Genomic DNA, 72,089 nt, shown 5'->3' with positions numbered 1-72,089 from the left:
ATGCTCTTTTAAAACTTTTTTAAATATTTAGGCTCAAAAGAGAGAGAGAATATAGTTTAGGCTATGTATATATGTACATATATATATATTGATGTATATATATATATATTTTAGTCTAGGTATTTATTAGGTTACACACACACACACACACACACACACACAGACACACACACACACACACAAAGCTATATGTATTTTAATAAATGTGTGGTGTGTGTGTGTGTAGCCTAATAGATATATAGTCTAATATATCTATAGATCCTAAAATAGATAAAAGGCTAGTCTCTTTGTAAATACACACACACACACTAAAATACATATATCCTAAAGATTCTTAGCCTAAAATATATACAATATAATATATAAATATAGACATGTGTGTGTGTGTATTTACAAACAGACTAGCCTTTTATAAAAATAATACTTAGAATCAATAAATATTTGTATATTTTTTTATATATTTGTAGATACATATATATTTGTATATTTTTTAGGAAAACAATTTATCGTGACCATTCTCAATCGTGATTGCTCCACCTTGTTTTACCATTTCAACCGCCTACATTCTCAATCGTGATTGCTCCACCTTGTTTTATCATTTCAACCGCCTACATTCTCAATCGTGATTGCTCCACCTGTTCTTTCGTTTTTATATTTTCATTTCACATTTTCGCCTCTCTTGTCCTTTCTGCATCTTCGTATTGCCTTTCCTATGGAGCACACCGTCACCTTTGAGTGGGAGCTTGATGGCTGCTGCAGCAAAAAATCTCAAACTTTAATACTTCTCCACCAGACCACGCTTGTCAATCATGGATATCTACAAGGGTTTCTGCCTTCATCACACGCCCTTTCTGGAGTGAAAGCTACTAGGACCGATGGAAGCCTAGAGGAAATCATCGCTCATTATGATATGGAGGGCAATAAAAACTACCTCGTAGATATTACTTGAAGTAAAACATATATGCTACAATGTAGTCCTCTCTGTGCTGTTGATAGTCTTGATTCTAGTGCTAATGACATTGCCCAAGATGTCCGACATTTGGAGACTTCAATGGATAAAGAATTATTGACACAAAACACCCATGTTCATATCTCGAGCTCCTCCTCTGAGAGTGACTTGAATGGCTCAGCACCAACTGTTTTGCAACCAGGTGAAGGCACAAGCAATCCAAAAGGTTCAAAGCACAAGATCTCTGAAGATGAATGTATTGCTTCCGGAGAGTATACTTTCAGTTCTTCGTAAGAAGGAGCAACCTTCTCTTCTACGTTCTCATTGTTGAAAAAAGTTACTCGAGTCATCCAAGTCCAGGAGGTGCCAAGACATTATGATGGTGATTCCATCCTAGAGTTTCCACCAACATATGGCAAAATAGAAAATATGGATGGAATGGAGCAAAAATATGATGGTCACCTATGGACACGTCCAGTAACATCAAACATGTCTGTAAGTTGTACCGTGCATATTAGCTATTGTGTTGGTACTTTGGAGTGCCATAGGCTTAGCTGTCCTTTTTACTTGAACAATAAAAGGTATAACAACACCTTCTTTCATGGACATCTGACAAAAAAGATTGCAATTGGACTTCTGACAGAGGATGAGAAAACTAAAATAGTTTGTCACTTTTGTTGCAAAACTGCACACTGTGTGTGTGCAAGTGTGTAGATGTATTGTGTATTACGTAATGCCTCGTGACATAACTATTACAAGAATGATGCTCCACACTGGGCTGCATGAACATCCAGTTCAGCCAGGAACTTCAAGGTCAATGTTGGAGCACGTGAAAATGTTTGTTTCTCAAGTGTTGAAAGCCCAGAGTTACATTCATGGACATGCATATGTGTTGCGACCTCTTTTAATTTGTTCAATTAAGGTATTGCTCATATATAATATTCTTTCGCACATGTTTTCTAGATCAATTGGCTAAAATAGTGTGTGGTCCAGAATGGGATTATGTTGATGAGGTAAGACAAGGAAAAACAGCATTCCATATACGGTGTAAAAGTTGTGGTCATGCATTCGATTTCATTCACAACAAACGACCAAATCGATTGAAGGCATCGCATGCAGCCAACTTGGTATACGTATTTTGAAATACAAGAATGTTACATATACCTCAAAATATAGCTACTCATGCTGCACAATCTTGTATGCCATTATCTTTGACTATTGATGCAGTTGCAGAAGAGAGATGTAGTGAAGATGAGGATGAATGGGAAGTAAAATCAGATGCTTGAGATATGGATGAAGTTGATGATATAGTGCTAGTGCTAGTAGAAGAATAATGTAATTGTACTCATCAACTTGAAATAGTCAATCACTAACATGTAATGCAACTTAAAACACAACATCAAATTTTTGTGAGTATATATTTTCAAAAACAGAGGTTGCCATTATAACTTTAAATCATCTTTTACAACTAAATGTTTTTTAGTCTACAAAAAATATCTAAAAAAAGGTTTGTGTCACTAAGATAGGTCTTCTATATCCTCCTGGGGGTGATGCCTCCACTAGCATCTTCTTGTAAGTGGCCACCACTAGCACCAACACCAACACTTGATGGGCTTCCACGTAGATCATCACAATGTTGAATAGCTCAGCTGACACATTGCTTAGATTTTGATAACGTACAATCACTGCATGGAGAATCTGGTTCTCTGCATGCAGTGATGCAACCTCTGCTTTAAGTCGAGCAATCCTCTCAATCACACTTTCTGTAGTTTGTCCTTGGATTGGAAGGGCAATTCCTTGGCTGGCCATCTTGATGATCTTCTCATGCTCGTTGTGTAACAAGATGACAGGACGCTTTTGTGCTGGCAAGGGAATATTTTCTCTTCTTGCAGCAGAGCTGCTCATTCCTTAGGTCTACCTAGACCAATTCCTACATTCTTTGGACAAGAGGTCCAATCTACTCGTCTCTTTAGGATATCTTGGATGGCAACCTATTGAATAAAATATAATTTCATTTGATTGTTATTTGGCATTTCTCTCTCTTTCTGTATAGAACTTAGAAGAAAGACCTTGGCCAATCCCACATGTTGAATATCACAGAGTTTCAGCGGGGGACCCCTCCTTTGCTCGACCACTTATCCAAAACAAAGTGTCACGTACAAAGTGGAAAGGACATAGCTTCTTCACATCCTTAAGTGCTAAGGGATATCCCTTGAAACCTTCTTCATTTGGGATGTCCTCAAAGAATTGTGACAGATCTTGCTCACCAAATCGACGAATCTCCTCTTGTAGTATGCAATGGGACTCTTCATGATCTATTCTCTCAACCTACGGAGGTCAATATCCTTCACCAGTTGCTTCAACCACCATTTGATTTTTCTGGATTCATAAAAAAATATACTTGATTTTGAAAAAAATCATATACAAATAAGCAATTAATATGCAAAAAATTTAGAGACAATCATATGCAGACAATTTAGTATAGTCACACTAGTCACACTTGAATATTCGAGACAATTTAAAGATGCATAGTCACAGTAGTCACACTTAAATTTAGAGACAATCATATGCAGACAATTTAGTATAGTCACACTAGTCACACTTACATTGCCATTAATATTCGAGACAATTTATATACTCTTTGCGATACAAGTCCGAGATGTACAATAAATCCATGTTACTTGTAAATACAAGGCAACTAGCCATCATATGGATGCAAGCCTAAGAACCTATAAATGTCTAGCCTAGTTTTTTGGGCTCCATGCATACACAAAGATAAATTTGTTGGCTGATGGCCTTTATAGGGGATATATTGACATCCCTAATCGCATGGTCCGAGCAATTAATACAGCAACTTCATCATTTGGAAATGGCTTTAGAATATAATCAAGTAAGAGCTTGATTTGGAAACTCATGGAATATACATCTTTGGCCTATTGCAAGGGGGAGGACTTGTAGAAAAGCATTCAGGCGTAACATATTTTTATTTTGGTTTTTCCACTCTGTCTTTGTCTCTAGTCTTTCATCTTGAAGCTTCAGAGAATGAGATGTGCTTCATGTGCGTGCTATCTAACCTCAATTTGCCAACCCCACATAAACAATACTTGTGCTCTCATCAAAATGAAAAAAAATATGACTGCCATATAGATCATTGTGCAAGAGATCCTTATTATGCATGTACTCAAGGGTTTCCAAGAGGCCATAAATGATTAGTAGGATGTGACCTCTAAATGTCCGTGCTGTGCCTACATTCTTTGGCACGTCCTAGAAATCCCTTGGCATATGTCTTGATCCATCAATTTCGAAGTTGGCTCATCCATCTTTCTAGATGTTCAGCATCCCAAAACTGATAGGTGATTATTGGTCTATCGTCTAAATGCACTAATCCCTTTGCAAAAATGATACTACGATGAGTGATATGCACTCGAGTGTCCTCAGGCATCGCCATCATATTTGGTGACAAGAATGATGCCCCACGAGTGATGCACTTCATAGCATAGCAATTATGTGGGAAGGCCAGGTCATGCACTTTGACCTTGCATACAAAGCCGAATGCACCTTCATCCAATCTAGCAGCTTACAAGAACTCTAGGCACGAACTATCCAATAACTGTAGAGCTGGTGCATTGGCTATGGCAATGACCTCTGTTTTGGCAATTTTTCCAGGATGACTAACCTCTTGCTCTTCTTCAACTATGGCTTTATCTTTTCCTTTGCCTTTGTAGGTATTGTATAAATTTGTGTGATTAATGTTAACCGAGTAGTAAAACCCTCATCACTTCTCTTCTCCACGGGCATATTCTTTGTGACCACCTGAAACTGGCCCAAACCACAAATCTTACATGATGTTAGCAAGTTAACTTGGTTGTCAAAAATTGCCCAGGCCTCTCAAAGAGCTCTAAACTCCCTCCTATTAATCTCACCTACCATGATCTCAAAAAGCTCCTTCCTCTTTGGATCAAAACATAATATGAGCTCATCTTCAGGCATGTTTATTAAATACATGCAAATAGTCTCTAAAATGAGTTTTTGTGAAGGCTTGTTAATTGACTTGGCCTTGATCTACAAAATGTAAGATTTAAATTAATCACATGATAAATTTCAAACATTAATTTCATCACAACCAAGCAACATTGTATGTAATTTTATTGCTCAACTTAAAAAATTTAGATGACATACAATTGATCACATAACACACCGTATGACCCATGAACCTAAACTATAGGTCAACACACCTAATCTTAAAGTGGGCATACCTAACCTTACAGTGGGCACGATAAGGGATCCTTTACAGTGAACTTAGAGTGGACACAACTTGTCTGGTAAAGAGCGAGTGGACACAATAAATCGCTTCATGTGAGGAAAAATTCAAGTGGACACAACTGGTCAGTAAAGACCAGAGTGGACACAGTAATTAGCTTTGTGTGAAGATAACTTAAAGTGGACATAACTGGTCGGTAGACCAAAGCAAACATAGTAACATGAGTAATAGGATGTTGTGTATTATCCCCTCCTATAGCAACATAACCTTGTGACTATGTAGGTGACATTCTGTCAAAAGACTCTCTAGCAAGTCATGTGGTTTGATGCTCCCAAATCCATGTACCATGTCTCGTCACCTTCACCATGCGAAGTCATGCTATCTATAAAATGTTTCATAGCAAACAAATGATTTGCACTCCCATCATTGCTACTAGATGATGATAATTCCCATGTTGGACTCTTCCACCACACATGTCATTTTACTTCTTATAGAAATCTCTTGCCATATGACCAATCTTACCAAAATAGTTACAATCAATCCCATTGCTTTATTGTTAAGATTGCCAATGAACTCTTCCTCTAGAGCTAGATCTCCCCATGCCTTGGGAATAGGATCCTATATATATATTTATAAATATTATAGTATTATATATTACATTATATTATTTATATAGATTTATGCTAAATTATCATATTTGTAATACACACATATATATATAACATTACAGTATAATATATTAGTATAGATTATATATATATGTGTTTACATATTACTATTATATATATATAATAGTAATATGTAAACATATAGAATACATATATATATATATGTATTCTATATCTATTTTTTAACTTATTTATTTTACATCTTTATATTTTTGTAGTATATTATTTATTTTATTTTATTTCTCTCAACCATTAGCGTCAAAAACGTTTTTAAAAAGGGCCAAATTTTAATCACTTGTATTAGATTTGGATTAAGCTTTGGACCAATAGAAACATAACATTCAACTAATTATATGATATTGGGTGTCATATCTACTTTTTCCTAACTTCACTAGTTTTGGCTATTCTAGGGGATTATCACTACTTAATGTAATCTGGCACAATTATTTGTGTGGGTTTCAACTCCAAACCTTCCTCACACGTACCAAATGTCGGTACTTAAGAAAAAAATATCTAAGTCGTACATTTGAGTCAATACAATTTTAAATCCCTAGTCTACCCTGGTTGCACCTCTTTCTCATCATTTTTCTACATCATCCTCTCCTCTAGTCATCATCAAAAAATGTCGAGACAACAATCTAACCCGAGGTGCACTCCTAATGCATTTCATCATGCATCCTTCACAATGTTAACTATGCATCCTTCACAATGTTAACTATGATCAGGGTGTGTGAAAATGTATAAAGTTCAAGTTAAATGATTGGGTGATTATGCAACCATCATACAAAGGTACAATACCATTATAGAAGTGATGTATCTTGGAATTCAAGATAGCAAAAGATGGGTGGAAGGCAAAGGCACAACATGTGTACACGACAAGAAACATGCACATGCATCGTTCTACTCCAGCATCTGTATTGCAAGCTCATTGTAAGATATGTTTGTAATTTAATTTATGTTCTTTATGATTTTATGGTTTATTTGCATGTGTTGTATATGTGATAGATGTTTACCCATTAACAAGCATTGAGTGGCAACCTGTGGAGTCATTCTCACTAGGACTTTCGAAGTTATGCATGCTAATCTTGGGAAAGTATTATTTTTTGATCAACCATCTGCTTTTTTCATTAACAACAAGATATTTTTATACAACGCTAAGTATATTGTCCCTACAAGACCAGAAGCTTATGGAAGAGTGTTAACCCTTGTCAGAGACCTTTATGGCATCGACGCCGGCCATCGTATTATTTTCACTTCTTTTGGGCCACAAGCGTCGGAATGGCCAGAATTCATAGGAAAACCATGTATTGTACATTTTATGTGTGTGCTCGTAGCTTGTCTATTAAAGGCATGCCACGGGATCCTAGGTTGAGAGTGCTAGCTTTAGAATAGGTGTTTACACTAGCTAGAGTGGCCAAATGAGCTCGAGCACCAAACTTTTAACTTTGGCCACCCAAGAGTGTAAACCCTAGAGGTCACCTACAAAACCTAAAATGTAACTTTCACGAATCATTCTCGTATGCGACTAATAGAGTGCTCTTCTTCTCTACTCTCTTGCTCTCTTGTGTCTTGCTTGCCTAATTCAATTAGAGTTGTTTTATGCTCATTGTGTATGTGTGAGTGTATGTGAGAGAGAGAGATTGAGTGAGAGGAGAGTCGAGCTGAGTGAGAGGAGAGTCGAACTTTCTTTGGAGTGCGCGACGGCGGAGTGGAGCTTTCGAGTGTGGCTGTCTAGTAACACCATCTCCTACGAGAATCCAAGCACAAGTATTCACAAGTATGGTTGTGCGATAACACCATGTTCGTACGAGAATCCAAGTACAAGTATTCACAAGGGAAGTGACACACCTTGTCCATGAAATTGTGAGCTAGGTCATGGCATTTTGGCTTCTTGGTTGAGTTGTTTTATGTTCCCAAGTATGGTTGGGGTAAGCCCCACAACATTGGTTTGTTCCTGCACTCTTTCTACGGTGCAAGGGCTTCCCATAAGTGGCACCATTGCCAGGGAATAGCCCCCCCGCATAGTCACAATGCATTTTGAATGCGTGTGTGTGTATGATTGATTTCTTTTATATTTCTATTTTCTGTGTCTTTTCAAGAATGGTAGAAACAAAATTCTTAAAATCTGTCCATTTTGTTGCATTATTGTTGAAATTCTATGAAATTTGTATTCAATTTCTACATGTTTTTCAATTTGTGCATGTTTTTTTAATTTCTATAAGTTATGCAATTTGTGCATTTAGGTTAACTCTACTCCCACTTATCATTTACAAGTTCAATTTGTGATTTTTTGTATTTCCTATTTTTTTGGGGATTTTTCACTTTTGAAAAGAAAAAAATGATCACTTGAACATGAAATTGAAAGAACTGGGTTAAACAGACCATAAAATCGATTTTCCAGTATAGTATTTATCCCAATTTTGACTCCGTATGTGGAGAAACCAGGATAAAAACATAAATTAGGGGAGAATTTGCAACACAAAGATTTCTATGTTTTTTGCACATTTTGTGTTTTTGCATTAGTGTAATTAACACGAGTTAAATAGGTCTAATCGTCTCTCTAATATGGGACATCTTGACTAGTTATCCGCATTTAATGCATGTAGGCTTTTAGACCACAACCAAAAAGTCCAAAAGCCTATCAATACCCATTTTTGGGTAAGTTTAGAATGGCTAGACACATTTAATGCATACAGACCCAAGTCTCGTAAATGGTAAAACGATAACGTAAAAAGTAAAAAAAGGTAAAAGTAAAAAAATATAAATGGAAAAAGAGAATTTTTTTTTTCAAAAAGTACATGCACAAACTTGCCTAATATATGTTTTAGGCTGTTGCGGTCGTGTTGTCGTAACTTGTATGACACGCAAAGAATTTACATTTTTACATAGTTAAGGAGCTTAACTATGGAGCTAGTGCTTGACTGATCCAAAAAAGTACACATTTTTTAGGTCGGACGGGTTAAGAAACACCAAAAACGTTTTGAAAAAACTTAGTATAATCCAAAATTCTTTAGAAAAAATAAAAATAAAAATTAAAAATTTTAAAATTTTAAAAATTCCCAAACTTGTCCAGTACATATGTAGGACCTTTCAACACTCCATATTCACATGCACCTACGATCGAAGAATGTATTAGAGGCCTATCTAGACCATAGAGCATCTATCGAGCTAAGTGTGTACCAACTTACACTAGGCTCACGGCCTCCGAGATCCAAACCCAGTTTAACATTGTACAAGGACCTGTAATAGGATCTAGTGATACATAGTTAAATTTCGATTCAATGGAAGGATCTCTAGTCCCAAGAAGCGAGAACCCTAACCAGGCCTCACTAATTAAGCCAGCTACCAGTCTTTTTGACTGGGTAGCTAGCTACCTCAAAGATTCGGCGTCAACTACTACTTCTGAACCAAATCTTACTACATACAGACCACATGATGAAGGAGTTGAGGTAAACTCCAGAGAGACACCTGTTATACTCTCATCGTTACAAGCAGAGAGTATTCACATTGATATTCATGTCCATACATCTCTTGTTTGCAAAATTGACCATCAAACCACCCCCTGCATAAGAACTTCTGCTTGATGGTAAAGCATTAAAAGAAGTACATGCGGTAGAGGCACTAATCCAAGTTGCTATACCAAAGGAAGATGAGACTTTGTAGTTAGCACACTAATTATTGGTAGCCCAAACAGTTCAGTATAACCAAAACGAGTCCCAAGCTAGGACTACGCAAGTACTGCCCAACAGTCTTGATCTAGATAATAACATTGCATCTACCTTAGGAAAAGTGCTAGGCTTGAATATCATGGATCAACGTCTTCTCACAAATGATTGGTAGTGCGACACATCGACAGAGAATCTTGTGGATTTTGCCATAGGCCAAGCTTATGGTGTTAGTTGGGAAGGGGGATTGTCCAATCAATATCTGGGGCCACAATAGAGGAGGAATGATTAAAAAAAATCTACGATTATATACATAGGATCATTGAACATGAAAGGATCCAAAGACCTATGTCACAAATTCGAGACATCCAAATCAGTAATGCCCATGATGAGCGAAAATGATAACACCTCCTATGAGCCAAGTAGATCCTATCTTTGTAGTATCACCTGGCTGCACAATGGACCAAGCCCCGACTGTTGCTATTGTTCCTCTAGGTTACACAGGATTCCAAGAATCTATAAACATAGACTTCACAATCCGAGACCGTAGTATAGAGGTGCTAACCGAAGATGTTGTTAGCACAATTCCAGATTTTGTGGTGATGGGTTCTACACCACTCATAATGACATCACCTGTGACCAACCATGCAAGATTGTCCATTAGTTTCATGCCCTCGGCTACAACTATGGCAACCAGGTCTTTGATCATGTTGGCGAGGCCTTAGGTGAGAGGAATGAGCTTGTAGGACCAATGCATTTAGCCTTACACTAGATGGCAAGGCTAGTGATTAGTATCGAACTCTCAGAGTTGAAGAACATCTAAACTTCACTAGGCTTCAAAAGTTATTCCTAAAGCAGTTTGTGCATGAGGGAGCTTTGTGGAGTGTGGCTTCACAATTGCACAAAGCTGAGAGAGAAGAAGATAATTTAGTGAGAGATTTTATTAATCGTCTTAAACATTTGAACTCTTGATGTGCTTCACATGATGAAGCCCACTAGGGTGCTAGTAAAGAAATGGCATGGGTCCTAACCCCTAGTTGTAACCCCACTCTCCCTATGTGTAAAGTGTCAAGACAAAGTCAACATTGTACCTCATAGAGAAACCTAGATGGACCGCTCAAAGCATATAAGTATGGAGTCTAGGCCAGGTCAATACATGTTAGGTGTTAAACCCTCTCATCACATTGAGGGGAGGTGTTGAGAAATGCATTGTGTGAGGGTGAAACATGTGTAGAGCAAGGGGAGGAGCATGCTCATTATAAAAGGAATAGACTAAGGGTACATTGGTAAAGGCCAATTTCTATGATCATTTGTAAAAGGTGAATTCAAAGGTAAAAAAGGTAGCACATGGAAAGTACAAGGAGGCACATGTAGTGTGAGAATTTATGGACACATGGTTGGCACTAGGGTGCACACATCTTGTGAGTTGGGAGCTCCATGTGACAACTATAAAAGTATGTACTTAGATCAACTCTAATGTGAGAGATTATGTGACATTTTGTGAGCATACCATTTTGTTGTTAACATCTTGTTTACTTTCTTAATCACCTCATTAGTCTTCTTAATCATGCCTAAAATTACTTGCTATGACTCTCCCTAGATCCATGCTTTTTAACAACTACTGTCAATGGTGGTGAGGTTTTTTGTCTTCAAAAAATGTACTTTTTGTCCCCACTCTAGCAACAAGGAGGGGTCTTAATGTTGAATTCGCAGATGATGCATTCTTATCATAACAGAGAACATGAGAAATAGATTGTATTTTTACTATATCTTTAACCACTGGTGGTCTTTATAAATTGGACATGTATAATAAGTGTGATGTTTCTTATCCAATAATGCAATGAAAGATGCCAATTTGTGGCATGCTAGGTTTAGCCACTCTCCTATTTGTGTTTTGATACTTTTGCAAAAACACGTGATGTTAGAAGATCTTCTTTAACTTGATCCACCACAAAGATATATTTGTGAAGGATGCATCCTTGGTAAATTTTCTCACCAACCTTTCTCAAACAATGTAGTAGATAGAGCTAATCACAAATTGCAGCTCATATAGAGTGGTGTGTGTGGTCCACATTAGTCGAGCAGCTTGATATCTCAACATCAAACCCAAACTTTGATCCCTTCTCATTTAGGAGATGAATGTCGAGAGTAAATTCTAGAAATGTGCAATAGCATGTTTTCCACATGGACACAGCTAGAGATAGAAGTAGATTATCATCTAGACGTTGAGGTGTAGGATACTTTAGAAATACAAATCATGGGAAGGAACAACTGGAATCTCTAATGTACAAACAGGTAGAAGATGTCACTCTAGAGGCAAGGAGGACCAAAGAGGCCGAGGTGTGGATGGCAAAGAAATCATATTGGAAATAGCATGAAGTGCTATTATTATGGCAAACTAGGTCATATAGTAAAGGAGTGCTAAAAAGAAAAGTGTTATTAAAAGTGGGAAGCTCCAACTCAAGGGAACTATGAATCTTCAAGCAATCAAGTTGAGGATAGACGTGAGTAGCATTTTGTGATGCAGCATATGCTTAGTTCCATGACTGCAAATGCAAGGAACCTTTGTAGATGTATGGTATGCTGATTCGCGTACTTTTAATTCCTAGTAACAAGAGAGTGATTTAAAGATATATAAAAAAACCAAGATATGTAAAAACATTAGGTGATGATATTATGTATCCTATTATGTACATTGATATAGTGCTATTATCTATGAAAGATGGCAACATAAAGTACTTGGTTGATGTACTTCATGTTTCAAAACATTATAAAGAATATGGTTTCAGTTGGATGAATGGTTGAACAAGGTCTACAAGTGAGATTTAATCATCATGGATGTTATGCAGAAGATTTCAATAACTAGTACCATGTGGTTATACAAAGGACAACATCATTGGAAGAATGTTCACATCGGTGGATGTAAACATGCTTGAAGTGAAGGCTCTAATGTTTGCACATAACTTGGTACAAGTGTGATTACAAATATTGACATTTGACATTTAACAGAAGCATATTGGTCATGTCAATATTCAGCGGTGACAAATATGTAGTTCCAAAGCATTGTTTTACAAGTTTGCTGAAGTTCAAAGTGGAGTCTGGAATGCATAAACTATATGAAGCATGCTACTTGGGAAAACAATCTAAGCATGGATTTCCACATGATAGAAATGTGAGTCAAAGTCCATTATATGTGGTTCATTCTAATGTTTGGGGAGTAATAAAAATTTCATCAATTAATTAATGACACTATAATATATCTTTCATTGATGGACCGCACTAGGAAGGTGTGGTGTTATTGCCCACTTTTGGCCTCTTCTAGAAAGACAATTACACGATTTTAACTTAGCAGGCTATAACTATCATGGGGATTATTCAAAAATATCTTGATCCTAAGCTATGGAGACAAACCCAAGACCAAGAACACATAGCAAAGAAAGATGTTCAAAACTGATAACTCTCCTCAACTCCCAAAGCAAAGCCCAACAAGAAAAGGACCTATGGCTGGAGTGTGCATCTATGTTCATTATCTACTAAGAGTATGCAATGCAATCTCAATGACACAAACTAGCTAAGACAGAAACATGTTATTTTGATGTATCATCAATAAACCAAGAGAAACAAAGGACTGTAACATCAACATCATGAGACATAAACGAAGAACAAATGAATATATTTATAATTGAAAGTGTTTACACAACAAAACTAGAGTGTTGTTATACATCACAAGAGCATGAATTTGTTATCACAAAAAGGTAAATAAAAATATCTTATATTGTTGTTTGTTCCTTGATGTCCATCTCCTTTCACTGAGTGGTGTTGAATTTATCTAAGTTGTTCTCGAGGTTGTTGAGTATGTGAGAATCCTCTCAGTGCTCAAGATACAAATGAATGAAATTATACACTTCTTATTAGGGCTTTTGTGTGTGTATATTACCATGTGAATGTGTGTTTTTTTTTTCTAGGGGGAGGTTCTTACAAACTGCCACATTTATAGAGATTAATCCCACATAGTGTTGGAAATGTGTGTTGTTTTTTTTCTAGGGGGAGGTTCTCACTTATTATTAGGGCTTTTGTGTCTGTATATTACCATGTGGATATGCGTTGTGTTTTTCCTAGGGGGAGCTTCTCACAAATTTCCACATTTGCAGAGATTAATCCCACATAGTGTTGGGAAGCTTTGCATACTAGGGTATATATACAACTTTGAACACATGATATTTTTAACAAGCGAACGAGAGAGAGAGAGAGAGAGAGAGAGAGAGAGAGAGAGAGAGAGAGCTTAGTTTTTCTCTCTTCACGGTTGTGCACTCTACTCCCGGTTTTTGTGTTGTGTGGCTCTGTTGGTTCCCTTGCGCTTGATGGCGCTACTATGGCTGGGCTATCCCCTATATGCATTGTGTTGATCATGCACTCCTGGTGCTATTATATGTACCCTTGTGCCCCTTCTCATTTTTGGTTATTTCCCCCCTTTGTCTTGTACACGGCCTTGTACTACACGACCGTTTCCTAAAAGGGGGTGCCCAAAAGGAATTGTTTCATGCTGTTAAGCTAAACATACAACCTTTCACACAAGAGAGGAAAAGAAGAAGAGAAACAACCATACAAGGGTTGAGTGGGATATGTACACTTAACCAACCCTGATGAGGGTTAACTCCTCTTTGTGAGACCGCTAGGGGCTAACTCCACCACCACTTGTGTCACCCAAGTGGAGATTCAAGAGCTAGGTGAAGAGCAAAGAAGGAGGGAGCTATGGAAATCTCAACCTTCACTCCATGCTGTTAAGAAAACGTGGTGCTCATGTTAGATCAAGTGTATGGAGGAGAGGGACTCACAAAATACAAGAAAGATATCTTGTTTATTTAGTTGTTTATGAATACAACTAGGCCTTACTTAATACAAATTGCCTTCTAGCTCCACCTTTAAATAGGTGAGCTAGTGGACCTTAAGTCCCTTCACACACACACCCTTCTCCTCCCCTTCTACATAACCTTAGTCTTTTAATACCCTCCCTCAATACCAACTATGAAAGAATTGGAATAGGTGGTATTGGACATAGGTTGCCTTTATAACATTAGGCATACAAGGATGTCATGGTGGTGTGGTTATCTAGGATTTACAACTATGTTCCTAGAGCCTTAGTGGCTAATACAATGATGCCATCTAAGTCTTTATTTGATGTCGATGAAGATTTACACCTTAATGATGGTGCACCCCACTCTTTGTGCTTGCTTGAACTCTTGTAGTTGACATGCTTTAGACATACATGCCATTGCTTCGACATGCTTTCCACCTTGACCATTCTCACACAATGATCAGAAAAAGGCTGCCACCCTTGCTTAAGTGGTTTGCACATAAATGTTCCTTCAACATGGTTGATGCTTCCTTGAATACCATACCTCCTCCATGGGCAATGAGGGCCTTCCTTCTTAGAGTAATGGTTATGAGGTAGATTTATATGGGAAAGGGAAAGGGAGGGTCTTACCACTTGCCTTATGGATTGGTCAAGGGCAGTGTCTACTCCACAATTACAACAAAAGCTTTTGTGCATTGGTTACATGATACCCATTAGGGTTTGAAGATACAAGCTTAATGAGAGTGAGTAAGTGGTTGAGGTAAATGCTCAAACCAATAAGGTACATCATCCTTGGCTCAAGAAGGAGAGGGCATGGCTCATAATGTTGCCAATGCCTCTTACAAAGACAATGCCAAGAGATGTTTAAAATCATGACAAACAACAAGGTAGAGCACTTAGTGATGCTATGCTCAACCTTACAACTCATCTTAGGAGATGAAAATGTTGAATATGCAACGGAATAACATGACTTGGGCTTGGGAAATGAGAGCATATGGCTTATGACATGCCTTTGCCTCTTACAAACAAGAGCCTCAAGGGTGATACACAACAACATTAAAGATGAACACTTAGTGTACATGTGCCCAACTTTAAACCACTCAAAAACTAAGTTTGTTGATGAAAAAACCAGAAATATTTAACCTCTTTTGCTTATGGGATGAAGACAATGGCTTATGGTTGCACCATTTCTCCTTGGAAGCTTGCGAAGGTAAGCATAGAAGCGGGTCGATGAAGAATTGTAATGTGGCACTTATGGTGTGTGCCCGACCTCCAATGTTGATAAAGAAGAGCCTCCTTAGTGTTAAAGACCTCCTCCTTTGATGGTTAAGACCACATTAGTGTTAAGCAACACTTTGTTTGATGATTAAGATCACCATTAGTGTTTAAAAAACATGATTAGTGCTAAAGAGCACATTTTTAACGTCTAATGACACTTGTAGTGGTGATTACACCATTAGTGTTTAATAACACTCTTAGTGTTTAAAAACACTTTGGAATAACTCCCCTTTGCTAGATTAGAAGCTTCATTAGTGTTAATCAACACTATTAGTGCTCATAAGCACACTTTGAAAAGCTTTGAGAACTTGAAGATGATGTGGAAGCTTGATGACTTGATGAATGAGACTCTGAATGCCTCATGTGGTTGGCCACCACTTCAAAATCAAGAGTAAGATCAGCAACAAGCCCTCACAAGATCACTTAAGTGATTAGGGCAAAGAGGGAAGGATTAGAGCAAGAAGAAAAGAAATTTTGAAGCTTTAATGGAGAGCTTCAATGGAGTTGAGGAAGTCAGCCCTGGTTTTTCTGTTGTAGCAGACAAATGGAGCAGCCATTGGGGCTGAAATTAGGGCTGTAGCTCCTTCACACATTGGGCTTCAAAAGCCCTAAAGCTATGCAGCCTATAATCAGCTGTAGGTGGTGAATTCTTGTACAACCACTGCTGCGCAACTATGCCGGGCTGAACCAGTAAGAATGCTGCGGCGGCAGAGAGGAGATGAATCCACTGATTGGTTGTACGAATATGTGCGCCTACGCCTCCTCTTCACTTCTCTTGATGAAAGATCGCCAAGATATTGCCTCCATGAGTAGCTAGAGGTCCTCCACCAGCAGGGGGTTCAGCTCCACAAAGAAGAAGATAAGAAAAAATGAGGATTTTGACCTATTCTACACCACAAATGTGACCTACTCAACCAAAGCTCGAGATAGCATGTTAAGAAAACGTGGTGCTCATGCTAGATCAAGTTTGTGGAGGAGAGGGACTCACAAAATACAAGAAAGATATCTTGTTTATTTAGTTGTTTATGAATACAACTAGGCCTTGCTCAATACAAATTGCCTTCTAGCTCCACCTTTAAATAGGTGAGCTAGTGGACCTTAAGTCCCTTCACACAAACACCCTTCTCCTCCCCTTCTACATAACCTTAGTCTTTTAATACATGCCACATGTATGCAAGAGGGACCTTGGTAGAGAGACAAGAGAGGGGAGAGGAGAGAAGAAGCATACCCCCTCCCTAATTCAGGTTTGTCCTCGGGCTGACATGGATGTAGCGGTAGTAGATCAAATAGGTGTAGAAAAAATTATGGTGCAAGGTTGGGGGGGGGTGATGGAAGACATGGTAGCTTGTCCATAAAGTTTTCTCCATCATGTCTTCAAAGGTTTGGAGGCGCCAAGCTAGCATCCACATGACGTGCTCATAGTAGCCAAAGATCTGCTTCAGTGTTAACCCTTTGTTGGTGTTGAAGGCGAAGCCTCGAGTGTCTTCATGACAGTGGTTCTAGTTGGGGAACGTCTCTAGCAACGTGATGATCAGATTGAAAAATCCGATAGTGGCGATCACCACAGGATCGGGCGTCTGATCATATCTTCTGATGATGGAAGAGTTTCTAGGCCCATCTTCATCGAATTGGCATGTACTCAGGGTTTATCTGGAGTGGGCACAGCACCTTGTAGTAATTCTCCCTGATGTATTATGGCATCAATAAGAAGGGTCGCCTCCAGGCTGGCGGTTGCTGGCCCATGAGATTGAACATTATGGGACAAGCAGTGGTGGGTGGCCGATGATAGCCGCCTCTTTATCGGGGGGGGGGGACGCTCACACCTCTAGTCGATGCTTCATGTCAATGTATGGACGCAGGACATGGATGTCCATGCGATCCATGACCCTTCCTCTCTTGGAGTTGTTGACCGATCAAGATCCGTATTTCCTGATTGAACTTCAATCTATCAAGTGGGTCACACCAGTTCAGTGGGTTGAGCGGAGGGTTGACTTCCTCATGCTCAAGTGGTGGCGGCAGTGGGATCTCATTGTCTTGCAAGTGTAGGGGGAGGGGTTGCTTGGGGGCGGTGGTGACTAGGTTGGAGGGGTGGGTGATGATGAGGGTGTGAGGTTGGCATGAAAGACTGGGAGAGGCCTAGCCGATGTTGAAGGTATATCGGTAAGGGTGGTGGGTAGGCGTAAGTTCAGTTGTCAATGTGTGGGGAGGGAGGTGGAGGAGGAAAAGGGATAGGTGTAGATGATTGTGAGGGGAAGAGGGGGAGTGTTGTAATTGCAAGAGGGGGTGAGGGTGGAAGTGTTGTAATTGCAAGAGGGGGTGGGGGTGGGAGTGGTTATGTGTTGGTGCTTGGGTGAGAGGGGATGGGGGGTGGTGGTTGATGGTTAATGGTTGACGGTTGATGGGGGAGAGATGAGGGTGGTGGTGGTTGAGGGGGTTGGGCTCCATCACCTCCATTGTGATCATCATGGTTGTTGTGGTTGTCTTCCTCATTGGAGTATTCTTGGCCGTGTGATCTGAAGAAGGCTTTGGCCTCCACAGCTTCCTTAGGGGTAAACTCCATTGGGAATGCCACATGCGAGTCATCAAACCACATGATGCCTATGGCTTGCATGACTTCCATGTGGATATGACATCTTTGTTTTAGGAGGCCATCTGCGGAGTATGGTGGGAGCTCCTCGTTGATGAAGGGAGCAGTAAGCTATGGGAAAGAAAGTTGGATTGGTCATGGATCGAACAATGTCTATTCATATGGAATCAAGTTATTTGTATGACAATGGAGAATGGGTAAGTCATAATCTCTCAAATATTTCCCTTTATGTATACATGTTATGTGGTATGGATATCTAAACATAATGTTTTCTTGTTATGGTAGGTGGATACATTGGCGCTTAGTATGTTCTATCGAGTAAATTGCCATGTCCCTATTATTGATCGTGAGGCTGGGCAAAATGTTTCAAAGAAGTTATTCAACGCTCAACGAAATTTCATTTTTGAGAAGAATAAGAAGCATCCATTCCAACGCACGATGGTCTTGGAGCGCTACATTCGAGGTGGTGCAGAAAGATCTCCTGTGTTCTTTAGGTGAGACAATTTTCATTCTGTTCATTTTCATGGCTACTTTTTCAAAATACTTAGATGCACGTTTATGATTGTATTTCATTGTAGGTGGCTAGTGGAGACCTTCTCAAGTGAAGGAGATGGTGTCTTGGACGTTTTTGCGGGATGTGGAGGCTTGGGATGTGCATGCCAAGGGTTAAAAAGGCACTATATGGGGATAGAGAATGACATGGAGGTAGCCAAAGCATGTTTGGGAGATTTCTCATTAGGTCGGGATGACACGTAGAAGAATGCTATAATTTGTGGATCAAAAGACTTTGTAATTGAGATTGTCATGGCTTGGAAGTTTAAAGATCGATATATACATTTTTGATCTTTAAAAGATTGTGTTATATATTTAAGTAAGTAAGAAAGTATGTATGTAATGTATGTATATATGTTAGTGCTGCGTAGGTAGCTCTTGTATGTATGTATGTATATGTATATGTATGAGGTGTATGAATTTAGGTAGATATATGTATATATATAATTATATCAATAAGTATGATGTGGATCAAAAGACTTTGTAATCGAGATTTTCATGGTTTGGAACTTTAAAGATCGATATATACATTTTTTTATCTTTAAAGGATTGTTTTTTATATTTAAGTAAGTAAGAAAGTATGTATGTATGTATGTATGTATATATGTTAGTATGTAGCTAGCTCTTGCATGTATGTATGTATATGTATATTTTGTATGTGTATATGTATGAGGTGCATGAATTTAGATAGGTATATGAATATATGTAATTATATCAATAAGTATGATGTGGATCAAAAGACTGAAATTTATATTGTTGATCTTTCAAAGCTTGTTATTTATATGTAAGTAAGTTCTTGGTCCTTTACAAAGCTCATAGTAAGTTCATGGTCCTTTGCAAAGCTCGGACTCCTTGTTCATTGCTCCAAAAAGCTCGGCAAAAAAAGCTCGCAAAAAAAAATCCCCGCTACCTATGCATGCCGCTAGCAACCTAGGCATGCCAACGTATGCCAGTAGCAACCTAGGTATGCCGATAGTAATGTACATGCCAATGTATGCCGGTAGCACCCTAGGAATGCCGGTAGCAAGAAACCTAGGTATGATGGTAGCTTTCAATGTATGCCGATAGCTACCTATGCATGCCAGTAGCAACCTAGGCACACTGGTAGCTGCCTAGGCATGCCGGTAGCTTCCAACGCATGCCAATAGCTTCCTAGGCATGTTTGTAGCTACCTAGCCATGCTGGTAGCTTCCAATGCATGGGGGTAGCTACCTAGGCATGCTGATATAGCAACCTAGGCATGCCAGAAGCTTCCAATGTATGTCGGTAGCTACCGATGGATGCCAATAGTTTCTTAGGCATGTTGGTAGTTACCTATGCATGCAAGTAGCTTCCAATGCATGCCGATGGCTACCTAGGCATGCCTTTAGCTATCTATCCATGTTGGTAGCTTCTAATGCATGCTGGTAGCTACCTAGGCATGCCGTTAGCTACCTATGCATGTCAGTAACTTCCAATACATGCTAATAGCTACCTAGGCATGTATTTAGCTACCTATGCATATGCCGGTAGCTACCTAGGCATGCATTTAGCTACCAATGCATGCCGGTAGCAACTTAAGCTACCTGTGCATGCGGGTAGCAACCTAGGCATGCCGGTAGCTACCTATGCATGCCAGTAGCTTTCAATGCATGCCGGTAGCTTTCTATGCATGCTGGTGGCTACCTAGCATAAGGTTATATGCATAAGGATTTTAAGTATTTATGTTTTTTCTTGGATAGATGCCAAATAACGTGAGGTGCGATATTACACGTAAAGAAGGAGTCAATTTTCTAAAAATATTTGTAAGTATATATTAGCCTCAAATTGTATCTTATATTTTAATTAAAGAAGATTATCTTAAATAACAACTTTCTAAAATGTTCATTTGTTTGTATGTCTATAGCTTGAAGTAGTGGCCCGTCCCCCTATGCAAGATGAATATGATTTTGCATTACAATGGGGTTTGGAACCTCTATTTGAAAGGGTCCAAGACAAAGGATATATTGTTATTACTAGAGGACGTGCTTGGTAAGCATGGCACGTAAGTACATTCCTAAACCTCTTTGTTTTTGCAAAATTGACTTTCACTTGTGTTAGTTTTATTGTGTTTTAGGATCATGTAACTAGAAATGGTGGTGAAAATGTCCAAGCAACAAGCAATGGCAATGTGAGAAGTGAAGGGGGTGGAGTTGCAAGGAACAACAATAATCGCATTAATGCATGAGATGTAGACCCCCTCAATGTAGCCCCTAGCTCCATAGATTTTCATTACACTTTATCTTGTATATGAGTTTTTTGAAATCATACACTTATGTAATCCCGCCAAGTATTGTAATTGAATTTTAACATTCCTAAAATCATAAATTTCAATTGTCCTTTTTTTGTATTTGTCAAGTTTTATATTACACTTTTCCATGATGATGTGAAGTTGTGTTAGTTTTACTGTGTCTACATTAGAAAAGAAAGAGCTGGGGTAGACTGGGGAGTCCTGTGCACACTCCCTAGTTTTTCCCATATTTTTATTATTATGCAACACATTCACTACTGACAAGCACAAATAGCAACAATATATTACTGCCCAGCAGAATTATAACATTGCCTAACGCTGCTATTTTTGCTATTGAGCAGCGAACCCGATGCAATGAAAATAGCAACGTGTTTAGCAGCGAAATGGGTCTGACATCTTCGTACCCTTCTAGTTATAAAAGCACTGCTATTTTAACTACTAAACCCTCATTCTGTTGTAGTGTCCAATGGTGCTTCATAGCTTTAATGGTGACCTTCATAACTTTAATGGTGACCTTCATAGATTTAATAGTGACCTTCATAGATTTAATCTCCAACCACTTGAAGCTTAGGGTTTCCACTCATTGTGAGAGTAACCTATGCTGTGATAGCATATAAATAGAATAGGGATGTACAAATAACACTTGCATAAACCCTAATTAGCTCTTACATGACCATAAATAAGAATAGAAGAAGCCATTGGTTTATTCGACTCTCCTTCGCACACTCTCCATCTTCAAAATCCACACACACATACGATAAGTTCACACCACACTAATGTAACACCAAATGTCCACACACTTGGCCATTATTGGGCATGGGTAATTATTATCCACACACTCCTATGACTAATGCACACATGCCATACTGACACTATTTAGATGAACTTTCTATCTCAATAGTTATGCATGCAAGTAATCTGGTGTGCGAGAATATACACATTGTGGCTACTACACAACAAAGCTTCTGTATGCAACATTGGTAACAGAGCATTCAGGATCAACCATCTAAGCACTCGGTTCTCCCAAGATAGGTGCACAATTCCATGGAATATTGTAGCCAAGGTAGCATTTATGAGGTGGTCGACAGAGGCAAAGCCAAAGGGAAGCATTCCATGGGAGTGTGGTGCTCAAATGAGCATACCGCTCTGGCTTTCCCAAGTAAATGGGCATATAGCCACATGTGTAGCTGCATGTATAACTACATGTATAGCGGTTCCATGAGATTTTTCACCTCCAAATTTCCTTTATTTTACAAAAACCTAGGCACAGCTACACTTTCTGTCTCTTATAGTGGATTAAATACATGAGAAATACAAAAAGTTAACAACTTAACAACTAACAAACAAACATGGATTCCATCAAAATAATCACGAAAACCATGAACACATACGTGTCAAACCACTAAATATACCATAATGCAAAACATTTTCTTGTACTATGGAGGTTAAAACATCTAGTGGCTTTTAGGGAAAATACTTGAAGTGTCCAAGAAACACATTTAAATAGTAAATGTTTAATATAAAAAGGCGAGAGGGTATAAAACAACCCTGGCTAACCACACCAATATCAAATCATATCATATCTATATGTATGCTTTTAAAGCTGGCAAGTAGGATAATCGACTGGTGGTGGTGGCAACATCTGATTTTATCCTACCCCATTGAGGGTGATGAATGGCATGTCCATCCCCCATGATGTATGGATGTCCAAGTGGTAATGCACAAACCAAACCCCTCCACATTGCATCATTCATCATAATAATAAATGTTTTTTATAATGAGAAATTTCTCTTGAGAAAATAACTTCCTTTAAGAAGATATAAATGGAAGGACAATTCATGTTAGTTCTCAAGCTCTAACAAAAAACAAAGTGACATCTTAAATCTATAACATTTTTACTCACAAAGCTTTAAATAATCAATCAACAACTTCATGCATAGCATACACTATGAGCTACGACATGCCGTAGTATTAATGCACGGAGGTAAGTATAAGCTCATGAAGAAAGATATGCCACCATAGTAGACAAATCTTCATAGATAAACCATCAAACCATAAAGATATCTGAGTAGCGACAGAAAGAGTACTTGGAACATGTACAAGTGATGGAGTTAGTTCACGAACATAAATGTCTTTAATGAGCCATTTAGAGCAATGACACATAAAAATTTATTATAAAGAATTTTAAATGCTACCTTGGTACATGAGGTTCTCTATTATTTTTAGAAAAGAAAAACGTTGAAGTGAAAACATTTAGATGACAATTGGAAGAAGCTATGCAAAATACTTCAACTAGTCAAAATTAGAGTTGAATCTTAACTACCACTTAAGCCTTGTTATAGCACATTAAAGATGAAATTGAACAATCACTAGAAACCACATGGCATTTACAAACATTGTAGTTCTTTAAAACCTCACACTAGTCTCGGTTCATATTTTAGTGGACCTAGTCAATCCTCGATTCTAACTATACAACAATGGAAAAAAGAATTAAGAACTTACTCAAAATATTTTAAAGCAAATTAAGAGAGTAGCAATGAAGTTTTCTACATATTACGAGAGGAATAAAGATGGAAAATCATATTATGCAATGAGGTAGAGAACATTTTGTGGAAAAAAAGGAACCATAATGTGTGTGTGTGTGTGTGTGTGTGTGTGTGTGTGTGTGTGTGTGAGAGAGAGAGAGAGAGAGAGAGAGAGAGAGAGAGAGAGAGAGAGAGAAATGTTAAGGTAATCACGATTGATAATAAAACTACGAGGTGTTGCATAATATTATGATTACCTGGCACTACAACACGTCGGGGGCATAGCAGCATTTTCTAGTAGCTTTTCAACATTGTTTTTTTTGGATGTCGGGTATTCCATTTGTTGCTCTCTGCAACATAATTTTTGCTACCCAACAGTACTTATATTAGCAAAATTTTACTCCTATACTGTGATTTTGCTGCTTTACGATGAAAATAGGAGAAAATTACGCTGCATGAAGTTCCAGAGAGTTGTTGGATGCTGAATTTTAAAAATACATGTCACATACACACAGAAAATGATGTATATTTTCTAAAAAACATCCATTAGAACCCTTGGAGCCATGTTTTGAGTAAAAAAAAGATAGTTGAATTTTTTTGAGAAGCGAAACAATGTCAAGATCATGAATATATCCAATCTTGGAATAAATCCATATGTGTTGCTTCATCAATGTCTATATCTAATGGAAGCTCAATGAAAAGTTGGGATTCCATATCAATATCAATATCACTATCACGATCCAATGAAGCATTGTCATTATTGATAGGTGACTCATCATCTTCTTCAGATTGATGTTACTCACGGTCTTGATCGACCCCCTCCAAAAGGTTTTCTTTAACATCTTCTTCCAATGAGCCAATTTGAGGTAGTACTTGCACCTCATCGAGAGATTTGGCCTCCACATCTTGATCTTGAAAGATATGTTTTGAACGAGGAAAAACTTGTATAACATACCACCACTTTGGATCAATTCGTTCGGCGCATGAAACACAACTTAATATCATAAAGAAAGGGGTTACACTTTTATTATACTACATCAAGATTTAATTTGGGATTGGCTGGGTTACTAACCTGTTGACAATGTTGAGGTAGTATGAAGGTATCTTTCTCATCATTCCAAAACTTGGTGGAATCAATTTGAAAGAACCCATTTGGATGTTTCTTCAAGGTTTATTGATCACCTCTATATATCACCTCGAACCATTTGACATCAAAGATGAAAAGACTAAATTCTCTAAATTCTCTAAATCCAACCTCAAGAATATCCTGAATGGTTCCACAATACTCAAGATTGTCCTCTATGACATTGGTATCATGTCTACTAGCTCGACTTTCTTGCTCAAAAGTTACTGTCACACCACAATCAAATGTGTTTCTTTTAGAATATCCACATGCTCCATGTGAAAGTGCCTTCCCTCTTACCATATTACATTATATAGTTTGTACTAACATTACACAAAAGAATGACATTTAGTATAGTGCATTAAACAAGGTATATACGTGAGATAGAGATGAAGAATGTAATTGCTTAAGGGTCACATCCTCTTGCATATTCATGATCTTCTCTTGTGATCATGTCTCCATTTTGCGATGCCATTGATATTGTCATACGAAGCCATTCTATATGGATCACATTTGATAGAGGTTCCAAGCTAGGCGAGAATGGCAAACGTCTGTTTGCTCTTCTGAAATCTTTTCTCTCATCCTTGCGTCTATTGATTGCATCCTTGTATCTCCCAATCCACTTCTCCACCATGATGGAACTATTTAGGATGCAGAATGTATTCACCTTGTGGCGTAATGCTTCATCCAGTCTTCATTGCCTTCCTTTTCCCTGAGGCACATTAGTGATTAGTCGGTCATCCTCCTCATTACTCTACAATTGTGGCATGGAAGGATCTATGTGAGATAGATGTTTTGACATATACACAAGAGACTCTTGCATCAACCATCCCTCTGCCATGTTACTTCTAGCCTTGCTCTTTGTCTCACAAATTCCTTTAATGGTTTCATGAATCTTTGAGGGAAAAACATCCATTGAACATGTACAACACCATACAATGCCACTTCATCAACCAAATGCACCACAAGATGCAATTGGCTAGTGAGAATTGTTCTAGGAAAGTTGTCCTTGATCATACACACTGCCTTAATAGCATTGAGACGAGAGATCTCAATGGATGTAGGATCTATCTCCTTTACGACAAATATGTACCTACATAAATAGCAATCATGTGTGCTATTTACCAATACATAACTTGTGAGCACATGAGAATGCCAAATAAGCAATATAACTTAGTGAATTGAAGAGAAGATTCATACCTCACCAAGATTCCCATTTTGTAAATAACTCTCACCTTCTTGTCTCCGCGCAACCAACTATAGCAATTGGAAGAATAAACTATGCATAGAAAAAAATGAAAGTTAGTATATGAGCTTACAAATTATGTACCACAAAGAGAAAATGAATAAGCGAATTGCATAAGGCCTATTGCATAGCCTATGCATAAGGCTTCTGCATTATTGCATAAGGCCTATGCATAGCCTTTGCATAAGGCTTCTGCCAATAGGCCCTATTGCATAGGCTATGCATAGGGCTTATGCATAAGCTATGCATAGGCTATGCTTAGGGTATTTATAGGCTATGCATAGGGCTTATGCATAAGCTATGCATAGGCTATGCTTAGGGTATTCATAGGCTATGCATAGGGTATGGGGCATTGTTATATGCCATCTAAAATTCTGCTTATTTCAAGTTAGGAGTGGTTATCCACCATGAGTAGGTGGTTATAGTGGAGGGGGGAGCCCTTGATCTTCTCACTATCCTTCTCTTGTAAAAGAGGAGTTGCCTTTGGCTTTAATAGTGGGGAGCATGTGGAAAGTCCTCAGAAGATATCATCTGAAGGGGGCATTGTCCACCCTGCTTGTCTAAGCAGTATTGTATGAGGTCTTAACAATGTTCTAATATCACATGTTGCCTTTATTGTCTAAGATTGTGTTGTTGTTTTCTCTTGGTTGGATTGACATTATTGAGAAAAGCTCTCTTATTCATTCACCCGAATGTTTATTGTACCCTTGGGTACTGGGTTTAGGATTTAGACTTATGCATAGAGATATGGGACATTGTTATATGCCATCTAGAATGTTGTTTATGTCATGTTAGGAGTGGTTATCCGCGAGTAGGTGGTTATAATGGATGGGGAGCCCTCAATATTCTTACTATCCTTCTCTTGTAAAAGAGGAGTTTCCTTTGGCTTTAATCGTGGAAGAGTGTGGAAAGTCCTTAGAAACTATCATCCGAAAGGGGCACTGTCCACCATGCTTGTCTAAGCAATATTGTAGGAGGTCTTAACAATGATCTAATATCACATGTTGTATTTTTTGTCTAAGATTTTAAGCATGGATTTTGTTAGAGCAATTGTGTTTTGTTGCTGCATGCATATAGGTATAGGCAATGTCAATCGACCCCTCACAAGACCTTGATGTGGAAAATCTGCTATCTATTATAAATGAACGATATGGGCAGCAAGCTTGGTCTTAGTTTACTTAGACACAGGTATGGTTCCATCAAACCTTTTCACATACACAAAGTTAATCTTGTATGTATTCTATAAGTCTTATATTTTAATCTTATTTGCAGGCGGGCTTACAATCGGGCCAGTCGACGCCATGGGGGCAATTGACCCCACTTCGCTAGTCGGGATAGACCATGCCGTTGATAGGCGTGGGGCCGAGTGGCGCAATCCCATAACGATATGCTTGTAATGAGCGTACACCACCTTCCTCGCCTAGACCGACCCCCACTCCCTTACGTCCGTCTTCACCACAACAACGACATAGTAGTGAGTCTGGGATGACAAAAGCGTTTCTCTACTCGAGTAGTCTATGACAAAATCGTTTCTCTGCTCAAGTCTCAGAGAAGAGCGTGCTCGTCTCTGACCCCAGCTCGAAAAATAAAAAACAAAAATAGGGAGTCTGGGGTGGTAGTAGATGTGCTAGCGGAGGGGGAGCGGGCTACTTCTGCTTTGGCAAAAGCGGCACTAGGTCTCCCAATGTATCTCCCCAAGAGGGGGGTCTTCATCTACACATTATGAGCCAGCCCTGAGGAGGCCCATCCCACCATTCGATCTGCACACCCTACCATACAACGTGGATGTGGATGGGGCCCTCTTGATGGATGCACGAGGAAAGCAAGTCATGAACCGCATGCATGTACTTGCAAACCTAGAGTTCATGAACTCCTTCAAAAAGTGGAAAGCACAAGATGAACTTTCAAAGCAATATGTCATTGATGTGCTTAAGTCAGAGCTCCCTATTCCACATGTGGGTCTTTGCTTCTCCAAGGAGTGGATGAAGAGGCGAATCAAGATTTTTCTATCTAATAGGAGAGCAAATATCAAGAGAGTAGCAAAGAATAACTCGGAGAAGCCCATCGTTTGCACGGCTGAGGAGTGGAGGCATGCACGCAACTTTGTGAGAAAGAACCCAGGTGCTTTTCAACAACAAGCCCCACGATGAGTGCTTCCCGACTACGAAAAAGAGGGGCTTCAAACTTTGGTGCGGGCAAAAAATCCTCCTATATTGCTCATTTCGTAAGTAATCATTTCTTCTCCTCTTTCATTTTGTTTTGTACTATATTGTTTTCTTTAACTAATTATATAATTTCTTAATTGTTTTTTGTAGGGAGAGGTTGTTGGGTGTGACCCAACAAAGGAGGAGTACGACTATAGGTACAAAGCTCCCCATCCGCAATTGTGGGCACGGATGCGTACACGAGGCATACACTTGGATGATTCCATTTTGGGGACTCAAGAAGATGAGGTAAGTGAGCCTAAACCATTATCGTTTCTACGTCTCATTGTATTTTAATGCCCTTGCTTACCTTGTGCTTGATAGCATGTATGTAAGATGAAGAGGAGGATCCTGATCATGAGCATGAAGCGATAGAAGCAAGTGAATAGGACAAGGAAGACGATGATGATGATCACTCAAAATTTGATAAAGATTCCAGTTGCCTAAACCATTATCGTTTCTACATCTCATTGTATTTGCCCTTGCTTACCTTGCGCTTGATAGCATGTATGTAAGATGAAGAGGAGGATCCTGATTATGAGCATGAAGTGATAGAAGCAAGTGAATAGGACGACGAGGAAGACGATGATGATGATCACTCAAAATTTGATAAAGATTCCAGTTAGATACGTATTCATTGTAAACATTTTATGCATATATGGCCAAAGGCCCAACACTTTGTGAAATATAATAAAATTTGGGCTCAATTTCATTCTCCACAATCTATCTGTTTCTTATGTTTGTGTTTGTGTCATAAAACTGAAACTATGTCTCTCTTTTAATTTAAAAAAAGAGCTCGGGAAGACTAGGGAGTCCTGTGTAGACTCCCCAGTCTGTCCTGGCTCTTTTTTTGTTGTGCAGAGCTTTCAATTAAGCAACGAACCCGTTGCAACGAAAATAGTAGTGTTTCTAGCAGCAAAAATAGCCTGACATCTACCTACACTTCTAGTTATAAAAACATTGCTATTTTCGCTGCTACATCCTCATTCTGTTGTAGTGTGGGTTGAGGGCCTTGAAGCGGACGGCAGCCCAACCTCCACCGGGCACATAAACGGTGTTGCAGGAGATAGGCTTGACAAGGTTGAAGGAGGCAGGGTCACTGGAAGCATTGAAAGTGTCGTTGCCCATGCCCACCATGTAGAAGTTCTCGTCGTGGAGATGGATGGGATGTTGTTCGAAGAAGAGTGTGGCCGTGTCTTGGTATACCACCTACACAGTGTTGTTGAAAGGGATCACCCATACCCGCATCCTTGGTAATGCTACCTTTATGTCCAGGTTCACCGTCGTGTAATCATATTGGAACAATTGTATGTCCGAGAAGTCTGTCGTGTGTAATAGTAGGCCTAGGACAATGGATTTCACACTTATCTCATTTGTATATTTTCCATTGATTGTCTATTATAAAGCCTCATACAAGACATACCAAAAGCCTCATATAAGACATACCAGATGTATCCGAAATTTACTCTCAGACCTCTCAAAAAGACACTCCTATATGTGTGGGTCCTAAGATCATACACATAAAATAAAATATTTTATGATTTGAAAATCTCTTTCTAAAAAAGAAGAAGCTCTATTTATTAGCTTTGAATATAGATTCAAATTTTTGATGTAGATTAATTTATAGTCACACGTTTACTTTCAATATATATAGTCACTGCCTTTATTATCAAAGAGACATTTCTTTTAACATTGACAGTGATGTCTTTAGGTAAACAAACTAACAAAAATATTGATTCTAGTACACGTACAATGCACCACTTATGTGAGGTTTGTATGCTGACTTGTCTACCTGTACTATGACATAGTGTAGTTTTAAAAAATTCCATATATTCAAGAAAATTTCTCTTCTCTATATCTCTATATTATCTTAAGGAAGAGTTTCTCAAAGCTATCACCTGACACGAATTTGGAGGTCCAAAAGAGGAGGAGGAGGAGGTTCGAGGAGATTGGGGTTGAATTTGAATTTGTTGGATTTCTCTTCTCTTGTCTACATTATCTTAAGGAAGAGTTTCACAAAACTACCAGGTGGCATGAATTTGGAAGTTTGGGAAAAAGAGAAGGAGGTTGAGGTATAATTTGAATTTGTTGGAAATGTGAAGAGCACGCATCAGCTAACTAGTCTATTTAAGTTCTAGATAGTCACTATAATAAGAAATTTGGATTTGTGTGCATCTTTTTTTTTTAATAAATATGGAAAGGGATGATGTGCTACCTGGAGGAGCGAGACGTCAGGTGTGACGAAGGTGATGTTGCTGATGGAGGTTCTGATGAGGGTGTCGTTGGGACCTTGGTAGGTGGGTCCGGTCGGACAAGGCTGTAGAGCGTAGCCTATAGTGTGGAGCAAGTCCACGTCCACGGTTTTGGGAACATTGTAGAAGTAGTAGCCTTGTGAGTAGTTCTTGCTCTTGAGGCTGGAGTAGAATCTATTGGTGGCGAAGTCGGTGTCATTGACCAAGGGCAAGCTGGGCAAAGTTAAGTTGGTGGATCTGGACATGGAGCCAATGTAGGCTGAGGATGGCCATGGTGGGGATGGTGGGAAAAGGCACGAAGGATGCATTGGGCATCGAGAAGACAGAAGCTGCGATGTAGTATTGGCCTATGGACTTGTTGGCCATGAGGAGGACGTTGAAGGTCTGGTCGGGTGCCAACACTACGATGTCTGTCGTGTATGGCTCCACATAGTTTGCATCGGCCTCCACAACTGTGAGGCTATGATTGGCCACCATGAAATACATGTGGAAGTTCATGGCTACATTGATTAACCTTAGCATTACCGTCTCTCCCTGGGTCACATTGTATACCATTGTCTCTGCATGCATATCCATCCACACACATACATATTAGAATCTTTGCCTCGACAAAATTCATATTAGAAGGCACATCAATTTCCAGCCATTTGATAAGGCCACCATGAAAATACCTCAAGTTAGAACTCACATTATGCATTCATGTGTCTACCTATTATTTGACCCACTTCGACGAAATTCTTATGTTTCGATGCATGTGAATACACTCTTACTCTTAAATCTTTCCATTGCTTACATGGACACATACTTAAAACAACAATAACACAGTTGTTGGTGCCTTGAGTTTTATAACGTAAATTTTTCCCCTTTTTCCTTCCTTTCCACTGCAATGTGCATACATATTAGAAGACCTTAGCTGCATAGGGGAAACCAGTCATGTTAGATAGCATCAACTTCTTAAACTAGGAAGTTGTGATCCAGGTAGCCATTACGATACATACCACTGGATGAGCAGTTGTAAAGGTCCCCAGGCTATTCATTGATAGTGATGGCGTCGCAGATCTTGTAACCTCCACCTTCAACAAGTGCCTACCTTATAACATCCTCCACATTCGTGTTCCACCACTCACCTAGACAAAAATAGTACTGTGATTTATGAGTAGGAGATGCCATGATCTTGTATAATGCTAGATGTTTGTGTTGTTGTTTTGAGGCACAAAATCTTTGTGTACTTTTCTTTGAAGAGGTTTTAATTCTTTCAACGAAGTTATAAGCGGATTGATTTGTTTATCCAACCTAGAAGGAGAGGGGGAGCTCTAGCTTGGGTTTGGGAAATGGGTAGGGGGTCTTGTTTTTCTTGAGAATGATAAAAGCGCCATAAAGGTTGGGCATGCTATATATATATATATATATAAAGATATCATTACACCAATTATAGGCGGCTGCTATAAAGATATCATTACACCAATTATAGGCGGCTGCTATAAAGATAGATACGCTCGTCACATTTTTTTTAAATGTAGTAAATTAATTGATCATACCTATGCCGTATGAACCAAGGTTTGTAACGTTAACCACCACCTTGTCTCCTTCCCTCACGTAATTTGTTGGGCCGGGGAACGCGCCGTTCACAGTCAAGAGAGACTTCGTCTTGCAAAGGCGCGTAACATTGGTGTTTTGTATCTGACAACACCAAAAATCATGGTCAGCGCCCAGGATTAAATATAGGGCAATCATTAATAGGATCAAAAGCCCTGCTAGAGCTTCGATTAATATGTATAAATACAAGGGGGGCTAATTCCTGTTTAACCAACCGTGAAATTGAAATAGCGAGTTCTTGCAGAGTCCACGTTACAGAGGGTATCACTACAGGTTAAGCTAGTAGTCTTGGAGATGCGTTAAGGGTGGGTTTCATATAAAATGTGGTTAAATAGAGTGCTGGCTCACTACGCTTGCATGCAGTAGAGGTTGCCACAAACAGTACAACTCTAGGGCCCTGGATCTACGTGCGTGCCGTCTATGTGCTGCTATATATATATGTGGCTAGGTGAAACCGTGAAACCTGCGAGATCACCTAATGGCTCGTCTGACGCATTGTAAAAAGAGTTTAAAAGGTGACGTTTAATACGAAAAATTGCATTGAACGTTTCTTTTGAGCCGTCCTGGAAATAACGTATTGAAAAAGCCTAAGAGTTAGTAGTGTCAATTGAATGTCAATTTTTTACACTTCACCCAAGTGTCACTCTATACGGTCATCTCATTTTATCACGTGTAAGAAGAGAGTTAAAGAGTGAAGGATTTCAATCATGACTCCAAGAACCCGCTCCGCCGAACTTCTGATCGTTGCGTGAACAGCTCGTGCGATGGCGGGCTGCGTCTGATAGCCCCCCCTCAGGTGCATGGGCACCGAGTGGAGGGGAGCCCCTACTCTGCTCAAAGCACAGGGGTCTAGCTCTGGGACTGCTCAGTCTTCACGGTCTGTTAAGAGCACGCAAGCAGCTTTTCATCAGTTAGGCTACAGTGGCCCCTGGCCGTGGATGGCAATAGAGATGCCATGCTGAAATATGAGTAGGTGCTAGAAGATTTCATGGACACCAAAAAACAGCTAGAAGATTCCAGAGCCCGAGTGGAAGAGCTAAATTTGATGCTGCTGCAGAAACAATTCGAAGAAGAGGTTCAAATCAACAAGCAATCCCCAGCAAAGGTAATGGCCACATCAGGCAATCCCTCTTCCATTAAACCTTTAGTTTGTCTTCCACCAAAGCTAGTTCAATCTTTGGAAACTGATTACACAGCCCGTTGTTTAGATGGTTTATTGTTCGGGCTAAGACCACTAGTAGATTTCCTTAGGGGTTGGGATCAAAGACAACTGGATCTCCATAGGTATTGAGGTAGAGACCATCCAAGCCCTCCCAAATGGGTACTACCTCTTTCTATTCAAGGACCCAAATATGGCTCTTAAGGTCCTAGGTTCAGGGCAATGGATGTACAGGAACATCCCCTTCTGTTTCTTCAGTTGGTCCAAAAACTTTAACCCTCAAGGTCCAAAACCCTCAGCTTGCCCTATGTGGGTTGAGCTTCCTAACTTGTCTTTTTACTTGTACCCTTGGTTCAAAAAAATAGTTTCCCCCATAGGGAAAGTGCTAGGTATGAGACCCAAGAATGAGTACAACCTGGCTTGGCATCCTAAGGTCCTTGTGGAAGTGGATCTAGATAGGCCCCTTATTAATGAGATTGAAATCAATTGCGGTGATTATAACATCCAGCAAAGCATCCTATACAAACACCTTACCCTAATGCATGCTTCCACGGTGGAAAGCAAGGGCATGTTATCAGAGAGTGTCCTTCCAAATACCCCAATTTGAGTGCCATTAGTGCCCCTAATCTTCTATCAACCAACAACCGAGCTCAGCCTATTGGAGTGAATAAGAATCTGACTGTGCCTTCTCCCCTTGTTCCCTCTACCTCAAAAGATGAGGGAGAAAAGTTTATAGTACCCAATAGGAGGAAGACCTTTAGACAAAATACGGCGGGAAACCAAAGAGCATTTGCCAACTCCTTCGCCTTACTAGACAGCATCTCGGACCCTGATGATTTGGTTGACTCCCAAGAGATCATTTAGTCCACGTTGCTGGATAGATCTAGAATTCTGGCCGAAACTAACCAAATGGACCATGACCAAATGCTCCCTCCCTACGCAATGATGGTTGGCTCATTGGGAGATGAGAAAGATAGGGTTGAGTAGTCTCCGTCTGATACAAAAAATGGTATGCCCAAAGAAATGGAGATAGTCAAGGAATTGAAAAGAATGTATGCTCAGTTTGGATCCACCACACCTCAAGCTACCTCCAAAGTGGGACCTAAAATTGTCAATTCCCAGAAAAAGGGCAAATGAGATGCACCACTTTGAATGTTAAGGGATTGACTGACCATTCAAAAGTCCAACTAGTGAAACAATGGCTAAGGAAACTAGGAAGATTTGACTTCATAGCTCTAACTGAAGTCAAAGTTAGCGGGGATGAGCTTGAAAAAAGGTTGGTCAACATCTCTAAAAAGCACATCTGGATCTACATAGCCCACTATCAGGGTTCTGTAAGGAGTGGTTGTGGGTATGCATGTGGACCATCAGAATGAGCTGAAAGACGTGAGGATTTATACGTGTGATCAATGGGCTTCATTTGAAATGACAACCTTCTCCTTCATTGGTATTTATGCTGGAGGTGCTCAGGCAATCAGAATCAGAACCTGAGGTACCTTGAGAAGCATCCTTGATCCTATCATTCTAATGGGAGACTTCAATATGGTAGAGACAAGAGCAGAAGGTTATGCAAGAACTATCTGTGGGGAGGGGACCCCTCGATTAAGAAAATCCCTAAAGTCGGGCGGGAATAGTGCTGCTTGTTGGAAACAGGTAAAGGGGGCCTTAGAATCAAAGACGTGTCTAGCTTGGCTAATAGAATGGCTGCCAAATGGGTGCTGAGAAGCTTTCTCTACCCCTTTGAAGACTGGGCTTGGTTGATCACTAGAAATCTTAAATAATTCTAGCTCAAACAATTACCCAAGTGGAAGAAGCTCCTCCCGCTCACAATTATGGCTAGCAAATACTTGGTGAAACCGATTGGCAGCCAACTAGTCCATTCGCTTTGGTCGGCTTGGAATGCTATCAAGACTGACATATCCTTTCTAAGAAGCCTAGTTACACATTAGGTATACACGGGCCAAGCATTCCCCTCCCCCCAATTGATAATGCCCAAGCTGAAGCGGCTTTGAGGATGCATAGGAAAGGAATCTATTGTTGGTGGGATATTTGGGATAGAGACATCAATTCTTGGATGTCCAAAGCTGATTTGATCAGAGATTATAATGTCTCATATGTAGAATTAGACCTTATCGGGGCAAGAATCAGCTTATGGCACCAATCGGACACCTGGTTGCTATTGATTAAAGATATGCCAACTCACCAAGATTTCCAATGGAAGAATAAAAAAGGACTACTCCCTATTCTCCCCAAACAGAGGACTGATCCTATCCATTGCACTTTAAACAAGAGATGGGGAATCCTTCTGGACATATCACAATGGTATTTTCTGTTTGGTAACTTATGGAATAAATATGTGGAACCAAAAAAGCGTGCCTAGCTTGGTTGATTATGTTCAAAGCTATTTGGACCCAGCTTAAAGCCCTCAGACTTAACATAGGGGATGGGAAGTGCCACAGATGCAAGGAGGTTGAGGATGACCTGCACATTTTCATGCACTGCCCTATTGCAAAGAAATGTTTCGAGTCATTTTCCAATTGCATTCAGCTATGGAATGGCTACACCCTTGGCTGGAAAAACTTGTTACTTGGAGAAGGCATCGGTTGCACCTTGGAACTATGGGTTGTCTTGAGAACTGAAGTGTTATGGTGCTTGTGGTTACATAGACTTGATTCCATCACTACAAGACAATGCTGCCATACACGCGTTTCATACACGCGATAAATTACGGGCGCGTGTATGGTCGCGCATGTATTTGAATAGTATCCGGCGCGTGTATTTTAGCATTTAAATTCGCATGTATATTGGCATCTATCAGCGCGTGTATAAGTGCGTGTATATACACGCAATAATACACGCATCAATACACGCATCAATACACGCTTTATTAAGAAAAACTGAATTCCTTTACAAAATTAAAAACTATTTTCTTTAAACCATCTCATAGTACATTACAATATATATCATTACACAATCCCACTACATGCATTTACAACAATGAAATATATTCAAAAATAAATCATGAGATGATAATTAAAAGACCACATATAATAGAAATGTCATCAATTTAGAACGATACAGTGACGGATTGGTTAGGGTTCGATCTCATCTTCAATAAGATCCATCCTTGCCAAACGATCAACATCAATATCCATTTGATCAATTTGTAAGGCTATGATTAAATTTATTCCACTATCGATATTCTGTCCATTGATAATGGTATCGATGTCCTGATCATCCTCATCAACATCACCATCATCCTCAATGGTAGGGTCATTCTCATGATCATGAGAAATGGCACGCTCATCCTCATTATCATGATCATCTCTTATTTCTTGATCATCAATCACAACATCTTCATTGGCATGTTCGACATCATCTTCATTGCGGCTTGTTACGTCCTCCATATGCTCCATATCAGTGAATGTATTATACTTCACTTTGAAACGTGGTGCAATAGGGATGACGTACCACCATTTAATGTCATGCACCATTCGCAGATAGATAACCTACTCAAATACACATACTGCAGTAATTAATTAGCATATCAAAAGTCAAGGGGTACGCGAGCTTAGATATATATGTACATGAAACACATTAATAAAAAAATGCATACCTGCTCACATTATTGTGGCAATACGAGCCTATCTTTCTTTGTTTGCCAAAACTTTGTAGAGTCAATAGTTACATAGCCACTTGCATGGCGTTTTATCGTTGCATTAGGCCCTTTTTCCACCATGTTCATTTGCCATTTGACATCCAAAACATACACAAAGAAGCGACGAAAGTCAAGCCTAAATATGTCTTGGATTGTGCCACAATAATCATCCATTTTTCCATTAGCTCCCTCAAAGCTACTAATGACACCGCAATCTTGTGTATTCCTCTTTTCATCAATTCTTTGTGTTCGAAAATGCTTGCTTTCACACCATATAGCATTGAACATAGTCCACTGGACCAAAATAGAAGCAATATTTGTGTAAGCAATGTGAATAAATATTAAAAGCAAATCACTTACAACTAATGCAAAACATTAGTTCTATGTACCTTTAACATGCATCCTCGTGCATACTCCCATTCTTCCACCGTGATATGCAGCCCCTCGTCGCTCTCTGCTCTCTCCGTTTCCTCATGCAACCAATCAATATGGATATCATTCGGAAGTGTTGCTAGATGCTTAGGGTACGCCTTACGAGAGCCACGTTGCCTCCGAAAGAGAGCTCTTTCTGCTTGCCTTTTTGTCTTTGCATCCTCATATCTTGTAACCCATCTGCTCATCAATCCTAAACCTTAAACCACTAATTCAAATTTGCAAGTTAGAATGCTTACTTCAATAATGCGTCAAGACTTGCATTGCTCCATCCATAAACTGTTTGTATATTGAGTAGTTCAAGTGAAGCACGTAAAATAGAGAATGTGCACCCTTCAAAAACCGGTGTCGATGAAGCCTTGTAAAGATGCTCTTGTTCCATATCATCGTCGTCCATACCTTTGGAATCATCCTTAAAAAGATTCCGCACCATATCATCAAATACTTCCTCTTCCACAACTTCGTGGGGTGCAGGGCTATTGTCATCCCTTTCCCACTCATCTCTGACAATAGATCCCGAAGCTCCAGCATCATCTCGTCGACGCTTTGCATGCTCTCGCCACACGTAGGGCACCATGTTAGGGTGTGGTACTGCATCCTGCTTCAATTAGAGTTTATGTATTACAACTCCATTAATTTAATTTGGATACCATGAGTCATTTGAATACCATCAATTTACATCTACTCACCTCTAAACCTGTTTGATTCCATTCTCCATACATGGAGATGTGATTCAAGGTAATTCGACATGCTCGTATAATGCATCCTTGACATCGATTACACATACACTTGATCCTTTGTCCCAACCACACATCGCGATTACGATGACGCATTGTCTCATCTTCACCAGAACTGCTTGAGGAGGTTGATAACATCTTATGTACAAACCAGAAAACACAAAATCATAATCTGTTTTTAATGAAAGTATAAAAATCGCTTGTATTAACGCGGCTACATCCTAAAAATTGCGTGTATTAACGCGGCTATATCCTAAAAATCGCGTGTATTAACGTGGCTACTTCGTATAAACGCGGCTAGATACTTAAAATCGCGTGTATAAACGCGGCTAATTTATCATACACGCAAAAATACACGCGTTTCTACACGCGACGACCTGTTTAAACTAAAAATAACCCGCCTTCCCCAAATAAACATTTTGAACTAACACATCTACTCTCTTTCGTTTTCGCCTCTTCCAACAGACACTAAGCCTAAGTGCAAGGAGCAGACAAGGAGCACACAACACGGGTGAAAGAAACCGACCAAAAAAGAACTCACTTTTTCAGAGGTGAGTCAGTTTGTCCTTTGCCTTGTCTCTTTGCTCAGATTTGTTTATGCTATTTTCTCTTTGCTTTTTGGGTTTGTCTCTGTCCTTCTCTTTCACTGGTTGCCATCTGGTGAACGATTCTGACAGGGGCGACAGTGGGCCTTTTATAAGGACACATTGTTAGAGGTCGGTCGCTTTCAATTTTTTTTTTTTTGCGCAGGTCGCGTGTAAAAATGCGTGTATGTCTGTGTGTATCCTGTCTGCACAGACTGTTCATGCGGATATACACGCGTTTCTGGACGGGTGTGTACACGCGTTTCTGGACGGGTGTATACACGAGACTGTGTTTCCTATTTCTATGGTTTGCAGGCTGATAGGTGGCTTGGATGATGATATTTGTGTGAGTCAAGAGACAGCCCATGATGTACATGAGGATTATTTTTGCAGATTCTTTATGGATATTCCAGGTTCTTCATCCGATCCATTTGCATACAGCAATTGGCTGATGGAGATGCTAAATCATTTTGGGCGCCATCTTGGTCCAGTTGAGCTTACAGAGTGCATGTATGCCTATCCCCCTCCTTCCATGCCTGGTGTCTATACCCCTACCGCCGCGAGTATCCAGGGCACTCCACAACCATCTATGCCTACGAGTCCGACGAGACGGCATGCAGCTTCTCCTCTTCCACGCCCACCGAGGAGACATACCTCGTCCCAGAAACGCTCACGCACACCCTCCCAAGCACCGTCACGTCAGGGCTCACAGCCACCATCACGTACTCCCTCAGAGCCACCGTCATGTCAGGGCTCACAGCCACCGTCACGTAGACAATCTCCCAGTCGTGACTCCACCCACAACAGTAGGAAGAGTGGGATTGGAGGATGCGACGGGTGCTTTGGTGGGGGAGGTAGTAGGGCATGCGGTGAGAGAGGAGATAGAGGGAGAAGAGTTAGAGGAGGCAGTTCGGAAGAGGAGGAGATGAGAGAGGTGGAGGGAGTGATCTGCTATGATGTGACGGATAGGGGCGGGATAGTGATGGATGCGAGGGGGAAAGAGGTAATGGAGTACATGCGTGGGGTAGTATCAAACTTGTATAGAAATTGTTTTATTAAATTTAAAGATCAAAATAGCCGATTAGTTGGGGAGGTGATAGAGGTTGTACATAGTCGGTACTCCAATCCCCCACATGCTACATTCTCGGATGTATGGGGAAGGACGCGAATAAGGGAGATCTTAAGTAATAAAAGATCTCACCTTAAAAAACTTGCGTACGATGATGGGCTAAATGTAGCTGCGGGTGGCTATCCTGCCAAGAAACCTGCCACTGCACACAAACGCGAGTGGAAGGAGGCAAAGAAACGAGTAGAGGGTGGCGTGAAGAGCAGGCAGCATGTGGAGGCACGACGGATCCAGATGGAGACCATTGGATCTTCGCATTTCGGATCTGGCAGCGTCGAGTCATGGGAGGCAGAGTTCGTAAGTATCTTGCCACTTTATTTGATTGTTTACTTAATTCATTGATTCTATGATTGTTTTAATCTTACAAATTGTGTTGATTATGATACAGCAAGGAAGCCCACAGCCCACGATACTGGGTATGCTCGCCGGCATAGCAGACGTGACACGTGGGCCATCTTCAGAGCCGAGGGACGTATTATGGATGCGTAGTTTGAGATGGCCACGAGACCATACGGTCGACAGGTACTTGAAAACTCTAAACGAATGATTTTGGTTTATTGAATGACATATATATATACTTATATACTATATATTACTTGAACAAGCACAAGCTGCTGATGATCCACCCGCCGCCACTGCAGAGGGTGGACGTGAGCACTACTCATCGGACATTCCGACCGATGTGAGCTCATCTGAGCATGGAGGGAGCACTGAGTCATCATCTAGGTCTGAGTAGTACTCAGACTTATAGTATCACATTCCATATTGAGGATGTGGTTGTATATATTTTTTTGTAAACTGAAGCCATGGGCTACTTCGACATATGGACTCCCTTGTATATATGTGTGAAATTTTGATAGTAATATTGAATCGTGAATTGATAGTATTGCATTCATGTCTGTCTTGAATCATGTATTGACAATGTATGCATTCATGTCGTTCTTGTCTTAATCTTCCTCGTGGATATCTTCTTCGTGGATGGTCTAATGCACCCAAAAAAAAATCCAGAGATGTTATTGGGTGCTGGAATAATGGAACAGCATTCAGGTACCAAATAGCACTCTCTGGATTTTTTTTTTGCTCTCTGTTTGCATGTATAAACGTGTCAGAATTGCAAAAACTCGTGTGTATATACACGGATAATCTGTAAAACACGCGTGTATAAATGCGTCAAATCTGAGAAATACGCATGTATAAGCGCATCTAAAGTCACAAAACGTGTGTATAGAGGCTTGTATCAGCGCGTATAGAGGCTTGTATCAGCGTGTCTAAATGCAGCTGAACTGACAGAACGCGTGTATACGCCTGTGTATCAACGCGTCTGAACAGTCCTATACACGCGCTTTTACATGCATGTCTCTGGCCGCGATTATACACGCGTTGATACACGAGCCCGATTCTTTTTTTCACAAGTCATTTTTAGTGGCTACTAGGAGCGCGGGTATGAGCCCGATCCCTTGTAGTGCATTTTTAATAATATGCCAACTAACAGTTTCAAGCCAAAAGAGAACTTGATACATGTAGGTGAAAGTTCATACAAAGACGGATGAAAGACATGGACACCAAGCTTCATCGTCTACATAAGAAAGCTAAAGGAAAGTAAGTGGACTAGGTGACACATCAAATTCAGGAACTGATGAAGATGAGAGAGTTCGTCATCTCCAAGGATGTGTTGTTCATCAAAGCACTCTATGTTTTTTGAAAGTCACACTCAGAAAAAGCGAGAAAAGCTGGATACACAGCTAGAGAAACTTCTCAATAAAGTCAAAGGAAAGTTTGTGCAGCAGTTGTGGCCTGCATTTCAGGAACTCTGGGTGATAAGAAGGGAATGTCATGTGCAAGGACATTGTACTCATTAGATCTCTCAAAATGTTGTAACCTGTCTCTTTCTAATCTCTTAATATAAGCAGTTGTTTTTTGAAAAAAAAAGAGTGAAGGATAAGTTTTATTTTCATTTCAAATTCAAATTTTATTGTAAAAAAGGGATAGTGATGTAGGGAGGTCACTTATATAATAAAAAAATGTATCTCTCTTTCTCTCTATCATTGTTTAAAAGTTAGAACATCCCATCATTTTATCTAAGGTGCATCTATTTGAGGGTATAATAAGTGTGCACACGTCACTACATATCTCTACCAATGAAAAACAAAGTAAAAACAATAACCATTTCTATTCTTGGAAAAAAACAAAAAAACAAAAAATCCACATCCATGTACACATACACATACACACACGTATCCACACACACAAACACACAGATACACACACACTCTCGCGTGTATGCACACACACTCGCATGCACTCTTGCACACTCATATACATATATATGCATAGACACATGTAGCATACATGCAAATAGTCGTACACTTTCATATGGACATGCACACACACAATTGCACATGCACACAAAATGACACACACTCACATGCGTGCACATAGAATCGTCACACACCCAATCACCCACATGCAGGTATGTGCACACATCCACATATTGCACATGGCACACATACACACACTTGCATGCTTGCACACACTCTTGTGCACACGTGCGCGCGCGCACACACATACACCCACACACACTTGCACGCACTCATGCACACTCACATACACATACACGTATAGAAACATGCAAGCATACACCCACACAGTCGTACAATTACATATGCACACGCACACACACACAACACTCAAAGTCGCACACTTACATGCGTGGACACATAATTGATAAACACACAATAATCTCCAATAATCCACATGTTTTCACATGCATATACACACAGTCGCATCATGCTTATACACACACTTGCACACACACACACACACACAATGCACACATACAAATACACATACATGCACACACTCGAGTGTACACACACACATATACCTATGCATGCACACATAAGTATGTGCACGTATATGTACACGTGCACATGCATACACACATGCACACATATACACCTGTGCATCCACACACATGCATATAGATGCACACACACACACACTCTCTGAAATACGTGCATACACTCTCTTGCATATTGTACACATAGAGACACATACATGTACATATACATGGGTGCATGCACACACAAGCACACACACAATGTATATGCGATTGTCACCACATACAATCATACACATATACACGGAGAGTTGACACATATAGGCTCAGTGTGAGGGTAACATAAGTTGCTTTCATTAAGGCTTTAATAGATGAGGGTGTACTCACACAAACATATGCACGCTGTTAACCCCAATTTGGGATTAACTTATCATCTCTCCATTACATATGAGAGATATCATAATAATTATCATGTAACGGTACTCTAAATGTTGTATTATGAGAATAGCTAGATATGCCACAAAACCATGTAATTTGTAAACATTCGGTTCATCTTTCATTAAGTTTTGGGTACCCAAGTGTAAATAAGGGCCAGTTGTATAAATAAGATTATTCTCATAATGCAAGACACAATCCTTCTTTCTACCAATTGAGTCTAGTCTTATCTCCTTACTCTCTTGCTTGTCCTACAGTGTGTGGAAAAGAGAGAGAGTTGAGAGGAGAGAGCTACATTATTGGTACATGTTCCTTTCAATTTTGTATCCTTGAGTGTGAGAGTAGAGAGGAGTGAATGTTCTTGTACCACTACAACACATCGGGAGCATAACAGCATTTTTTAGCAACGTTTTTGCAGCGTTTTCAGAGAAGGAAAATATCGAGGGTTTTAATGATGTAGAGCAGCGATTTCTTGCTGCTCAGTAATGCTTTTTGCAATGAAATATCGTTGCATGACAACAAAATTTCACTGCTTATAGTAGCGAAAAATTGCTACTCAACAACGTATATGCAAGAAAAAAACACTGCTACAATGTAAAAATAACAAGCTTTTTTGCCTCTTCTTTTGCTGCCACGTAGTTTTTATCTTTTGAATATAATAAACTTGTACTCTGAGTTTTTTTGTAGGTTTATGTCTTATCTATCACTTCTACCTCTCCTACCTTATCCTCCTCAAGCTCAAGTAAGGCATGTCTACTCTCTTGCTATATCTCCTATGCAAACAAGCTTTCCATGAAAGATTTCTTGTGATTATTTCTTTTCTCTTTCCTCTCTTTTAAGTTTTTCTTTTCTACTTTTTCCCTTCTTATTTGAAGCTTAACCATTACGAGTAATTTCCCTTCTTCTTTTCCCCTAATTAAGAGCTCTCTATTAAAGCTTCATATGGTAAGAGATCTTGATTTTTCTTAATACATTTTTTTTCTTAACTCGGTTTAATTTTATAGGTTTTCAACACATAGAAGCCTCATAAGAGATCTCTTTCTTGTATGTTTCTTTTGTGATGCTTTTACATCTTTATAGGGTTTGTAAGTTTTAGGGCTTTTAAGATTAGGGTTTGTTATTAATACTTTTCTTTCTTATTTAGATTTGATTTTGTAGGTTTTCAACACATACGAGTCTCACAAGGTAAGGGATCTCTTTCTTGTATGTTTCTTCTCTTATGCTTTTACATGTTATAGGGTTTGTAAGTTTAGGGTTTTAAGATTAGGGTTTGTTATTAATTCCATGCCTTATGGATAGCCTTTAGAGAGCTATGCTTCTCTTAAGAGATGGCCATATACCTTAGCCTCATACATGAGACTTATGCATTAGCTATATGCATAAGGCCATATGCATAAGCTTTATGCATGAGGCTTATGAATAAGCAACATGTATGAGACTTGTAAATAAGCATGCTGATAGTAACCTAGGCATGTCGATAACTTCCAATGCATGCCAGTAGCTACTTAGGCATGCCAGAAGCTTTCAATGCATGCCGATAGCCTCCAATGCTGCATGCCAATAGCTACCAATGCATGCCGGTAGCTACCTAGGCCGCATGTCGATAGCTATAGCCATATGCATAAGCCTCATGCATTGGAGTATGCATAAGTGCTTTAAGTATTTATATTTCTTCTTGGATAGATGGCAAATAACTTGTCTATATATGACAATATTTATGCAGCTATCTTGGGGAGAGATGTGGCCCTGAGGACTCGTCCGGTAGAAGTGCATTCTCTTGCCGCTAGAATTGGGAAAGGCCTATGATAGGTTTCATTGGTCATTTATGGCTAGAGTGATGGAAAAAATGGGGTTTGTTGCCTTCAAAATGGCCTCTTGCATATACACCCTTACATTGGGAGGAAAGTACAAATTATTATTGAATGGGAGGGTTGTTGGGGGGTTTGAGGGAAAAAGATCAGTTAGACAGGGCTGTCCCCTCATAATTTTCTATTGCTTCTAACCCCCTGATTGTGGCCTTAGAACATGCTTCTACTGAGGGGAGGATAACTGGGCTAAAGTTGAGCATTAGAGAGAAATTGGTCATTTGATGCTTTGCAGATGACTTTACTTTTTTTGGAAGCTGATAATGACAATGTTAGACTAGCTCTAAGCATTATACAAGAGTTTACTAATGCCTCTAGCTCAAAATGCAAATTCATAAGTCTAAACTAATCAGTCTCTCTGAAGACAATGACTTGGACTTAGAAAGATGGTGGTGTGAGGTAGTGAAGAGAGGTCAAATTCTTAGATACTTAGGAATGCCTTTTGGGGTTGAGGTGATCAAAAAACATCTGACAGATTGGGCAATGGACATATTATTTTTCAAAATCAAGAAATGGGAAGGCATCAGAGTCCCCTTTCATGATAGGGTGGCCATATGCAGCACTATGTTGAATGCTTATATAATGTTTCTATGCCCAGTGTTGGACTTTGGAAAAGGGCATTGGTAGAAGATTGTTAAACCTATGAGAGATTTTGTGTGGAGGAATTCTGGATCCAATAAAAAGGCATTAGCCTAGCTTTCTTGGGATAGAGTTAGCCTGCCTAAAAGGGATGGAGGTTTAGGCATTCTTTATCTCCCTTCTCATACAATTGCCAGGCTGGCTTTGCTTCTACCCAAGTGTCTGCAACAGAAGGAAATCTAGTCAAGGATGCTAAAAGAACTAGTGGATTATTTAACAATTTATTTTGATGGAGTCTGGCAAAGGTCTAGGGTGGAAGGACAAACTGTTTTCTCACGCTCCTCTCAAAATCACAGGGTCCTCACTTTGTAGGATGCTTTGCTTGTGTGCAGGATCCTTCCACACCCACCATCTCAGTAATCTAAAAATCTCCTCAGTCCTTTGTTGTTCAAAGTTTTGGCTATTCTAGGGTCTTGTAGAGATAAGGGAGGGTTAAACTTGTGAGTCCACCAGATACCTAAACACATCAAAGAGTTCCTTGAAGCTCTATCACATCCATCCCAAACCATTAATTCCATTTGCCTTGTCTTATAAGGAAGTGCAACTTGTCAAATTTGTGTTAGATGAGTTACAGAAAGGTTGGATATCCATAGCAGTGGATAAATCTTGTCAAATTTATGTTGGATGAGGTGTAGAAAGGTTGGACATCCACAGGAGTGGATGAATCTTGTTGGGTAAGGGATTGGGGCTCGTTCAATGGATCTAAGTTGGACAGAGGTACAACCAAAGTCTTGTACAATGCATTGAGAATGAGTAATGTCATTTATTGCAATAGAATCTGAAGAGTGAGCTAGAGCTCCATTAGTTGAAGAAGAAAATGGAAGGTAACATGGGAGAGTAACGCATCAAAAGACCAAGGTATGAAGAAAGGTGCTTGTCATTTTTGTAAGAAGATGGGTCATTAGGCTAATGAATGCAAGGCCAAGAAGGCTTTCCTAATTGAACAAAGAAAGAAAAAGAAAGAGTCAGGAAATATGGCTTCTTCAGAGCCAAGTAATGATGATGCTTGGGACACTTCTTGGGTGACTCTTACTAAGTAACATGATATATCTTCACCCTCTTCCTCTTCTACACCTTCCCTTAATACTTCTTGCTCTAGCAACTCAAGTTTTGATGCTTCAGAGCTAGAGTGTTTTGTCTCGATAGTGGTGCTTCAAAACCTATGACTCCATGCAGTGGAGTGTTTGAAATTTTTAATGTTGTTTGTAAGAGAAAAGAAGTGGCTTGTGTAGATGATCATCAACACTACATATAATGGAAGGGGATTATTAAGATCTCCTTATCTGCTGACAAAAGTCTCATTTTAAAAGATGTTTTGTATGTACCAAGATTAAAGAAAAATCTTATATTTGTAGCTGCACTTGTCAAAGATGGGAGACTGTGCACTTTTCTAAGTATGAATACACAATCACATTAGAAGATATGTAAATTTACATTGCTCACTATCAAAAGGACTCTATCGTCTAAAGACATTGCCCTTTCCTCATGATCACACAAGCAAAAGTCACAATACTAATACTTTAAGCACTTCAAAAATTCTCTGGCATGCTCATTTCGTGACCTCATTTATAATATCATTATCATGTTGAAGAAGAAAACTATGGTTCTTCATTTACCTGCTATTGCAGAATCTCCATTGGAGTATGTGAAGGTTGTCAGTTGGTTAAATCTCAACATAAACCTTTTCCACTTGATGGCTCTGTTTGTGCTACTAAGCCTTTAGAGTTAGTACACAATAATGTGATGGGTCCTTTTCCACCATCTATTGGAGGATATAAGTATTTTTTCCACATATTTTTATGATCACTTGCTTTTTGTGGGTATATCCTCTGAAGGCTAAGTCTCAAATTTTTGAAATGTTTAGCAGGTTTGCACTATGGTTGAGGACCACTCTGAATTCAAACTTCAAACCTTGAGATCAGATCGTGGTGGTGAGTACTTGTCCAAAGCTATGGATTCCTTTTGTGTAGAAAAAGGATTTAAAATTGAGATGATTGAGAGGTAGGTATATAAATTTAAAGTTTAAAGGTTAAAGCTTAATGTAATCCGGCTCATGTATGTACCTGAGTACTCCGACAACCGGGATAGTCATGCATCATCCAAACCAAAACTCCTTTCACCTCCACCTCACGTTTATTTGGCCTTGAAACATTATGTACTTTGATACCTTGCCATAGTGTCTCAAGCTCCTCTATCAAAGACTCAAGATACACATCCATGTTTGCCACCTTATACTTGCCTGGTATAACCTTTCTTAATTACCACCCATGGAGGGAGGTTGGAATTCACCAATACAATAGGCCAAGTAGACCATGATGTGGACTTGAAGCCAAATGGGTTAACACCATCCATGCCCAAGCCAAGACATAAGTGTCAGGGCTCATCTTTAAACTCTGGCCATTGATACTCCACATGTTGCCATGCCAGTGAATCAGCTACAATCCTCATGATGTCATTGGTTAAGCAATGAGTAGCATGCCATGTCATGAGTTCTACAATCCCCTTACATTTAAACATGTGTTGGATGCGAGTAATGATATGGATGTGTCTCAACACCTTCTGGGGAACTTTGTCTCCTTGCAAATCATCCCTATAGAGGCTCTCCCCACATTGTAGACATTGTGTTGCATCTTTATTAACCCCTCTAAATTGCATGCAATCATTGGAATTATTGGGACATGCATGTATTTTTGTGTAATCCATACCTAGCATAGAGAGCATTTTACGACACCCATCTCATGAGTTCGATAATAGATCTTGAGAGAAAGAATATTCTTGAGAAGAATACAATATAACATAAGAAATCATATGTCAAAATATTAGCAAGGAGAGTATATAGAACATGGAACTTTTTCTATTTAAGAGAATAGAATGAGGTGGTCTTACCACAGAACACTCATGAGACACTTGCATCACTCCATCCATAAGTTGTTTGCAAGTTTAATAGCTCCAAGTTTTCTCGCAGTGTGGAGTACAAACATCCCTCATACAAAGGGGTGTTTGCCTCTTTATGCAAGTTTTCCTCCTCTTGTGACATTGGAGCTTGCTCACTATCATCTATGACCTCCCATCCAAAGAAGTCATTCACTATGTCATCCATGATGCGATTATCTTCCTCCTCATGTGGCAATGGTGGAGGCACCTCATTCATTAGTTAAGGAAGATGAGTCTCAACCATGCTTTCCATATGAAGCCTTGCCACCTTCCATACTCTACCTGATGTCACCGAATGGTGTTGCATGTTACCTAGCACTCTCCTATGCTTCTCCTTCATGTCACCATCCACACTAGGTCATGCCAATGCCTCATGAAGGCCATATGTCCGGACATGCTCATCAATTGTTATATGTTGTTGTATATATTGGCCCTTGCATCGATAACACACACAACAAATTGTTTCTCTCAACCATGCCTCGGAACCAACTTGCAGCCCTTAATGATCACTGTCAGACATCTGAAACCTAGCCAAAACTAATTTAGGGTTAGTAAAAAACACACAACACCATCCAAAACGCATGACGTAAAATTAGCCAGGATTTTGCTGCTACATAGCGATGACAGTAGTGTTATTTTGTTGCTCAGCAGCAGCTCAAAAACATTGCTTAATAGCGAAATATCACTGCCTAGTAGTGAAGTTAGCAGTGAAATTTTGTTGCTGTGAGTAGCAACCTGAAAACTGGGACTCCTAGCTAAGTTGCTACCAACAGGAGTCAATCTTTCTACCTACTTCGATTAGGCCTCAAATGTAGAAGCTATGCTTGCTTGCACAACATTTATTCTTCCCACCACACCTCTTCTTTCAAGGCTATTCCTCTCCAAGGTAAGTTCCTCTTTCTTGATTTTTCCTAATCTTTCATGGAAAGCTTCAATACTTTCCCTTATTCCAAGCTTTCATTGGAAAGCTTCTACACAACTGTATGTAAGCTTCTCTTTCCTTCCCCTTTCTCCATTTTCCTCTCTTTCCTCTCCCTTGCCCTAACCCTAGCCCTATGCATAAAGCTCTAATAGAGAGCTTTTATGGAGAGCTCTCCATAAAAGCTTTTATGGAGAGCTCTCCATCAAAACTATCTATTAAGCATTCTATGCATAGAGCTAGGGTTAGGGCAAGACAAACTAGTTTATTTTAGCTTAGGTTTACCTCTATGCATAGGCTAAAGAAAGCTCTATGCAAAAGGCTTCTATGTGTATGCTATATGCATAGGCTTTATGCATAAGGCTCTATGTGTAGGCTCTATGCATAGGCTCTATGCAAAAGGCTCTATGCGTAGAGATCTATGAATAAAGCTCTATGCGTAGATCTCTATGCATAAGGCTCTATGCTTTAACTCTATGCATAGAGCTTTATACATAAGGCCTTTATGGTTTATGCTTCACGAAAGTGACTCTTATGCATGTATGTATAGTCAATGTCTATTGAAATCTGCTATCTATTATAAACAAACAATATGGGCAACAAGCTTGGTCTCAGTTTACTCAAACACATGTATGCTTGGCAAAAATAGCACTAGGTCTCCCAATGTGTCTCCCTGGCAGGGGAGATATTCATCTACTCATTATACGCCAACCACCAGGAGACCCATTCAACCATTTTCTCCATGCACCCTACCATATAATGTGGATATTGATGGTGCCCTTGTGATGGATGCACAAGGGAAGTAAGTCATGAACCACATGCATGTACTTGCAAACTTGGAATTCATAAACTCCAAAAAGTGGAAAGCACAAGATGAGCTTTCAAAGCAATACGTCATTGATGTACTTAAGGCGGAGTTCCCTGTTCCACATGCGGGTCTTTACTTCTCAAAGGAGTGGATAAAGAGATGAATAAAGCTTTTGCTCTCTAATAGGAGAGCAAATATCAAGAGAGCAGCAAAGAATAACTTAGAGAAGCCCAATGTTTACATGCACGAGGAGTGGAGGTATACACGCAACTTCGTGAGAAAGCATCCACGTACTTTTCAACAACAAGTGGCAGCGAGTGCTTCTCGACTACAGAAGCGAGGAGCTTCACACTTTGGCTCAGGAGGAAAGTCCTCCTTCATTGCTCATTTCGTAAGTACCTATTTTAGTAATCATTTCTTCTCCTCTTTCATTTTGTTTTGTACTATATTATTCATATTTTCTTAATTTTTTTTTGTAGAGAGAGGTTGTTAGGCATGACCCAACAAAGGAGGAGTACGACTATGGATACAAAGCCCCCATCTGCAATTGTGGGCGTGGATGCGTACGCGAGAAATACACTTGGATGAGTCCATTTTGGGGACTCATGCAGATGAGGTAGGTGATTCTAAACCCTTCTCTTATCTATATCTAATTGTATTTTATTGCTCTATGCTTATCTTGTGCTTTATGGCATGTATATAGGATTAAGGGAAAGAGGAAGATGAGGATCCTAATTACAAGCATGAAGCGGTGGAATGAAGTTAAGAGGAGGACGAAGATGATGACAATGAGCAGTTGGAATCCGAAAAGAATTCTGATTAGCCACCTCTTCATTGATATATTTTTTGTATATATAACCAAAGGCCCAATACTTCGTGAAATTAAAAAAAAATTGGGCTCAATTGCATTCTTCACAATCTATGTGTGTCTCATGTTTATGTATGTGTCATAAAATTGTTGTAGCAAAAATAGTAGCATTTTTACCACTGAAAATAGCCTGACATCTGCCTACCCTTCTAGTTATAAAAGTGCAGCTATTTTTACTTATACACCCTCATTCTGTTGTGCTTTTCTTTTGAGGGCATTCAGCCACTCTATGGGGTCCATGGCAAAAAAAAATATTGAAGATGTAGTTTTCGTGTGGGTGCACCTATGGTGTGCACAAACGGTTTAGAGTCCATGTGAGGCACAGGCAAAGGAAGATGATGTGTTATGGGTGCCTCAAGGGTGTCAGAGCGCATGGGCTCCATGGGCTTAGCAATGGACCAAGTTTTGATTTTTTCATAATCAATGGGGTTTTCCTTGAGAGGCAATGGTTGGGATGGAAGGATGGGCATTGTAGACAGTCTCGTGGTGGCTCTATGTGTAAGGGGTTGGTTGGGTGCGGTGCCACCATTAATGCATGGTGCTCGGGAGGAGCTGAGGCTAGTGTTACAAATGGGCTTTGGGTTATCATTGGCTCAATGGCCAATTATGTGGAATTGCTTTCCCAACAATTTCTGGTGATAATGCTTACTCTAGTGCCACCATCAAGGATTCCTATTACTGTGAGTCATTTAGTAGTGATGACAGGTAAATTTGTGTTAGACTCATCACCTTCAAAATATTGTCTTGTTGATAGCGATTTCTACAACTGAGTTTTGTTCTTCTAGGGCAGGATTGGTTTCAATATATACTTCCTCACTAGATGTTATTCTCTAGGCGCGACATGATGGTCTGCCATGACGTGGTGCTTGCCGAGATGCAAGGGGATTTTGAAGTCAAACTCTTGGAAGAGGAGGAGCCAGCGCGCAGCTTGAGGTTTATTGAGTGTGGACCTGGAAGATAAAAGACCAATCTGGTGAAACTAGAATAGAGTCTTCTATAAGACGATGATTGAGGTAAGAGAAGCGAGGGGATTTGCATCAGCTGAATTACATGACCAAGCAACGTACCTTGGACGACGAGCTGGTGGCATTTGTTGGGGCTAAGTTCTAGCCGTGAGGCTTTGCACTTATCGAAGATGAGCGCTTGCTGGGAGAGCTCACTAAAGGACTCAATGTGAGAAGAGAGCTGGGTGCTATTGAAGTTGGAGACATCGTCCATGAACACCCATAAGAAATTGAGAAGTGTACCCCTATGTCTGCGGGAATGCCTTCTAGATCTTTGTAGGACCAGGCAAACAGAGACTATCTCAAATCAAGTATTTTGTTATTTGTTACTTCAGTTTGTCCATTAGATAAGCACTAGAGAAATCAAATTTTGTTATAAGGTCATCAAACAATGTAGCCCAGTAATCTCTACAAAACTTTCTATCTCTATTTGAAACAATAATCTTTGGTAAACCATGATGTACAAACACTTGTTTAATGACAATATGTGCAACTTGATATACACTCAATATCGTTTTGCAAGGGATGCAATAAGCCTATTTGGTAGATATATCAACTATAGTCCAAATCATATCGTTTTTCCTAGAAGTCAAATGAAATTCAGTTATAAAATCCATACTTATTTGTTCCCATGGTTCACTAGGAATAGGCAAAGGCATAAGCAAACCAAACTTCGTTCCTTTATGACTCTTAATCTTTTGTGACAAACAACATATTCAGAAACAAATTTAGCAACATCTTTGTGCATAGTAAGCCAAAAGAAATCTCTAGAAACTATTTGCAAAGTAGATAATGCTCCTCTATGACCAACGAAAGAAGTTGATGAGATTTTTTAATATTAGTTTGTCTAAATGATTTAGTAATGCATAATCTCTTTTGGTAGAAAAGAAAACCATCATCAAAAGAATTGAAATGTGGTAAAATAACCAATTATCATTATCTTTCAACTTGTTATATATTCATAAAAATCAGAATCATTATCATATATTTTCTTCATGTTATCAAAAGAGATACCTACAATAGCAGATATATTATTAATAGTAGGTCTCCTATCCAAAGCATCAACCACAACATTTTCATGTCCAGGTGTATACTGGTGGGATAGTTGGCTGAAAACTTTGAAAAAAATATATCTATCTGATATTAAAGATTGTGAAAGATAGTGCTTGTTGATCAGTTTTTAATGATAATCTCAGAACGCATAAGATAATGTTTCCAAATCTTTAATGCATAAACAACAATAATTAATTCTTTATCATAGGTACTATATTTAAGTTCATATGGTTTCAATTTTCTACTTTCAAAGGCAATTGGGTGATTGTCCCGCATAAGCATAGTACTAATACAATGTCCACTAGCATCAGTCACTACCACAAAGAATGGTCTAAGAAAATCTGATAATGTTAATATAGGTGCAAGGGTAAGTGCATTGAAAGGTTTTTCATGCATGTTAATCCAAAGAAAGCCTTTTTTCTTTTCTAACAATTCAATCAAATGATGTGCTCTGTAAGCAAAGTTTTTTTATAAATCTCCTATAAAAGGAATATAAACCAAGATATAAGATCTTAAGTCATGAATATCCTTTGGTCTAGGGCATGATCTAGTGGTCTCTATCTTTTTGGGATCGACATGAATTCCTTTGGAAAACACGATATGTCCAAGGTATTCAATTTCTTTTTGAAAGGATTCACTCTTGTTTAGGTTAGCATAGAGTTTATTTTCTTTCAAAAGATTGAATACTATTGGTCTAAGAAAATCTGGTAATGTTAATATAGGTGCAAGGGTAAGTGCATTGAAAGGTTTTTCATGCATGTTAATCCAAAGAAAACCTTTTTTCTTTTCTAACAATTCAATCAAATGATGTGCTTTGTAAGCAAAGTTTTTTATAAATCTCCTATAGAAGGAATATAAACCAAGATAAGATCTTAAGTCATGAATATCCTTTGGTCTAGGGCATGATATAGTGGTTTGTATCTTTTTGGGATCGACATGAATTCCTTTGGCAAACACGATATGTCCAAGGTATTCAATTTCTTTTTGAAAGGATTCACTCTTGTTTAGGTTAGCATAGAGTTTATTTTCTTTCAAAAGATTGAATACTATCTCTACATATTTCTTGTGCTCATATTCGGCTTTGCTAAACAATAAGACGTTATCAAAGAAAACAACTAGAATATATGGTTTATCATGCAACTAAATGTAGCCGGGGACATTAGTAAGTCTAAATGGCACTACCTAAAAACTGATAATGTCCCATTTGTGTACGAAAAGTAGTCTCATAAACATCTTCTTTAGCCATTCTAACTTGATGATAGCCTGACTTAAGGTCAATCCTCCTCAAAAAATATTTTGGCTCCTCTCAACTGATCTAAGAGAACGTCCAAACATGGAGTAGGATATCTATTTTTGACAGTATTCTTATTTAAAGCTCGGTAGTTAATACACATGCAAAACGTTTCATTTTTCTTTTTGACAAGAAGAGTAGATGCTCCATACGGTGAACTACCAAGCCTAGTAATTTTTCCATCTAGTAGATCCTCAATTTGATTTTGGATCCCTTTTTACTATAGAAATTTAGCTCTATAAGGAGCCCTACGAGCCTATTAGGAGGTATACGACTAGGAATAATGTTTATCCTATGGTCTTTTGGCCTAGAATTGTTAAAATCCATGGACATCATGTGTATGAGCAAGATGGTTAGTACTAATCCTACACTAATCTAATATAATTAGAGTGAATTAATATAAGGTGGGTATATTCTAAGCTTACTCATGTTGATGAGTGTGTGCAATAGATTTAAGCATAATTAGGTTACAAGATTAAGACTTATACTCATAGAGAGGATTGAGATGTGTGCAAGTGATACGATTTTATTGCTTGAAATGGCCCCCTTTTATATAAGGAGGTATACCCTTGGACTTGTACATCAATGTGGGATATATCCCTTTGCTCATGTGGTTCATGCTAGGTGATTGAAGACATTAGAATAATGTGAGCTATGATTAGTGATATGAGGATAGGGAAGGCTTTGATACTATGTTGAAATCTATGGACATAATATGCATGATCAAGATGATTAATATTAATCCTATACTAATATAATGTGATTAGAGTGAATTAATCTAACATGGGTGTAATCTAAGCTTACTCATGATGATGAGTGTGTGCAATAGACTCAAGCACAATTAGGTTACAAGATGAAGGCTTGTACTCATAGAGAGGCTTGAAATGTGCGCAAGTGATATGATTTTATTGCTTGAAATGGTCTCCTTTTATATGAGGAGGTACACCCTTGGGCTTATACATCAATGTGAGATATATCCCTTTGCTCATGTGGCTGCATGCTATACTTTACACTTTCTTGGGTACTCATCTCACTCCCTGCCTCTTCCTTGTGCTCTATGGCACCACACTTCTCAACACCCCCCCTTGGTGCCATATCTCTTGGCTTCTCAAGGTGGTCGGATGTGAGGATTACAATATTCATTACCCCCCTGAGTGCTTAACTAGCTACTCTCAGGTGGTCAGGTATGAGTTACAACGATCATTACATCCCTTGGGTGCTGAACTGGCTACTCTCAAGTGGTCGAGTAGATACACACAGAGTAAAACAGATGAAATGATAAGATGTATGTCTACTCATATGCTGAACCTTGTTTTACAATAGATGGTTAGGGTAGTGGTGGTAGCTCTCTGTTGCTTAGTGCTGCTGACTCAAGATCTCCTTGCTTTTTCTTGATGAAGATCACTTATTTGTTCTTCATGTCAATGTCGTGTCCTTCTTCACCTTGTTAAGTGATTCTTGGGTCTTTTTCTTTGCTCATTGGCTTGACTTTTAGCTCTTTAATAGCTTCTTTGGTGCGGATGTTGTTCTTATTGTGGCCACATACTTGGTGTTTTTATACTTTCTTTGATACTTTTTGTGTGGATGTCATGATGTGTGCTATGTTCATCTCATGCATTTGTTCTTTGAACATGTTTAGGATTGTGCTTTGTGCATTCATGTTTTGCTTTGTGAGGTGCTTGATTTACCTAGATGATATATGACCCTTCCCCAATGAGCTTCCCAATATTTGATGCCATGAAAGGGTCTCACCCCATGAGCTTGTGAAAGTCTCTATGGTAGTGTCTGTACTCTCTTACAAGATTAAGTTCTAATTTTTTGTGTAATGACTCAATACAAGATGATGTAGGTGATAAGATACAAGCTTATGTACTAAAAATGAACTGAATGTAGTGAAACCCGCTCAAGTTGATCCATGCAAATAGATGTGATGAAGATGGATGTAAGAGAGAACTTCCTACAAATATGTTGATATTCCAATCATCTAATTTTAACACCAATTGGACCTAATTTTTACTAATGTTGCACTAATGATAATGATCAGTACTTAATAATATTAAGAGAGCTAATGTTGCACTAATGATAATGATCAGTACTTAATAATATTAAGAGAGATAAAACTTGGAGCCTTTAGTTGAGCATGTGGAAGATACCATTGAAGGGGATTTTTACCAAATCTTGTTCCCCTTGGTGAGTATCAAAGTCCTATCTGGAAGATTTAGCTCGAAAAACATCTGAAATCAACAGATTTGTGCCTATTGTAGTGTTTGCAATTTTGTGTCTCCCATCTTGTGTAGTGTATGAGATCTCTTGATACTTGGGTTGCGTAGTTCTTGTTGTGGTTTCTAACTAGCCCTAAAAGGGCTTGGATCTATTTTGGACTACACACAACAAACATAGTGAAAACACAGTTGGCATATTTTAACGAATTTCAGACGATTTGGGTAAAATTAAGCCAAACCCTTGGAGCTCTAGTTTAGCAATGAAGTTAGTAAGATATATCTAAGAGGAATTTGTAAATGGTGAAGTGGGTGTGGATAATAAAGCTAGAGAAATTTGGACCACAAGCGGGAGGTATGGATAAGGTTGAGATTAGTGGATATTTAGATGATTAATGAAGATATTAGACTAATGTGAGCTAAGATTAGTGATATGAGGATAGGGAAGGCTTTGATACCATGTTGAAATCCATGGACATCATGTGCATGAGCATGATGGCTAATACTAATCCTACAATAATATAATGTTATTAGAGTGAATTAATCTAAGGTGGGTGTAATTCAAGCTTACTCATGATGATGAGTGTGTGCAATACACTCAAGAACAATTAGGTTACAAGATTAAGACTTGTACGCATAGAGAGGATTGAGATGTGTGCACGTGATATGATTTCATTGCTTGAAATGGCCCTCTTTTATATGAGGAGGTACACCCTTGGGCTTCTACATCAATGTGGGATAATCCCTTTACTCATGTGGTATGCTTTGCACTTTCTTGGCTACTCATCTCACTCTCTACCTCTTCCTTGTGCTCTACGGCACCACACTTCTCAACAACAAATAGGTAATCTAGGAGGTAACTCATTCATAAAACAATCTGAAAATTGTGAAATGAGTGGGTACGAGGTATTCTTGGAAATTAGTTTACAGACAAAAAACCTCATTAACCATGTCATTAACTAGATAAGTCCTTTCCTTTTTCCTCATGGCTCGCTTAGCTTGGGTATGGCTAAGGAATGCACATTTACTAAATTTTCTTAATCCTTTTAAACATACATTCTCACCATTGAATATACAAAAGCTATGACATGTAAATCAAAATCAATATGAGGGTTATGCTCATGTCTCCATGGCATTTCAAGAATAATATCATATGAATGCAAAGCTACAACTAGAAAAGTGCAGGGTTGAGAATAAGGTGCAATGGATTTAACAATATATTTTACTTCCTTTGTGTAATTATACTTTGCTCCTTGAAAAGCAATCTTGATTTTATACTTTGAAGGAATAGCATTCAATTCAAGAGCATGCATGAGATTTTTTGAGTATATTTACTTCCTACCCTTAATTTGTCCCTTTGTTTTTAAAAGCATATAAGGTGAAACTTTCTTTTCAATAGGTTTAGGCATACTTAGATCATCTAAAAGATCTTAATTTTTGGAATAACCCTCTTGCTTGGAAGAGAAGTCAACATCTTCTACATCTTGTTCACCATCAATCATGTTGACTTGTGTGGTTGACTTTTCCTTCTTCTCTGGGCAATTGGGTGCAATGTGTCCTTTTTGTCGACAATGGTAGCATGTCACCACTCGAGGCACTTCTTCTTTGTGCCATCATTATTCTTGTTATTGTTGTTGTTAGGACCACAATTATTATTTTTGTTTGAAGAAACACCCTTGGTATCATTGGTATACCTGTCAAACTTAGGAAAAGTAATAAATTGTCAAAATTTGTTAGCATGAGAATCTTGTGGTGGTTTGTGGTCCTTTGGTACTCCATTCTTTTGCTGACAATTGTAGGCTAGCAATGGTCATCGAGGGAGATCGGTGGAGGGACATTTTCTTGGCTACCCTCTCTCTCTACTTTGAGCACTCTCTCTCTAACTCTTCCCACCACCATCTTTCCACGATCTACTAGCCCAACCTAGCCTAGCTTCCTCCCCCACCAACCTTGCTCCTCCCTTTCTCTCTATATCTATTACCATCTTCTCTTCATCTCCTCTCTCTCTTCAACCATCTCACATCTCTTTGTTGCTTCTCTCTCTCTCTCTCCTCTCTCTTGTCTCACTCTCCCCTCTTTCTCTTTCTCTCCCTCTATATATCTTTATCTTTTCTCACACTCTCTATATACCATCTCCCTCTCTCCAACTATCTCACATCTCTGTGTTTCTTCTCTCTCTCCCCCTTGTCTCTTCTCTCTCTTGTCTCACTCTCCTCTCTCTCTCTCTCTCTCTCTCTCTCTCTCTCTCTCTCTCTCTCTCTATATATATATATATATATATATATATATCTCTTTGCTCACTCTCTCTATCTACCATCTCCCTCTCTCTATCTACCATCTCCCTCTATCTCTATCTCTCTATCTATATCCTTCTCTTTTCTCACTCTCTCTATCCTTCGTCTCTCTCTGTTTATCCTTATCTTTGCTCTCTCTCTCTCTCTCTCTCTCTCTCTCTCTCTCTCTCTCTCTCTATCTCTTTCCTCCCTTCTCCTTGTCTCCGTGACCCTTAACCCTCTTTCCTGATATATTTCATTGGTAGTCTATCACATTGTCTCTCCCTTCTTCCCAACTAATGTTTTCTAATCCTTCTTATCATTAATTTCTCAAAAGAGTACACTTAACTCATTTTTTACATATAAATCCTTCGAGTATAAAAACTTAACACTACCTTATTTATCCCCACAATATAGAAAATGTCAATTCTTTATTACTTTATATGATATGTTGAGCACAAACATTGTTGAAAATATCAATCATATCTTATTGCAAAACCCCAACATGCATTACTCTCGCCCTCTCTCTCTCTCTTTCAATAGTAAAATAAGATCATGACATAATAATATAAAATGTTAAATCTAATCACTTGAATGTTCGTAAACAAAACTATATTCGTTACACTACAATGACATCTTCATCAAGACACCCTCCAAGATCATGGTCTACTTGGCCTATAATTGTATTGGTGAATTACAACCTCTCTCCATGGGTGGCAATCAAGAAAGATCATATGATACTTACTCTCCTTGTACCAGACAAGTATAAGGTGGTGAACATGGATGTGTACCTCAAGCCTTTGATTGAGGAGCTTGAGACACTATGGCAAGGTGTCAAAGTACAATAAATAGGCATGAGAGGCAAAGGTGAAAGAAGTTCTGCTTTGGACGATGCATGACAATCTCGAGTTCTCGGAGTGCTCAGGTACCTACTTGAACCTTATATGCATGAGGCTTTAATCTTTAAACTTTAAGTTTATATCTCTATCTCAATAATCTCAATTTTAAAATAGGTTTGCCAACCTCCGGACATCATGCATGTCTAATTTGTGGATGATCACTTGTTTCGAAAATACCCTCTACACTTAAAAAGGTGGTGTATAGAAAACATCATCGATTTCTCCCTCCTTCATATCCCAAGTATGTGCCACATGATGTCTCACCACTTGTGATGAGAGGTAGAGATTGGTTTGAGGCATGTAGAATCAACCCCAATCCACCACAAAATGGGATGTCTAGACACTCAATCTTCTTTCGACTTCCATATTGGTGTGACATGAAGATCAATCATATCTTAGATCCCATGCATATCTTCAAGAATGTGGAAATAAATATTTGGTACCATTTTATTCGGTAAAAGAGATACAAAGGGTCTAAGGGATGACTTACTGTTTGGGATTCTCAAACACAACACAACTAACTACTTCATGTTTGATTGATCAAGATGAATCATACATTGCTTTCTCCTTCTTCTCTTCTTATAAAAGACGACTACAAAGCCCCTATAAATAGGCGACTTCAGACAGTTTAAACGGTTGTAACTAGAATGTCACAAGACACTAACAGGTGATATCCGACTAACCAGATCATAACAAACTCCGACTGATCAATAATCCGACTGAGTAGAATTCCGACTGAGCAAAGATACATATATCCGCCGACTAAGCAACTATTAGGTAACTATTAGGTATTCTATCTGTAGTTCAACACATGGCACAGCCCGGTGGTTGATTTCAAGGAAATCGGACTTGAATTCACAATCCCTTGATCAGAAAATACTGGCCACATGACAAAATTTGATGCTGCTTCTTCAAATGTCAGGTACTACATCACTTTGCTGCTCAGCCTGCATCCCTTCAACAACTGGAACCTCCTTCAAAACTTCAGTCTTCTCTGCTGATTTATCTTCCACTGAAGTCTCCACTGGTTGCTCACTCTGACTTGATGTTTGCACACTCAAATTTATAATAGGTACTTCCACCTGAACTTCTAGTTCCTGAAACATTTCCTCCACAGTCCTATCACTCTGAATCTTCACACTCTGCATCTCTTTCAGTTCCTGTACCTGCTGAATCCAGTACTCACGTTCTTTCTTCAACTGTCCAACCTCTTCTACCAATCTTGCCTCATGCTGAGTTACAAACCCTGTTTTCATAACATCATAGGGATAATTTATCATTGTAGACATTCTCTCCTTGATCATTCCCCAAGAATCCTGCATAGTGCTATGCATTTGTTGCTTCAGAATCTGTACATCCCCTTGTGCCATCAGCACTCCATTTACATCCAACTCTTCATTCATCAACATCTGTTTTTCCAGCACCTGTAAAGGCTGAAGTCTCAATTGCATTATTTCATTATCAACCTTCATTTCTGCATTATCTTTAGCCAATTTGTCCAACTCGGATGTAACCCTATCATCCATTTTTGCTGTCCATTCCTTGAAGATTCCTAAAGACATCTTAACCTTAGCTATCTCCAATGCATGTTGTTCCAATAACTGAGCCTTTTCAGCAATATGCGTCACCTTTGTCTGCTTCAATTCCTCCTCAAGCTGCTTCATCTGTGCACTTTTATCCTGGTAATCCTCTGAAGTTACTATCTCATTCACAAGATGCTGCTGCTCAATCTTCTCCTGCTGACTCTCTATGAAATACTGAAGTGCCTTGAGATACTGCTGAGCAGTACTCACATCCTTCACCACAAACCCTGGTTGATTCACTACCTGTTCTCCAAATTCAAGTTTGGCAACTAACTTGCTTCCCCCCAATTCAAGTTTCCTCTTCTTGGACAGTGTAAAACTCTTCCCCAGCATCTTGGGTGTTTGTGAACTTGATGCATCAATCAAAGTCTGCACTTCTACACCCTCAACATACGGTTTTTTCTGAGCTCCATATATCACCTTGAAGGCCTCTGTCGGACTGTACCCAACTGTAAGCATGCTCTGATACAACTCCTTCTTGTCAGGCTCCAGCTCATCACATTCCAACCCCTGCTCTACAACCTTCTCAGACTGCTGCTCTTTCTCTACTTTGCTGTATTTTTCTTTATCTGGCAACATAATCTCTCCCACTTCCACTTTCTGTGCATACTGAAACATTGCAGCTAAATAAGCACTCAGCCTGCTATTTGATTGTGTCTTTCTCTTGTCCGACCCAAATATTTCTCCATGAATCTTGTCAAATAACCAATGTGCCCAGCTAACCTCCTCTCCTTTCTCTGCCCAAGACAATGGTGCATAATTTTCCTTCGACATGTAATCAAATTTTATAATAGAGCACATTCTTTCAAGATACCATTTGAGCTGTTCCCTCCTAGCATAGTTGACATTCCTTAACATATAATACTGTCTACCCCCTTCTCTGGGACCAAATTCCTTCTTCAAGGCTTCATCAAGACATTTTGGGATCACAGCATCCAAAACATAGGGTAATTTAAATACTTCTGCAACCATTTCCACAGTAAGACTCACCTTTGAAGAAATTGCGCCTTTTGTTTTTCTGAGTATCTCCACCTGGCTTTTAGCATAGAAGTTATTCCTCCAGTCATCCCATGGCAAGCCTGCAAACTCCTGCAAACCGACTTGCTTCAACCATGTTGCATTCCCGGGTGCTGTCTTGTCTAGCTCTACTTTGAAATCGGTGTAAGGATCCATCAGCGACTGTGTAAGTTTGCCAGTAGACAACGGTGTAGGAACCTCGTCTTCTTCCTCAGCCGCACGCTCCTCTTCCTCAGAGCTGCTAACATCAACTCTCATCGTTGCTCCCTTCCTACGAAGCCGCTTCTTCAGAGCATCCCGTTGCTCGTCCTCCGCTGGTGGTTGCATGCCTGCAGAGCTCTTAGCTTTCGGCATAGTGAAAGGCGAGTGCAAGGAAAACGCAGAGAAAATGCGCGAGTGGTCTTGCATGGACGCTTGAGAGAAAGGACCTCGCACACGCTTGTACGCGCGAAAAGTGCGATCAAACTCTGGCTGCCTCGAAATGATACTCTCCTTAAGTGTCCACTCACCGCTCAAATCAAGGTACCATGCAAAATTGTTAAAATTTCCAAAAACTCCGACTCTCTGAGATCCGACCCAGCAAAATCCGACTGAGTCCGAATCCGATGCAGATCCATATCCCTGTATTGTCGGACTTTCTTCTGGATCCATTTTCACCTGTTCCACCTGTATCAATGCTGAACTTGCCCAATCCAAATGTGGTGGTTTTCCTTGAAACTTTTTCAACCTGAACCCATTAATTGGTTTCTCAACCCTAGTTCCAAAAACATCAGCCACAATAAAGGTTCCTTGTCCCAGATCTTCAACAATTTGATAAGGCCCTTTGTATCTCAGTGTTAGCTTACCAGGATGAGGTCCCAACCTGGAATTGTACACCATCACCCAATCACCAACCTGAAACACCTTAAATTTGACATTCATACTCACCCAAGCCTGTCTTCTTCTTTGAATCACCTCAGTGATGTAAGAACTGACTAATCTATCTTCTTCCAACTGCATCAAATACCTGCTCCTGTACTTCACTGACAAACTTGGAGACATTTTCTCAGCAGTTACTCTTAAACTTGGTACCACAAATTCCATAGGCACAACTGCTTCTAATCCATATACCAACCTGAATGGTGTCATCCCTGTTGTAACTTTAAAAGCTGTTCTATGAGACCACAAAGCAGAGTCCAGCTTCAAGTCCCAATCTTTCTGGTTATCCTGCACAATCTTCTTTAGGATCCTTACCAATGTCTTGTTGGTACTCTCAGCTTGTCCATTCGCCTGGGGATGATAAGCTGTAGACTTTTTGTGCATAATCATATGAGTTCTTGTTAGTTCAGAAATTACATCATTCAGAAAGTGAGTTCCCCTATCACTTACTAGTTCTACAGGACACCCAAACCTGGTCATGATATTGTGATACAAGAACTTTGCAACACTTGCAGCCTTGTTATCCTTCAGAGCTACAGCCTCAGCCCATTTTGTACAATAATCAGTAGCAACAAGGATATACCTGTTACCTCTTTGAGTTGTTGGTTTGACAGGTCCCACAAAATCAATTCCCCACTTCTGAAATGGTTCCAAAGGCAAAATAGGATGATCTGATATTCTATCTGAATTATCTGGCTGTCCAAGCTTTTGACAAAGCACACATCTCTTGGCATATTCATGGGCATCTTTCAAAACTGTAGGCCACCACAAACCAGCCTGCAATATTTTCTTTCCTGTAATATCCCCTGAGAAATGTCCTCCTGCTGTTCCTGAATGTGCTTCCTGAATTACTGCCTTCTGCTCATACTCAGGTACACATCTTCTTATCACCTGGTCAATTCCCTTTTTGTACAATGCTCCAGCAATCACTAAGAATGGTCTACTCTTCAAAGCAAACTTCCTTCTCTGATCTGGAGTAAATTTTACTGGCATAAATCCCTCAGTTAAAAATGTCAAAAACTGATCATACCAGGAATCCGACTCAGCAGCCTGAACTTCAAACAATGGGGCATCTGGTAGATCATCATCCACCCCACTTGGTGCTTCTCCAGTTTCCAACCTGCTAAAGTAATCAGCAATAGCATGCTCTTTTCCTGGAGTATGGACAATCACAAAGTCAAACTCCTGTAACAAAAGCATCCACCTGGCTAATCTTCCTGTCAACAATGGCTTCTTAATCAGATACAGCAGGGCTTGGTGATCCACATGAAATATTACCCTGTTCCCCAACAAATAATGCCTGAACTTATTCAAGGAATATACCATACCCAAAGCTTCTCTTTCAGTCACAGCATAATTCCTTTCTGCAGATGATAATATCTGACTGGCATAAAATACTGGCCTGTACCATCCTGTCACCCTCTCCTGCATCAGAATTGCCCCTACTGCTACATCTGAGGCATCAACAAAAATATGGAAAGGTAGAGTCCAATCTGGTGACTGCAAAACTGGTGCAACAGCTACCATCTTCTTCAACAATTGAAATGCCTTCTCTTGAGGCTCAGCCCACACAAAAGGCACATCCTTCTTAGTTAAATGTGTCAATGGTGCACAAATATTGGCTAAATATCTGAGGTACCTGGCATGCCATTTGATCTGACCCACAAACCTCATTACTTCCTTCACATTAGTAGGAGACTTTGCTGTTTGAATAGCCTCAACCTTCTTCACATCAATTGCCATGCCTTCCTGTGAGATCACATGACCCAACAAAATCCCACTCTTCACAGCAATCACACTCTTGTAAGGGTTCAAGGCCAGTCTGAACTGCCTACACCTCTCCAAACACAACTTTAGATGCATCAGATGTAAGTCCTTCTTACCAAAAACAGAGAAATCATCAACAAATACTCTCATGAAGTCTTGTAAGTGTGGCTCAAAAACCTTATGTGCCACATAATTGAAGGATGGTGGTCCATTTTTCAAACCAAAACTCATGACAGTAAAATCATATGCACCAAACTCAGTGATGAAAGCAGTTTTATGCTGATCCTCCTCAGCAACACTAATCTGATTGTAACCTGAAAAGCCATCCAGAAAACTATACATTTCATGACCTGCTACAGCATCTAACACTGCATCACAAAATGGCATTGGAAAAGGATCTGTTATGGTTGCTGCATTGAGTTTCCTGTAATCAACACATACTCTCAGCTTCCCATTTTTCTTAGGCACCACAATTATTGGAGATAACCATGTCACCTGGCTCACAGGTTTAATGAACCCGACTGCCAACAACTTATCTATTTCTTCCTTCACCTGCAATGCAAAATTCGGATTCATCCTATACCTTTGCTGCACCACTGGAACTGCATCTGTTCTTAAATTAATCCAATGCTGATGTAATGCAGGATCTATACCCTTCACCTGAGAATACTCCCAAGCAAAGACATCTATATAGTCCTGTAACAACTGCGAAAGATCCTCCAAAAATTGTCCTTCCACCTGCACACTTACTTTCACCATCCTTGGTTCTGCATCTGTACCCAAATTCAGTTCCTTAAGATCATCTTCTTTAACGCGACTGGACGTGCCATACTTCTTGTCATAAATCCTTACAGCCATCTCTCCTGCCTCCTTTTGCACTTGTTCCATCTGTTCCTTGGTAGCAATCTCTGTTTGCTGTTCCAGCAACTGTCTGAACACTGTCCCTTCAATCTCTTGACCTGGCAAGAACTCAGACTCTTCCTGATTCTGATATTCCACAAGCTGCAATATTCTTTCTACATCAACATCAAATAGTGGCACCACTGTGGGATTAGCCATTAAAAACTGTTCCTCCTCATCATCTTCTATTTCTTCAGCAAGATTAATTGTCTGTGCAAACAATGGCTTTTCTTTAAGAGACATATTTCTCTTACCCTGCATGGTTACAGTAATCTTCTTTTTCCCCTTGGTCAGAACCACCACATTCAATCCCCAATCCTGTTTAACTTTAGCCATTCTAAACCAAGGCCTACCCAGTAACATTTCATAAGGTGATAGTGATTCTGACATTCTGATTACCACAAAATTTACCAAGAATCCCATACCTGCAACTTCAATTTCCTGCTGCTTCAGAATTCCCAATGGTTGCACCCTGGTTTGATCTGCCATTTTCACCTGAAATGGTGCTGGGGCTAAACTTGCTGCACCCATTTCTTTGTATACTATTTCAGGGAGAATGTTAACCCCTGATCCTCCATCCAAAAGAACTTCATCAAACACCCTGCCCTGGTACTCAACCTTAATGACAGGAACCACAAAGTCAACATCTGCTGGATCAATGCTATTAACTGCTGGAACCAAAGTCGGATTATCTCCTGACTGCTGATCCTGAAGTCTTTTAAGCAATCTTTCCTTAAATGCTGGAACCAAAGCTAACAACTGATCTAATGACAATTGCAAGGGAGAATTTATGAGTACCTCAAACCAATCTTTGTCCCTTTCATCCTTCATCTTCACATGGCTTTCTGACTGATGCAGAACTAACTCTTCTTCATCCTCCAACTCCGATTCTTCTTGCTTGTCCTGATGCTTCAAAATTCTTCTTTGTACCTGGTCCCTGATGCCTTTTTGTTCCTTCCAATCAATTGGTCCTTTCTGTTTAGACCTGGTAACAGCCAATACCTCAATATCCTCAATATCCTCAGTATGCTCTTTGCTTTGCTCCTCCTGTATGTTTGGACCTTGCGTTACCTGTACCTGTTCCTCTTCTAATTGAATCATGATTACATTTGCTTGAGCTGCTGGTTGATTCTGTTGTTGCTGCTGCCCCTGCTGGTTATTCTGATTGTACCTAATCACTGGGACACCTCTTTCTTCTCTATGTTTCACCCATAAGGCACATCCTGGCCCTATCCAATGATCTGGTGCTGAACAATAAACACAAGGCATGACTCTTGCCTGTCTTCCTTCATTGTTTTCCTGTTCCCTCCATGGTGGTCTATCAGATCTTGCTCTCTGAAATACTCCTCTGCCCCTAGTTGGAGCAGCCTGGTTTGCTGCAACCTCACCCCTGCCTCTACCTGCATAAGGTGTAGTCTGACCCCTGTTCTTGGGATTATACCAACATAAAGCTGTCGTATGCCCATCCTTGTCACAAATTTCACAGAACTTCTTTTCTTTTGGTGCTGCAACAGAATAACCTATCTTTCTCAATTTACTTACCAAATCCTCCTCTTTGGATTGCTTTGCTTTGGTCTTGTGCTTTTTCTTTGGCTTCACCTCTTCTTCCTCACTGTCGGATCCTGCTTCTGAATCCTCCTCCTCAGAATCTGATGCTGACTCTGGCTGGTCATCTGAATCCGAATCATTCTTTCTGGTGTGTTTGCCCTTGCCGCTTCCAAGTCTTTTCTCTACTCTAGCTGCTGCAATTACCAAATCATTAATTCCACCTGCAATATCAATGCTAGCCACTGCATTTTTCAGCCCACTTCTCAATCCTTTCAGAAAATAACCTGCCAGCATCTCATTGGTGGGTCTCTCATTTCCCTGTAACCTTTCAACCAGAATTCTGAATTTCTGAGCATAGTCCTCTACAAGCATCTTCTTCTGTCTGATGTCTCGGAGTTTTCTTAAAATGTCTGTTGGAGTCTTTTCCCTCCTGAATCTCTGTAAAAAGGCTGTTCTAAGATCATCATATGTTGGGAAGTGTGGTATCCCATATTGGCTAAACCAACTCATGGCCTTCCCTTCTAGAGTTGCTGCAAATTGCTGCAATTTAACTGCATCATTGTACAACACAGTATACCCATTTGCTTCCCATTTTGTCTCAAACTGAGCTACATGACAATCAGCATCCTCCTTAGATCCTCCACTGAATTTAGCTGCTTTCACCCTAGGGTTGGGTAGTTGTTGAGCCATCGGATTTGGCTGAGGTGGTTTCCTAGGTCTTTGCCTGGTAGCCCCCCTTAATGGGTTGAACTGAAGACTCCTTCTAACTCCTGCAGACCTTCCTGTCAGGATTAGGGCGCCTAGAAGTCCCCCCACTAGCCTCCTCTCTGGTGCAACTGAACTTTCCCCCCCTTGGCCTACAACAATTTCTTCAGGGATTTGGTGTTCCTGATCATCTTCACCCTCGTCAGCATAATGAAACGGGTCAGGGTTACCAATTCGGGCTTGAGCCCTGGTATAGTAAACCCTTCCTACTCTTCTGTCCCCCTCTGACATTCATTTCCCTTCTCGTAACAGAACGGGACCAGCGGGATCGCCAATGTGTTTGGGATTCTCAAACACAACACAACTAACTACTTCATGTTTGATTGATCAAGATGAATCATACATTGCTTTCTCCTTCTTCTCTTCTTATAAAAGACGACTACAAAGCCCCTATAAATAGGCGACTTCAGACAGTTTAAACGGTTGTAACTAGAATGTCACAAGACACTAACAGGTGATATCCGACTAACCAGATCATAACAAACTCCGACTGATCAATAATCCGACTGAGTAGAATTCCGACTGAGCAAAGATACATATATCCGACTAAGCAACTATTAGGTAACTATTAGGTATTCTATCTGTAGTTCAACACTTACAAAGCATTAGACACCTTCAAAGTGCACGGCCAATTGAAAGAGAGAGTGGCAACATAGTCCTAACAAAGGCACCATGGGTATTAACCAAGATGGAGCACAATAAGGTGAAAAGTGTGTTTGTCCCTTTTTGTACACCAACAGGAGTAATGCATTCATTGAAGGGTGCCTTCACAAAGACCAAAAATAAAGGAGAGGAACAATTACATGGCCTCAACACACATGATTGGCACACAATATTACACTTATATAAATATTCGCTTATTCATTTTCTCTTTGTGGTACATAATTTCTAGGCTCATATACTAACTTCCATTTTCTTTTATGTATAGTTTATTTTTCCAATTGCTATAGTTGGTTGTGGAGACAAGAAGGTGAGAGGCTATTTACAAAATGGGAATCTTAGTGAGGTATGAATCTTCTCTTCAATTCAGTAGCTAAGTTATATTGCTGATTTGGTATTCTCATGCGCTCACAAATTATGTATTGGTAAATAGTACACATGATTGCTATGTATATAGGTATATATCTTGAAAGGAGATAGACCTTACATCCATTCAAATGGCTCATCTCCATGCTATTGAGTAGTGTGTATGATTGAGGACAACTTTCCTAGAACAATTCTCACTAGACAATTGCATCATGTGGTGCATTTGGTGGTTGATGAAGCAGCATTGTGTGGTGTTGTTCATGTTTGATGTGTTTTTCCTTGAAAGGTTCATGAAAACCTTAAAAGACTTTATGAGACAAAGAGCAAGGCCAGAAGAAAGAATGGCAGAGGGATGGTTGATGCAAGAGTATCTTGTGTATATCTCAAAACATCTATCTTGCATAGATCCTTCCATGCCACGATTGTGGAGCAATGAGGAGGATGCCTGACTAATCACTAACGTGCCTTAGGGAAAAAGAACGCAATGAAGACTGGATGAAGCATTACACCACAAGGTGCATACATTCTACATTCTAAATAGTCCGAACATGTAGAAATGGATTGGGAGATACATGTATGCAATCAATAGACGAAAGGATGAGAGAAGAGCTTTCTTAAAAGCAAATAGATGCTTGCCATTCCTACCTATCTTGGAACCTCTACCAAATGTTAGCTTCATATGGAAATATTGATGTCATCATAAAATGGAGAAATGATCACAAGAGAAGAGTATGAGTATGCAAGAGGATGTGACCCTCAAGTAAGTACATTCTTCATCTCCGTCTCATGTATATACCTTGTTTATGCACTATACTAAATGCCATGCTTTTGTTTAATGTTAGTACAAACTATATGATGCAATATGGTCAGAGGGAAAAAAAACTCACACAGAGCGTGTGGATTCTAAAAGGAACACATTTGATTGTGGTGTGATGGTGGTAACTTTTGAGCAAGAAAGTTGAGCTAGTACAAACATGATACCAATGTCATAGAGGACAACCTCGAGTATTGTGGAACTTTTAAGATATTTTTAAGGTTGGATTTAGAGAATTTATTCTATTCATCTTTGATGTTAAATGGTTCAAGCTGATATATAGAGGTGCTCAAGCAACCATGAAGAAACATCAAAATGGGTTCTTTCAAATTGATTCACCAAGTTTTGGAATGATGAGAGATACTTTTGTACTACCTCAACACTGTTAATAGGTTAGTAACCCAACCAATATCAAAATAAATCTTGATGTAGAATAATAAAAGTATAACCCCTTTGCTTTGTGATATTAGGTTGTGTTTCAAGCCGATTGAATTGATCCAAAGTGGTGGTATGTTATACAGGTTTCCTGTTGTTCAAAACATATCTCTCAAGATCAAGATGTGGAGGTTGAATCTCTGGAAGAGGTGCAAGTACTACCTCAAATCGTCTCATTGGAAGAAGACGATGAAGAAAACATTTTGGAGGGGGCCGATCAAGAGCATGAGGAACATCAATCCGAAGAAGATGATGAGTCACCTATCAATCATGACAATGCTACATTGGATCATGATAGTGATATTGATATTGATATGGAACCCATCTTCATTGAGCTTCTATTAGATATAGACATCTTTTCATTGAGCTTCTATTAGATATAGACATTGATGAAGCAATATGGATTTATTATAAGATGCAATAGATTCATGATCTTGACATTGTTTCACTTCTCAAAAGTTTTTAACTATATTTTTTTAAACTCGAAACATGGCTCCAAGGTTTCTAATGGATGTTTTTTTAAAACTATAAATCATTTTGATGTGTGTATGTGACATGTATATTTTAAATTCAGCATCCAACAACTCTCTGAAATTTCATGCAGCGAACATAACAACAGAATCTCGCTGCTAATTCTGCTACTACACGGTAGCAAAATCACAATATAGCAGTGAAATTTTACTGCTATAAAAGCATTGCAGAAGAACAATGGAAATTCACTGCTGGGCAGCACTATTTCACTATGGGGCAATGAGCAAAATCCCCGATATCCCAACTAAATAAACGTTGCTATGAAACACTACCATGCCCTCAATGTGTTATAGTGATCTACACTTCATCAATGCAAGCTCTGGTGACAAGGGTGCTACAAGAGTGGTCAGTGTCGAAGGCTCGCGTTGGTGGATGTAGAGGCACTTTGAGGTGGTAGTGGGTAGTAGAAGATGAAGTGATAATGATGCAAACTCTGGTGACAAAGGTGTTGCGGTACCTGAATGGTACTACACCACTCGGGATGCTAGCTCTCTTTGCTCTTCATCTACCACCTGAGGTACCGCAACACCCTTGTCACCAGAGCCTGCATCATTTCATCGTCCGTTGCCACTGCCACCTTGGAGTGCCTCTACATCCACCGACACGAGGCTTCAACACTGACCACCTCTCGGAGTGCTTTACCTCACATCGATGCGAGCCTTCATCATTGACTGTACTTCTGCTTTGCTATGTTGTTTTGCTATGATCTCTCATACATTTGGTCCTTTCGTCCTTTTGCCCTCACATGGTATTAGAGCTATCATGAGCAAAGATAGAGCCTGGCTCTGTGCTTGGCTGCCCATAGGCAGCCAAGCACAGAGGAGGTTGCGCATAAGCTCCAAGGGTCTTGTACATTTACAGAAATTAGAACAAAGAAAAGCTCCTAGAGTATTACCTGGATGGAGGGAAGGTGGGAATGGGAGGAGAAGTGGCGGGTGCTGATCGATCATCTGCTTGAAGTAGCTAAGGGTGTCGATGCTGAGAATGCAGATGGCTCCTGTAAAGTTGCAAGA

At 39.6% G+C, this 72,089-nt stretch overlaps 1 pseudogene; it reads right to left on the bottom strand.

The window, feature by feature from the left end:
* Positions 1-22,681: 22,681 nt before the first annotated feature.
* Positions 22,682-62,726, bottom strand: LOC147637952 (laccase-4-like; annotated as a pseudogene).
* Between the last annotated feature and the right edge of the window lie 9,363 nt (positions 62,727-72,089).

This window comes from Cibotium barometz, chromosome 6 (assembly GCF_041138505.1).
Source record: "Cibotium barometz isolate CiBa-2024 chromosome 6, ASM4113850v1, whole genome shotgun sequence".
In the NCBI taxonomy this organism is placed as follows: Eukaryota; Viridiplantae; Streptophyta; class Polypodiopsida; order Cyatheales; family Cibotiaceae; genus Cibotium; species Cibotium barometz.
The sequence above is the reverse complement of the archived record's forward strand: the minus strand, read 5'-3'. Positions and strand labels throughout refer to the sequence as shown.